The sequence below is a fragment of the Pipra filicauda genome, unplaced genomic scaffold (assembly GCF_003945595.2).
Source record: "Pipra filicauda isolate LSUMZ 115617 unplaced genomic scaffold, ASM394559v2 scaffold60_size3304689_pilon, whole genome shotgun sequence".
Taxonomy (NCBI): Eukaryota; Metazoa; Chordata; class Aves; order Passeriformes; family Pipridae; genus Pipra; species Pipra filicauda.
In genome coordinates, this window is record NW_024104765.1 from 727731 (window position 1) to 799819 (window position 72089).

Genomic DNA, 72089 nt, shown 5'->3' on the forward strand with positions numbered 1-72089 from the left:
TGCCATGCTTTGCTCTTTGGGAAGCAACTCGCTAAGTTTCAGCTGCTATAGTACAGAGTGCTGTTAAGATAGCTGATCTCAGAGTTGCTCTTCTGGCCATTCTCTGGAAGGATGATAAACTGCCTAGCTACATCTAGCCTGCAAAATGGGCGTTGTAAGCATACTCCTTGTATGGTTTTATCCTGCAGGGTACTGAAGCGTTTGCAGTTGATAGAGATGCAGAATAGGATCAGCTATCCTTCAAGTGCTAAGCTGGGATTTTGTCTGCACTGCTGCACAGCCGTTCTCACATGAAAATAAGTGATAAATAACAGCCCTTTATGTGTCTCTGCCCGGAGATTCATGGGTGAATCCTCCCCACACATCTGTGGCATGAGCAAGACTTAGATACACAGGGATATACATAAGAAGGCCCCACAGGGTAAGGGACCTACCCAAAGTCAGTGTTAGTTGTGTATAGTGGGCACTGTGCCTGTGAAGTGGGAAAGGAATTGCCACAATGTTGGAATTACCATTCTACTTGAGCCATAAAGAAACCAGGAGTGTAACTTTGTGTGCCATAAAAATGCTGATGTTCTTGGTGGGGCCAGGGGAGCTGGCAGCAGAGGGTAGGAGACTGCAGGGAGCCGTGCACTGCTGCCAGAGTTGAGCTTAAGCAGATTTGTACAGGCTGATCACCCCAGGATGGATACATGCACTGCCCTTTCCCTTTTTCATGCAGAAGAACAGGCTCCTCTGTCACCATACCTCTTCCTCAATCCAGCAGATACATTTGTACAAAGCTGGTGGGAAGGCAGGAGGCACAGCCAGGGATTTGCTGTGGCACCTGTATTTTCCTTTTCATTAGCAAAAGCACCATCCCTGATTCCTCCTTTATCGCCTCAATTTCCTTAATACCATTGCATGTATGAATGATAATGTTGTAATACCAGCAGTACTGAGGCACTGCTGTAAATAGGGGCATTTTTAACTCTAAGCCCTTTTTCTGTCTTCACTAGGACAGTTAATGTATTGTTCAAAACAGGAAAAGAAAAAGCAAGGCAGGAAACTGATTTCTCTGTGGCACCTGTGATGCCTGTTAAAAATGTGTTAGTTACTGAAGGAGAAACATCTTCTCATCCGCTATGTGAAAGAAATTCAGAGATATCATCCGCTGAGAAATATGACCCAGGCACTGAACAGGTCTTATTCTATATCCTCAGATATTTACAGGATACAGTGTAGTGGCAGGACTTTTTCCAGTTGTTATCTATATATGCTATGTCTTTAAACATACACAAATACCTTTCCACAAAAGATGACTGTGCCTCTCCTTCTTTACTGTTAACAAATATAGAGCTATTTTGACAGGTGTTGTCATTCAGGCAGGGAGGGACCCTGGAATGCATCAAGATAGCCTCCTTATAGGTGGTAGGTGGCTGTTAGGTGCCCCCAAAGTCATCTTTTCTTCAGGCTGAAAAAGTCCAGCTCTCTCAACACATCCTTGTGGAGCAAGTGTCCCCAGCCATTTTGCTGGGCCCCTACTGAATTTATTCCCATTTACTGGTACCTTTCCTGTGTATCAGGGAACTCAAAACTAGATGCAGTAACCTATGTGGTCTAATGAGTAAAGAGGGATAAACCCCTGCCTTCACCATCTGCCTCCCCTGCAGCAGGGAGTGACTCACTACTATCACCTGCATCACATGGAAATATATTTCCATGATATATACAAGTCATAGGCAGATAGATAATGATGTCCCAGTGATTTGTTTGTTGCCCTCAATGGATACCCACTTCTCAAGGTCTCTGCATATGTTGGGGGAAAGCATAAATGTTTTTTTTCCAGTGTCATGTTGGTCTTTTGTAGACTGCCATTAGCATCTGCTCTTCTCTGCCTCAAAGGGAAACTGCGTATAAAATATCCCTCCTTTTTTCTTTGGTACTAATAGCCTTAAATAGCCTTTGGTATCACAGTACTAGGGTAGGTTACAATATTTAATATCATTTACTTTTCATAGTGGTCCCATGAGACAAGAAACTAGTTTCATTTTGAATTTATGAATATGTAAATGAGGCATAGGGAAACTAATAGACTTGCCCACAGGAAGGCTGTCACAGAACAGGAGCCTGAATCCATACCTGCTTAGCTGCCATGCTCTATGTTTTGGCTATTTCTTTTTTTCTGCTTCTGTTTTGGTGTCCTGTTGACTTTGTGGATGAGCTGACCTGTATCAACTGCACTCTGCTGAGATGTGCTGGAAGACACAGTCTGATCCCACACACCTATGGAAGTGGGAAAGCACTTGGGCTAATCTGTCAGCTCATCAAAACTGAGAGCCCCGAGGAATGCTGAACTTTAGCATCTCCTTTTTGTCTTACACTGCCTCAAAATGAGCTAATTTTTCATGCTCTAACATGACAATACAAAACATTGCAGAAAGTTAATTCTTCAAATGCTGATTCAGGAATACTAACAAAATAAACACAATATTCCTTTTATCTATTCTGCTTTTCTGTTTGATTTTGGCATTGAACCTTCTCTGCCCCTCTTTGCCTTGTTTCAGTGCACAAATCATACATGGATCCCTCCAGCCTCCACTCCCCATTTCATTAAAAAAAATGGAATATGAAAGGTGTGCAGAAGCCCTGGAGGGAAGTGACACAAACCCAGATGTTGTACGATCTATGTCCCAGCTGCAATGAGCCTGCATGTGGCAGCTGCTTTTACACAGCCATCAACAACAGCAGCTGGAGGGGCTCTGCTGTTAATGGCTCATCCCCCAGGAAGGAACTAGTGTGAGGAAAACCAGCAGGCTTTATCTACAAGATATCACATCACTACACTCTATGTTTCCTTTTGTTATAAAACAACCAAGAACACAGTGAAAAATAAAGCAAAATTAGCTATGTTCTAATATACTTCTAGAAGTGCCATGAGATAATGCCTCCCCCCTGATATTATGCCCTTCTCTTTCTGATTGAGTTCATAGGAGATTAAGGTATTTCTTACTATGTGAGCTATTCTAAATACCCTTCCTAAGGTGGTAATAAAAAAATAAATAAAAATAAAAGTGGCCTATAAACAAAATGAAAATGAAAAAGAATTGCGAGCTTTGGAGCCTGTCCAGTGGATGCATATTCCTAGTGTTTTTTTTTTCTCATAACCAGAGAAGAAGACATACATTAAGAAATAGAACAAAATAGAGGTTTATATCCTCACTAGAGAAAAAGTAGTTTCTATGTTCGTTGTCACGGTATTTTGATATATGTTTCCTTGTATTATGTCCTAGGATCATCTAATTTCCATATAAAGTGTAGGTACTTTCAGTTTTACTATATAGTGTTCAGGGGAGACTTTGATTTGTGTGCCCTAGGGTAGACCTGGGAAATGCATTATTTTCTTTAAGTCCCTTCTGTCATGCACCATCAGTAAATTCCTGTACAGATTACAACATGGATGTTTAGTCAGAGGTCTGCACTCCCACAGAGGAGAGTGGGAGGAAATAATAAATGTGTGGACCAAAGCGGAAAAAAAAAGGGTAAAAGAAAAGACAGGAAGAGAGAGAGAAATTCCATTAAGAAAGGTTACTGAATCAAGAAGAATTTATCAAAAGTAGACTGGTGAGAGTGGCTCTTGAATTTTTATGAATTTGTGGGGCACACAAGTCAGTCTGCTTTGGACTGTAATTTCAGGTAATAGCAGAACTGGGACCACTGGGGCATACTCTGTCACTGTTTCTAATCTCCACTGCTCTGGAACACCAGTTACGCATCAATTCAATTAATCACTGATGATAGCAAAAGTTGCTTTTTTCCCACTTTAGAAATGTTCCTTTTTTGTTTTTTTTTTTAGTGCAGAACTTTATCAGACGCATTTCTTTTTCCCTTGCGAAGAAAAGCTTATGAAGTTCATTTATACAGAAAGCATAAATCCTGTCTCCTAGTGTTTTTCCCCGTAACCCAACATGAAATACGGCTTATGGCAGCGCTAATTCTCAGCATTTAGTGCGAACTGATGAAAGTAGTTCATCACTCACAAGAATGCACCAGGCTTACAGCAGCACACACAGACCAGGAGACACACACATGTCAGACCAGGAAAGGTGCATATAGCAGTGTTGTGGCACAACATGTACAGCCTCAGATATACCAAAGAAGCCAGGTATCTTCATGCTTCTCGTTGGGGATACATAGCATTAAAAAATGAGTGCTTCCCATTTTACAGCAACACTCTCTCTTTTCTGTCACTCTTCCCCATCCACAGATTTATCTCCTTCTCTTAATGACTCCCTTTTTTCAATTTGTGTCTCTCTCTGACAGATAGTACTTTGTCTCCTTGTTCTCCTGGCTTGGTGTGCCTCTTGCTTTGTTTGCTGCTCATTATTTGCACTATTTATTTACAGGATGTATATACAAGAACTTGCCCATAATCAGTTCAATAATTCCACTTCAAATTCAGCCATTCTGCTGCCGCATATAATCCTGACAACTCATTATCCACCAGACCAGTAGGTCTGTGCTGTGACCTCAGCCTCTTTCCCTTGCCTTCTACATTTTAATTCACTATTAAATCCCCCTTGACAAGTTTTACCCTGAGTTGCATCAGTGCAACAGGAAGGAAAGGAGCACAGCAATGTGGCAGAGATTCTTGGCTCTTCCTGACTCCCCAAATGCTACTTTTCCTGGTGGGAACACATGAAGTTTTATTTCCAACTTGTTACTTAAATTATTAGAGCTGACATTTACAACATCTCCCATCCGAAGCCTTAAAGATAATATTTGCCAGCCTGTAGGCAGGCAGGTGTGATCATCCCTAGGTAATTGAAGGGTAAACTGAGGCACGGAGTGAGGACACGGACTTGCCAAAGGAAGTCAACTCTGCACCTTAGATTATTATGAGCAGCTCCAGTATCCAGTGGCATTGGAGTGAGATGCACTTTTGTTGGATCACAGGTGCACTCCAACACCACAGTCCCAGCACCAGCCAGTGATCCCAGCAGAGCAGGCAGTGTGGTGTTTTACACTGTCTACGGGCTGCCCGGGAGGACTGATTAGGACCAGAGCAGTGTCTTGGCCCCGGGGACCTCCAGGCACTCCCTGGAATGGGAAAGTTCCCTTGCTGCAGCATGCAGGAGGATCTCATCTTGATAGATGAGACAGCGGTTGGTCTTCATGGAAACAGGATCTCTTGCTATGTTCTTTAGCAAGAGACAGGAAAGTCAGACATTTAACGAGGTGGGCAAGGACCTAAACACGCTCTTCACAGAGAAGCAGGAGCATGCACATACAGTTACTGTATCAGTGTGCAAGGAAAATGTTGAAAATGAAGTTTATGAGACAGCAAATAGGTCTGTCTTGTATCTTCCCCTCTCCTTCAGTCGGGAAAGAACAAGTCTATTTCTAGTCATGGAGACCCTATATATAACTAACCAGAATGTTTCTTCTCGTGCAGTAGAGGACAAGGAAAATTTCACAGCCCAATTGCGCTCAGATGGTTTGTGTAAGAAGAGTCAAGCGTGCGTTTGAAGCTGAGTGTTCACATATAGCTCAGAAGATGAATCAGGGTTTTGGCTCTAGCTCCTCTGCAGAGACAGCAGCCCTAGTGATGACCAAGGTAATGGCTCTTACATCAGCTCCTCAAAGTGGAAATGCCTCTGACTCAATGTTTGTGCCAGGCCACACAGCACCACCTGGCTCAGGCATTCAGGTACTGTCACAGCTAAACAATGGAAAGAGGCTCTGATCTTTGGACACTCATTTCAGCTATCACCACTCTGAGATGTCTGGGAAGGTCACAACCAGGTGACCTGCTGTGCACTCCAGCACTGTAAAATATTCAGTGCGCAGAAAACGGGTCCCTTTTGTAGCACCAATATAGCACCAATATAGCCATTCACTATTCTGCCCTATATAAAGGACATGCTGTTTGACCAGCACCATTCCTCTCTATCCCTAAAAGTGCAGAAGCAGCACTTAGACCATCATTTCCAGTGCATCACTGATGTGTGACCCCTGCAGCAGAGCCCAGGATGACAGGAAACCCCAGCACTTCTGACATATCAGTTCTGTGCCATCCTGGGCAAGGTAAGGCAAGCTCCAGACTTGCTTCAGCCTGTCCTTCAGCACAGACAGGCTGCAACTTACATTTGGAAAGGTGGGAAACAGCTTTCACTGTGCCAGTGAAACTAATTGCTGGTGGGGAACGAGTCCCATGATGAACTGTACCTGTAAAATTAGCATGATCTTTTCTGAAAGAGCCCTGCAGCTATTATTCCATTTAAGCAGAAGCTGCCAATATCCAACTCCAAAACAGTCAACTTTTACTGTTCTGCATGTACCTCTTGGTGGTTCCAAGAGACCTTGTAGCACTGACAGCCCATACCACATGGGGCTCAACTAGTATTCTACACAAGCTACAAGTGCCTGCTCCAGACAGTGTCCCAGGCAGTGTGCTGGTTTAAAGGTAAACCAGCAGGGGAAATGAACTCAACTCAAAAGAGAGATTATAAGTCAGAATAAGAATTTAATAAAATAATATACAGACAAACAATTGGTTTTAACCCACAAAACCCAAATGTATAACCCAGCACCCTGGGGCATGAACAGAGTGGTGTTCTTTGGGCCCCCTGAGTCCAAAGTAAAAGGAGAGGGGAACACCTGTTGGTGAGAGTGCTGTTGCAGTCTGGTCAAGAGTGGTGATTGCAGTCCGGTTGAGAGTGGTGGCTGCAGTCTGGTTGAAAAGTGGTGGTTGCAGTCCAGTTGAGAGTGGTGGTCTGCAGTCTTCCTCTGGATCCCACGAGCGGTTAAAAAAGTCCCAAGACTCCAAGATTATATATCCTGCAGTTCAGGTAGGAATGCCCAGTACCTCTCTCAGAGCGGGGGGGTTCCTCAATGGGTGTGAGGACAAAAATACCCTCCTATCTCGCAGGCCTCTTAACACTTAGTTTATAGCCTGATGAGCCAGACTGCTCTGGGCAGAGGGTGCAAATAGTCTATTGACAACAGTTTCTGGGAAATGGCATGGAAGGCTATAGAATACACAGTTTTGGGTTACACCCATCCAGTGATGAACTGGTCCCAGCTGTTCTAACTAGGACAGGCAGATGGGTCTCAGGAGAAAAGAGTTGATATTTGCTCTGTAGCCCTTATTTTTAAGGGCTACAACTGACAATTGCCTTTAAAAGTAGACTGATGCACTGGTAATTGGAACCATTGAGGCACTCATGCCAAGGAGTCTCTTCTTGGCTACGTGTCTGCTGGGGACAGTACTGCCTGTTTGGAGATAGCACTCTTTGCTCTGGGAGAGTGGAGGCAAATGACTTTAGGACACCTGTTCATACGTCTTTTATACCTTTGAGTTCTGTTTGTTGGGTGCTACTAGCTGGATTTGGTGCAAATGCTTGGGTCAGAGAAGACCTGCTGGCTGAAGAAACCTTCTCAGCTTTTTCAAAGGGATTCAGTTCCCAGTTGTTGCTCCTAGGATGGGAGGGTCTGAAGGCACAACAAAACTGATAGCTTGAACAACTGGGCAAAGGTGTGCCTGCACTGAAAATGCTCTCAGAGGACAATTATGTCTCTCCACTCTTTCTGCTTCTTTTCTATCTTAACCTTTTTGCACCATGGAGTTTTTATTCTTCTCTCTAACTGACTCCTAAGCAGTTATATATGTGCCAACTGACTGCAATTTTCTCCATATCTTCCCTCAAATTCATAAGCCGTGTTTTCCTGGGTCTCTCTTGAGGTTGTTTTTGCATGACCTTTACAGAAAATGTATGCAACAAGAAAGGGCTTTATACAATAAAAGAGCAGGGCTGCTCACAGCAATAGGCAATAAGTCAGAAGGCCTTGAATGGTTGGTGGCTGGCTTCACATGAAAACCAAAGCAGGATATTAAGCAGAGAGCAGCAGCAACTGCTGCCTGCAACAACTTTGGCAGGGCTCACCACAGAGTGGGGCTGCGGCTGTGGCTGAGCACCAGGCAGGCTGAGAGCATCTTGCTGTGAGCTGCCATCAACTCTCCCTGGCCCAGCCTCTCCTCCTCTCCCATGGGAATACTGCTTTGTCCTACACTCCCTTTCTTCTAGGAGGTGAGCCTGGCCGTGTCCCCTCCCTAGAGGAATAGGACTCATCACACCATCAAGACACATACCTGACTCTGTGGCTAGGGACCTGCTGGCACAGTGCTGACTGTCCAAGGGATGTCCAAGGCTGACCAGACCTACCTTTCACAAACAGAAGCTTTTTCGACATTTTTGCTCTTATCAAGTCAATGAAATATATTTTTATGGAAGGGTCAGAATAATGCCAACAAACCCTCTTTCCCACCCCTTTCCATCAGCATCTCACTGTATCTCTTGGTGATATGCCTGCTTGTCTCCTCTATCCTACCTCCTTGAAAGTAGTTTCACTAACCAATATGTCTGATTGAATTCTGCAGGTCACATCTCTCATCTCTTAACATCACTTCCCCATTCCTCATCCCCGCCTAAGGGCTAGGCTTCCCAGGCATCTCTCAGAGGCCTGGTGTTTCTTAAGATATTTAAGAGAAATCTATAGGAAGGAGTGGAAGAAATATTAATACAGAGATGACCCAACAGTCTGGCATAGTAATTAATAATCTAGGAGCTACTGCAATGACCTGCATGAATTAGAGGAGCTGTGAGGAAGGACTGAAATGTAACAAGTATAGGAACAGCAAAGTTAAGAGAACTGCAAGTGCAAATAGAAAACAGGGTATCCATGAGTGGACAAGAGCAGTGCAGGAAAAGAACATGGGGTAATCGCTCGTGAAGAGATAAGAATGAGTAGTTAATAAAAAGCCATAATTAAGAAAAGACAAATAGAGTACTGGGATGTATGAGAAGGAAAATCATATGAAAAATATTACCCACAGTGTTTTGTCAGAGCAGCTACTATCAGCTGAGATGCAGCTACCAACAGTGCTGGGTTTGTACCTCTGGAAGGTGAGGGCAGGAACCTGTGGCTGAGAAACTATACTCAAGACCTCCCTTTCCTGCCTGAGCCAGCAAAGCCTGTTTGTTAACTAACACGCACTGCAAGGTCAGTCAATTTTCAGGCTGTTTCAGGGGCTGAAAGAGCAGGGAGAGCTTAAACCTTTTCTAGATCAGGTGGCTGTTTTCACATCTTTATACTTGATGCCCATTTTTTTAAATCTCTTGATAGTGTATGGGGAGGTGAGTTCTAAAGCTATAGTAAACATGCGTGGATGAAGAGTTTATTTCCTGCTCACAACATGCTCATGTACACATTGTAGAAATCATGATGGGCAATGCAAAAGGAGATATGACATTGCCGAAATGCAGGTCCTAGTCAGCTGAGCTGCAGCCAGGCAGCATCTAAGGTCTGACTCCTAACGGTGACTTCTCCAGTTTTCATGAAATTGCTGCATCCAAGAGCTCCCATATTGCATGACCAGCAGGATGATGAGACAGGAGAAGAGCTGGCAGTAGGTTGTTGAGCCTCTGAAGGTAGCTGAGGGCAGGAGGAATTACAAGATTGGATGTCCAAAGTCCATAGCTGGCTCATTGCAAGTACTTGCCTGCCTCATCTCTTTTGGAAATCCTCTCCACTCATAGGAATAGTTACCCACTTGGGCTACCCAAGCCAGCACTCTGGGGATGGTGGGAGGCTGACCCATAGCATGCATAGAAAATGTGACTCAAAGAGAAAAAACAGCTGCTTAACAAAAAAGTAATGGATTTATAATGAAATACAAATCACTTGAACTAAAATAAAAGCAGTATGTGTTATGGAGAATGCGTAACTGCCAAGAGAGGTGCTGGCTGGGTCCCAAAAGTGAATAGACAAGGTCATCTAAGAATGCAACTGAAATGGAAGTGCCAACAAATACAGTGAACAGAGCAGGAGTCTGTTGTGGTTCTTAACAATGTCAATGGAAAACTATTGCTGCCATCTGACTCAGGGGGAACATGTACATTTCCCAGATGTAACCATGTTCAGCTATGCAACCCTATGAACCCTCTCAGCCCTGTTCCCTGGGGACACTACCCTGGTCTGACTATGCCTTAACCACCTGTCCATCACTTGCATTGAAGCTGGAGCTGCGCTGGGGCATGGTGATAAAGAGGAAGGGCAAGGGTGCCTCAGACCATATTGCAGGAAGGCCCATGGGGCTGATTTTTCTTGCTTTCTTCCTTCCCCCTGTGTTGCCATGCCAATCTCCTCTAAGGAGATAAAATGAAAAGTAGTCAGTGCTCAGGAGAAAAGGAAAATTATGAGGAAGACAAGGTGACCACCTACCTACCCCACTTCCTTAATCCTATAGAGGCAAGAAGCTACTTTAAAAGTCAATATTCCCTCTGTTTCCTCACCCACCTGTCTTTGAAGTGAGCTCTTGCCTGAGTTCTTTAAATTCTGAAAGGAAAGGGAGAGGAATAGGGGTTGTCTTACCTCGGGAAAAACATCCATGCTGATAACTGTCTTCCCTTTGATGTAGTGCAACTTGGGTATCTAAGTACCACTGCAGTAAAACTGGACATGTTGGCTCGGTGTCCATTTTAATGCCTTGCTTTGCCTGCAGCTGTGGAGGGGCTGCTATGACAAAATGTTGCTGCTACTAAACGGGAGGTTGATTCTGTTCTTCCTGTCACAGCTGGGCTACAGCAGCTGACATTGCCATCATAGTAGTGGCTTTTTGCCCTTTGGATGTAGTGAGTCCCTACCCTCTCTGACATGCAGAAAGGAAAACTCAAATAAGTGTTTGCACATCTGAAAAGCAAATGTGATTCATTATTAATACAATCCTGTTAAAAGTGTGTTGCACTTTGGAGACATTAACTGATTGACAGGTCCCTGACCTAAGGAGATTTCTTCCTGTGTTTAAGCATCATAGGACAGGTAAGCATGGCAAACAAAGGAAGGGTTAGATGGAAGAGGTAAAAGGGCTGCAAAATTAATACTATATGCTAGCGTGGTTCATTACACATGCTGAAACGTTGCTGACACCAGGAAGTCTGTAAAGCTCAGGAAAGGATTTGGTATTTTACTGTTATGAGGAAGTTTGAGTGGTTCCTAGGGAGCCTGTCTAACCCCAAACCCTTGCTGAAACAACTGGAAAGAGCAACAACTTTTCATGAGGGCTGAAAGACGTGTTGATTACATGCCCCTTTACTCAACAGTAGCTGACCAAAATTTTGGGCTCATGCGACGATCAGGGCACATAGTGTGAAGGTTTAAAAGCGAATATTTGAGGGCATACTCTGGGGCAGTGAGTCAGAGGTAGAAAGACGACAAGAAATCCTTCAAGAAGCTAGAGCCTGGAAACAGAAGGGGAGCAAACCGCTGCGTGGCCTGGGGCAAAGGCTACAAGACAGGCAACCTCTTTGGGCAGTATTGCGGCTGAACAAATCAGTCTCAAATTTTGCTAAGGAAAATGCTTCTGGTGTTCCTGGTGCCTAAATAAAAAATCATACTTCAGAGAAATATCTATAAAAGAAATAGTGGGGCAGATCATCTGCAGCAAATACAAGTGCAGAAGCTGCAGGAATTAATCAAGGAGATATCCAAGTAGTAAGGTAATAAAGTCTGTCTGAAGTTATCGCCACACTGCACACCCACCTAGGGCTCTTAATCATGTTTTAGCTCCAAATTACCTCTTATTCATATACAAAATCCTTGGAAACCTGACTTAAGCTCTTAGGCTCTCCATGGCTGAGGATATAGCTTAAAGCTGCTGGGATGCCTCAACCAACTGGCTTTGAAGTGGGGAAACATCTCCTTTCCATATCACAGATTTTGTGCAATGATTAGTGGGGAAAAGCAGATAATGTTGGCTGTGATTCTTTCAGCTCTTTTAAACTTAGGATGCATGAATCAGCCTCTAGAGTGGCTGATTCTTTTCTGCTCTTCATACTGAGACCCTCGGATGCTCAGCTCCAGTGTTCACCTAACTTTTGCTGATGTGCAGACCTCTCAGTTGAGTGAGGCAGATCCCACTGGAGCTTGGCTGACCGTGGCCAGAAAGTCTTTGTGAATCTGCTGAAGAGGATGTCACACACAGGGGTGCTCTCTACTTCTCATGGGCAGCTTTCACTCCATCCTGTACCTTTTATCTTCTCTGTCTATCTAGTCTTCTGAGACGCATGTTTTGTTTTCATGAGCACAAACCACTTTTATTCAAAAGATAAATTACCTTTTATTTATGGAAATGTGAATGGAATTACACTAGATTAATGTGATCTTAATTGCTCTCACAGAGAGTACAAATGTTTATTCTTTGCTTGTTTTGTTTCATTTTGGTGATGGGTTTGTTTTTTCTTTTCCATACAGCTATATTATGAGGAAATGTGTATGCAAACACATTTCATGGTCTGAGCAAGAGGAATCACAGTTTGGTGACATACTGTAATTCATCAAAGGTCTGACACTGTGTCATGAAAAGATACTTTTCTGTATTTTGGAAAACCTTTTTCCCAACAGACATTCAAATGCACTGTTTGATCAAGCAATAACAAGACTGTAATCTACCTTGTGCACTCCCCTCAAAATAAGAGGTCAGAGAATAATAGTTCTCTCTGGTTTTAAAATGAATCCTTTCGCAAATACTTTTAGATGCAAAGATCTGGTGGCAGGATTTTTTTTACTCAAAGAATTTAATATTCTATTGGAAAAGAAACCATCTCCTTGGAGTCCAAGATGACAGATAATGGGACTTATTCTTTTGGTGTCACAGATATGCATCCCACGCAAATGTACTGTTCCCCTGTCCTTCAGCAGGATAACTCTTGAATCAAGGTCTGATGAAGTTAGCCCTGAACTTCTCCACTGATGTCAATCAACTCTGGATTAGGCCTTCAGAGGATAAAGGAAGAAGTATCTGACCCTGACTGTTTGTTTGCATCCTGCCCCCTCCCCCCCACCTTGACTCAATATGAAGAAAAGGAGACTTGGCACATGGCGTCAGAAACTCAGTACCTTATACAGAGGGAGTGAAGCAAGCTGGGAGGTGGCTAAAATACAGCTGTGGAGCAGCCGAAGCACTGTGGAATTCACCAAGTTTGGCCTCACTCACAGCTGAAGGATAATGTGGGTGTAGGAGGAGACTTGGATCAAGCTGGTACAGGACTCTCCTGTTTTGCACCTATATGTTCAGCTCCTGAAAATGATTGCCACAAAATATTACTGATCTCAAGCAGTGATTTAGGAGCTTCTCAAAAACCTGGATGTTTCCATCAGTAGCAAACAATCATGGTCCTTTGTTTTTTTTTTATCATAAATTAAATTAGTGCTGGGATTAATTTCTCCGAGATTTTGACCCTGAAAAGTGCCAGTTCTAACCTAGTTCTTCGGGACTCCTGTTGCTACCAGGCAGAAACAGATGTTTCACAGACCAGTCCATCCCACCCATCTTCCATAACGCCCTCAGGAATGTAAAGTACTAGCTAAGGCTTTTGGGTAGGCAACAGTGGGTAATATAGATGTCTCCTACACTGACACTATGCTTGATCAGGATTTCATTTACTGTACTCTGTTAACCTCAAAACTGCATGGCATAATTCTTTTCTCTCTTAGCTGTTCCTTTGGAAAAGATTAGATGCCTGGCAGTTTTCAAATTCATTTAAAAGTCTAGAATGCAGCCAGATAGCACAACAGTCAATCATGACTGTTTTTATCAGGACCTCATCTGTTTCAGGATGTCAGTGGAAGTTCTGCTTAACCAAGCAGGGCAGAAGTTGCCCTATGCATTCCCCCCTCCTCCTGGCTATTATGCTTCTTTTGTCAGAAGCTCCTGTGTTTCATCTACAGTTTTAGGAACAACTTTTGCTGGAAGTAAGAAAAGTGAAAGCAAAACCTGGAAATTCAAGAATAAGTTAATAAGGATAATTAAGTAATAGTGTAGTAAGGCCACCATTTGTCCAAATCAAAAGCTCTGGATATGTATGGCCATGTTAGAAAAGGCAACAGTCAAAATAATATACTACGGTATTCTGTAAAGGTAAGGGGCCAACATGGAGAGCCAAGATGATCGTTTTCTACCTGTGATTTTTAAGTGACACAGGATTTTTAAAGGAGATGAGGGAAAAAGAATCTTTCAAGTTTACCATTTGGCAGACATTATTCAGCTGAGCTAAGCAACCTACAACGGGAGCTGACAAATGCTATTATCCTCAGTGATACCATTTTTTCTCTTTTATTTTTAATGAACAGAAGAAGGACCCAAAGTTTTTCCCACAGAAGACCACATCTGGGGATATGCCAGAAAATTCAGGGTCACTGATTTATTTAAGGTGCAGCAAAATAGAGCTACCTTAATTTTTAATGAGGAAGTAAGATCTGCACAGACCACAGTTCCAACATGCCATGCTGAGCTGCTGCCACTGCTGGCCATCTTGAGGAGCTGCAGCCATGGGTTAAACCTGAGTGTGTCTGCAGGACTCAGCGGTACAGGCACAGTGGCACCATGAAGCATCAACCTTGGCTAATTCAAAATCTATTTCCACACAAAAAGTTGTTCTTTAAAATGAAACCTGACTCAGAAAAATTATTTTTCTCTACATATCTTTTAATAGAGATGAGCAATGTTTTTTTTTTCCCAAATGGACAACCATGATTCTAGATTCTATGTAGCATTTCAGGTAAATTTCCATCCCTTCCTTTCTATGGAATACATACTCCTGGAATGACCAAGTGGAGATAATCTAAATAAGTACCACGAATAATTTTATGAAGCTGAAGGTGATTAAAAAACAAGTTCAAAGGCAAAAGCACCAATGCATTCAAATGTTTGTGAACCTCAGGCTAATTTCCACATCATTGTTACTGGTGCTGCACGTTGCCATTCAGAGATGGCCTCACATGTTTCCTTGATGTTCTTGATTGGAGAAGGTGGAGAGATGAGAACCAGGCTCAGCATTTTGCATTTTAAGGTAATTTTTAACAACTGAACTCATATCATACAAAACTATGCTATAGCATCTTACCATAACAAACGTAATAATAACCATAATAAGCAAGGCCCCTTGAGTGACTTTCCGGCATGGGGCAGTTGACATTTTTCTATAGACTTTAAAGAGTCTGATTGTGTAGGATCTTCATGCCTCTCTGCTAGACCATACCTGAGGGTCAGGGCCAACTCTGCCACCAGCCCTGCTGAACAGCCTGCTTCTTCTCTCCTGTCTTGTATTGCTGGGGGCTGCATCCACTTCCTGCTAGCTGGGCATCCTATGGATGTTGAGAAAAGGAGAGCACCCAGCCACCATCTGGTGCTGATCTCAGAGCTCATAAAGCTTCCTCACATGTGCAAGGTCTGGATAATCACACTCAACCCTGTACACAGACGGTGCAAAGCAGCAGGCATTGGAAAAACCCAATAGCACCCAAGGAAAACCAGGGGTTTTTTTATTTCAATTTGTTTATAAGAGCACATGCATCTTTGAAATTTCACAAATGATGAAATAATTTACATTTAACTCAGTTATTATGTTGTGGGATTCACCAGACCTCTTCAATTCCGGTTACAAACTGTACTTTCCTAAACAATCAGGACAGGCTGCATGTTAGTCACCAGTCTATCTCATGAATGCCTGGACTCAGCCGGAAAAGGAGAGGGACCTGCACAGTAGTCCCATCTCACAGGCTCCATTAGGTAACTCCTTAGGACTAGCAGGAATTAACAAACACTGTCAAGCTGATGAGGTGGATTGAAAACTGTCTGAACAATGGGGTCAAATGTAGGGAATTGACTAGCAGTGCACCCCACGGGTCTGTACTGGGGCCAGTACTGGTTAACATCTTCATTAGAACCCTGGATGATGGGAAGCAGTGCACCCTCAGTAATTTCACAGACAATATGAAATTAGGGAGAGTGGACGATACATCCTAGAGGTGTGGTAACATTCCGAGGGACCTGCAGAGGCTAGAAAAATGGGCTAACAGGAAGCATATGAATTTCAACAAGTGGAAAAGTGAAGTCCTGCCCCTGAGGATGAACAATCCCAGGCACCAGTATACGAGAGGAGCTGATCAACTGGAAAGAAGCTTTGCTGAGAAGGACCTGGAGGTCCTGGTAGACACTGAGCTGAGCATGAGGCAGCAATGTGCCCTTGTGGCAAAAAACCCCAACAGTATCCTGGGGTGCATTACGAAGAGCATTGCCAGCATATTGAGGGAGCTGATTCTTCCTCTCTTCTCAGCCCTGGTAAGATATCTGGAGTTCTGGGTCCAGGTCTGCTGTCTCCAGTACACAAGATACATTGACATACTGGAGTGAGTCTGAGAATCATCTTCTTGTCCTTTTTCTGGACTCACTGCAGTAAAGCCTGAAGAAAGGAAAGCATGTCACCAGCTGGGGAATCCAGTTTCTGCTGTAGGGACAGGACAACCTATCTTGAACTTCAGTGCAGTTTTCCAGGCAGCACGGACCCTTGAAAGTTGTTTGGCGTAATGAACACAATCTGCATTTCCCAGATGGATGGTGAAAAAAAAGACAAATACCTGACACCAAGAATCTAAATTTTTTAGAGCCAGAAGGTTGTTTCTGTTAGGAAAAATCTATTCACACACACTCAATCCCAAGAGATGCCCCAACTTGCCCAGGAGAGCCCAGCTGGCAGCCCGAGCCCTTTTGTCTCTGCATCTCCCTGAAATGAAAACCTGCTTCCAACGTCAAGATGTCCCCAGGTTAGCAATCATTCAGCTGGGCCTTCCCAGCAAACCAGGCATCTTTGAGGCATCTCAAAGCAACGAACATTCAGACAAAACCTCCTGGGTGCTAGCAGAGGATAGAGCAATATCTATGAAGAGTTATGAAAATTTTACCACATAATAGTAGTTCTTTCCATGGCCCATAACTGCAGGTATAGTGGAGTGATGGGATCACTGTCAGTCTGGGGTAGTGATGTGTAATTTGAACATGTGACAAGACAAGTGTTGCCTTATTTGTCTCTAGTTAAAAAGTATGATGATCTCTGTATTTGCTGTATCATGATGACCTTATGTCCCAGTTTCCACTTCCACTTAAAAAGACGGTCAGTTAGCTGCACTTACTGACAAATTGTGAGTCATCCTTAACTTAAACAGAAAAGTTTCACTGCTACAATTACTACTTTCCACTTAGAGGTTCTGCTATTTACTTCTATTTGTTTAAGATTTCATTCCTCTTATCATGGGAATTATTACAAAAATCTTAAATGTATTTGGTATTCTCTAGTTTGGTAATACTAGACTACAGCTGTGGAACAATACATAACCTCTTGCTTATAAACTTAGAATTGTGCATCTAGGCAATGTATCATCCAATAAATTTGTTTGTTTGTCTCTTACCAGTGATGAATCACTTTCTTCACACCATTGTACTCTAACGTCATAATGACATTCATTATCACAACATATTCAAAGCCTCTGCTTGTGTATGTAGTAAGGAGTAGTTGTTATAATAAGGATAAATAGCATGAAAAATCTGGTTGTTAGTGCTGAGCTGAGTTACTCTTTAGGATGAGAGTTCTGCACTCATTTGTCCATTGGAAGTTAATACAGAGTTTGGATTAAAACCAGATGTTAACATCTGGGTTTCCCCAATTCTATTCTGAAAGACTGCATAGAATCATAGAAGGGTTTGAGTCAGAAGGGATCTTCAGAGGTCATCTAGTCCAACCCCTCCTGCAATAAGAAGGGACATCTTCCACTAGATCAGGTTGCTCAGAGACCTATCCAACCTATCCTTAAGCGTTTCCAGGGATGGGGCATCTACAACCTCTCTGGGCAACCCGTTTCAGTGTTTCGCTGCCCTCATCATAAAATATTTCTTTCCTATATCTAGTCTGAATCTACCCTCTTTTAGTTTAAAAACATTACTCCTTGTCCTATTGCTATAGGTCCTACTAAAAAGTCTTTTGCCATCTTTCCTATAAGCTCCTTTTAAGCATTTAAAAGCCACAACAAGGTCTACCCAGAGTCTTCTCTGGGCTGAACAACTCCAGCTCTCTCAGTCTATCATCATAGGAGAGGTGTTCCATCTCTCTGACAATTTTTGTAGCCCTGTAGCATCATGCTCCCAGCAAAGATTTTTTCATCCCAAACACAAACTTTTCTCTGTCCTGGCCTTTGAGATGTGCCCTACCCTGCTATAATGACCTCTGTGTTTGCTATATCATGACAGCCTCATTTCAGAGACTGACATGTCTTCCCTGCTGCAGACATCAACAATCCTGTGATTTTTGGCAATGTAGTAATGGAAGTAAAGGCAAATCAGGCTGCTGAGAAGTCCAGTTAAGTAGAAGGGGTTTTTTGCATTTGATGTAAGGAATTGGTTTATGGTAAAGATGATGTATGGAGTAATTTGTTCTCTGCTTTATTTCAGCAGAGATGTTCAAGCCAACTTTGTTTTAGCTGTGAAACAGATCATAAAAGATACAAATGCTTAGCAGTTTGGGATGTGTGCAGAGTAAGTTCTGGGATCATTTAGCTTTAGGGAACTTTGGTAAGACATCTGCAATAGCAATACAGCAACACATACATACAATAATGATAAGGTAACCATGGCAATGATGATAAGACAGAACTGATTCTAACACATACATGTAAGCCATAGAGGAAAGAGCCATGAAAATATACAGTTTGAGGAAATTAATATGTCTAATGCATATGCTCAGGCCTAAAAGCCACTCATGCAAGGGCTAGTTGCTTTCCCCATTGGAGTTATCCTCTACTCTCTTGTTCCTTTGCTTTTTCTTGCTAAACTGGAGACATGATGGACCTGGAGGAGATAACAGGTTATTTGTTAGTTTTGCTATCTTAATTTTAGCAATAGAGTGAGTTAATAAGGATTTTGGCTTCTGAGAGGGCCATACAGCTACCACAGTACTAATTTCTTTGTGATTAGACAGGTGAAGCAAGTACAGAACAAAATGTTTGAGCATTTCTACTTTTATCTGAGAGTAAACTTCAAGTCAGTCCCAGAATTTCCTTGAAAATTAGGGGCAGCAGTTTCTGTCTGGGAAGCCTGTATTATCACCAGAAGTGGATCATGAAGTGGCAGGTCTGGGCAAGGGGATGATGGTAGAGCCGTGTGCTGTGTGAGCCAAGCTCAGGCACATGCACGGGCTCTTACTTTACAGCTCTCAATCATACACACAGCATACCATCATCCAACCAGAACAGTGATCTTCCAGAGAAGCAGATAAAGAAGAGGAACCCATCAATGAGGGTCTTTAGAGGTGAAGAACAGTAGTTCTTCAAGCAGTACCAAATCCTGCAAACCTGATAAGAAAAACATCTCATTGATTTTAGGAGGGATTTCTTATGTTGGACTTACACTATTCAGCCCACTGCAATGCATTTCATAAGCTTTTGATTGCAAAAATGGTTCACAGGTCCACAGGCATGAATTAGCATTGTTAAAGACATTGAAGTTTCCATTCCTGCATCTTTCAGGCTTGCAGCTTCATGGCAGTATCAACTGTTGCCTTTTTCCTCCTTGAAAAAGAAAGAAACAATACAAATCTGAAACATTACAAACCTGTTTTGCATAAGTCCTTGGGCTAAAGCCATCTCTGATGGAACTCTTTTGCCTTGAGTTGCATATTTTCTTCCTGCATTTCACTCCAGAAGTGTCGTCACTGTAGGCAGTAAGATGGTTTGGAGAGAACAATTGCAGAGATTATCACAAAGAGATCCTGATGTCAAATCTAATCAAAATCTCTGTCTAATATCCTACCCAGTAAGTCCAAGCTCGAAGTACTGTGCACTAAATGATGCACTTGGCATCTCTTGGACCAGGCAGCAGAAATAGGAGATGAATATATATAACAGAAAATAGATCATGGCCAATTAGTGGTGCAGAAACCGTGGCAGGTCATTTCCAAAATAACAAATGAGCCTGGCAGGCTGGCATGCCTTTGTCCAGTGATCTGAGTCAGGCAAGTGTTGAAGACCTTATCTTGCATGGGCTGGTTTTGGTGCTGCAAGACAAGCTTAGGAGGCCATGCTAGTCTGCAGGCATAGAGCAGCTGGGTAAGTGAGAGAACAAGAGGAACTTGAGATATAAGTCAAACTTGTCATTGCAAGACATTAACAAATCATCTGAACTATGGTCCTCATTACTCAGAGCCTGCTTCTGTCCAAGGGGGATATCTATCCAGCAGGGAGGAGGGAAGAAAAGCCAAAGCTCAAATTTCAGCCAGTTCTTTTCCCTTTTTATCTCCCTCAGCTTTCAAGAGGATAAAAAAGGATTTAAGGAGCTAGGAACATCTAGTCAGTTAGAGGTCCACGAGCCCAGCTGAGCTCAGAGCCCACCAGGCCAGGCAAAACTCAAACCACACAAGATGCTTCCTACTACAGTGGGGCTGCAGCGTAAAGAAATGAAAGGGCAGAAGGGGAAACAGAAGCAAAGCATGATGATGGGATTTATCTTGGTTTGCCATTAACCACAGTTCTGGGCACTGACCTCCCCAGGGAAGAATGGTGAGACAACATGATGCCCCCAGTTCATGGCTGTCATGGTGGGCACACGGTGGTTGGTAAGAGCAGACACCTCGAAGTACAGAGAGAAGAATGTGTTCTGTAAAAAATCCACCTAGTAACAATAACACTAGGGTTTTAATGTTAAACAGGAATGATCAAATTAGTTCATTGTAACTTGAAGTCAAGGTGAAATAGCATAAAAGATGAAGGGACCAGAGCTCTTTTTTTTTTTTTATGACATAAGAGAGCACATACAAGAGAGGCAAAAAGAGCAAAAGAGAAGAGAACAGGGAATAAAGACACTTCAAAAGCTTTTCTTTGCCGCTTTTGATTAAAAGAGAGCTATGTGTTTTATGTACTTAACATTTCTTTCTTGTTTTCCAGGCAAAGAACAGGGAACAGGGAACTCAAAGAATTGGCTACTTAAGTCTCATTATATTTGCTTTCTGTTTTGAAATCTTATTAGTTTTTTTATGTGTCTCAAAAGCATTTGAAAACCCTCTTATATCAACTGTTCTTTATATTTCTTTCCATCATCAAGGCTTTCAGAAAATAGTTTTACAGAAACAGTTGGGGACTGGGAATTAAAACCTTTGATTTCTAGAATTGGATACATGAACTGATGAGCTATAGGTGGAAATGAAGACAAGAGCAAATTTCTTGCAAAAGAGGGAGTTGGAATCACAGCCTGGAATTAGACTGTAGAACACGTACTCCTGACATCAGACAAGTTTTACTCGTTCTTCTTTCTGTGCTTGTGATTGAGGCTATTACAAATAAATATGTTGACAGCTCATCTTAGGAAATATAACATTCCACTCTGCAGAGAACCACCTGCAGCATGGGGTGTGTGGATGCATAATCTATACAAATCCTAGGGCAGAAAACTGCATCTGCCTAGACAGACAGACAGAAAAATCTTCAATATTATTGTCTAGATATTCGAGTTTTCACTAGGAAATGGACCCAGGACCCAGGACTATCTATGAGCTGTGTTGGATTTTTGAGCATTTTTGTGTTAAGATTGAATCTGTGCAGAGAAAAGAAATCCTGATTAATGTAAATTTTCAAGGTCTTCATGTAAATTATCACTATGGTTAGGCATGAAACCCTTATGCTTCAAATTTCTCCACAAAAACTTTTTGAAGATTCATTTTAAGTTGCTCAAAATATATTTCTGCAATGATCTGAGAAGTTAGGACACATCACCCTAGGAATGAGGATCAGGTTCAGCTTTCCAAAAGAGTGGGTTAACTGAAGGGCTGTGTTAACTCATGGGCTAGGAGAACAGAAACAGGAAGAGGTGTGATAGCACACAATGTGAGTTTATCCACTTAAAAAAACAGCTGTGAATTGAAGTTTGCTAATTAGAAATGACAGAGAAGAAAGAGCTGGGTGGACTCAGTCAACCATAGCTATAGTTGGCACCTGGAAAAGTGATAAAAACTGGTCATGCGCAAATTTAGTATGGAATTACGAAGAAGGATTTTTAACTGTTCAAGCAAGATAGCTTGAGAATGGCCTTCTTGTAGAAAAAGCAGGAACAGAAAACTTAATTCATTTTACAGCTTCATCAAACTGGAACTCAATTAATATTTTAAAGGAATTTCATGGCATAGCTCTCTGAAATAATAGAGATCTAGATTCAGTGATCCAGAACACTGTTTCTAATTCTATCTTACTAAAATACAGCTGTAAATAATACGCCCAGAAAACATGAAAGACAACCAAAAAAAATCCTCGGAAAAAAAACATAATGAGGAAAATAAAAAATGGGTGCAAAGGGCAACATCGTGGTCCCATGAGAAAGGAGAATCTGAACTGGATAGCAGAAGATGCATAGGGAAGAGAGAAAGTACTAGGCAACACAACAGAGTTATCTAGTAAAAAAAAATAAATTGTTAGAAACATTGTGATTTAATGTCCTTATTAATAATGTATAGGGAATATGAGCTGCACACAAAGGGCTCTCACAGATGACCCTGGCTTGGGAGGAACTGAAAGGTAACTCAGAACATGGAAATAACGTGAGTGACCTAGTGAGTCTGGGGACATTACAAGAGAAAAATAACAAGATGAGTTTCGACTTGTAAGTATGAAAACATACCTGAGGCAAAATCCTCCAAAACACTTGTAGTCAATGGCAAATTGCTAGCAGGAATACTGAAACACTTTACAGTGAGAGTGGGTGGCCAATTGAACATAAGTGCATATTGCAGTTTGGCTGCAAAAATGCTGATGCAATTTTAGGGTGTAGTTCCCTCCCTTGATATTTGAATCAAAGGCAATAGAGATCTATTTTCTGCATCATTTTGATGCAGATGTATCTGGAATAATACACTCAGTTGGGGGAGTTGCTGTGCATGGACAAATGGGAACAAGGAGGGTGGAAAAAATAAAAAATATCAGGAATCTAGACAGACAGTCTTACAAAGCAGATTTAAAAGCTCTGTGTGTATGAACAGCAAAGGTCCTTTCAGCCCTGTTTTCCTGTGACTCCATGCTAAGCAGGCATAGTCAGAAAACATGAATGCCAAAGGGAGGGTAACAATTTAGACTCCTACATAGATACAGAAGTGCCAAATGGGGTGAAATTAGCAACATGAAACCACAGGCGGACTAACAGGAAAATCTTTCAAGACATATCCAGCAGCAGAAAAGCTGCTGGGGGATCTGGTGGAAGCCTGGTCACTCAGGATTTTTACAACAAGGCTGGACAAAACACTAGAAAGTATACCACAGGGAGCAATTCTCTGCTGGCAAAGATCGGTGGAGCAGATGATCTAATAGGCTTCTCGCATCTCTAACCTCTACAGTGCTATGATTTCTTACTGTAAAGCACAATATTTCAAGAGAAAAAAAAATAAATACAAGGTAAAATACTAGTGGTAAGAATAAACCCCCACAAAACAATAAATACAAAAAAGCTTGAGAATGGATGGAGTTCTGTCCTCTTACTTTTCTGTATTTGAAGGAGTTGCTTCTGGCACATTGTTTTCTTGTCAGAGGCATTTCATTTTCTCTTTCTCTCACTTGCCATTTTCTCTCTCACTACAAAAGCAGAAATAGCCACTTGGGACTGCTGATGTCTTTCTAAGGAAGGATGCTGCTCTCATGCTGTGGAACAGCATCAAGGCTTCAGTCAGTCAAAACGTAAAAATCTCATTGTTTTCTTTGGGAACAGATTTCTTTTTAAATCAAGCCCCAAGCAAGTGCATGCATCACAGTATATGCTCCAGCGCAGCAGCTCTGGTCCTCTCCTACGTTCCTTTCTCCCCCATTGCAGTACAGACTCTCATTTTACCAGGTTGTTCAGACACTGTTTTTTGTGAAAGCTGAGCATTTACAAGTCCATATCACCTTAAGGGAAAATTATGCGCAAAAGTCCAAAAACTAGGGACAAATAGTTCAGTTTTTTCAGTGTGGATTCAGACTCATCCCATTCATCATAAGTGGGAATTGTGAGACCTCTGGTGACTTTGAAATCTTGATCAGTATGTACATCATGACGACAGGCAAATGCACTTTCAAAGGGAATAATATACTGATTTTCAGAAGTCATGGCAGCTTTGACATACAAACATGTCATCTAGATAGATATGTAACACAAGACTATGCACATCTGCCCATTACCTTGGTCTGCCCTGGGGCACTTTCACACAGCATGTGGTTCCCCTCAAACACCAGAGCACCATCCACATAAGTTCAACAGGATTAGTGAAACCTTCAGGCACTGTTTCAAAATGCTGTTTGAGCAGGCCACTTCTTTGCTGAGGTTTGATTGTTGGGAATTTTTGGAGAGAAGGAGCAGTAAGGGTGGTAAGCATGTGACAGTCATTTGTAATCAAATGTGGCAGAAAGGGTTTCCCAAAGTCGAAACTTCAGCAACACTTTCTAGAGACAGAATCATAATATTATTTCCCCAATAATAATCTAACTGTGATTTTGGTCATGACAATACTTGTAAATTGGGTGGGGTTTTGTACACAGGGAACTACTGCTTCTATTTCTTGTGCAAATCACACATTCCATGTATAGACTAGAAGTACCATATCTGTCAACAGACTGCAGACAGTTTCATCTGAGTATCTGTGATGTACCATAGAGCAAGGCTGCACTCACACCATGAGAAGGAAGCTATTCAGCCTAGAGACATTAGCAGGGTAGAGTTTCTGCCTTAAATTGCTGAGCACGTGCTGGGATAGGTGGCCTGTGAGGACCAGCTGGTTCCTGGAGAAGTGTCCTCCAGCACATGGCTAGTTTTCAGAATAGATGCAAACCCAGCAGAGATGCTTTCGAGTAGCGGGAGGTGTCAATGCTTTGGGTCCCGGTTTCATTCTTCTTCCCTTTGCCATGGGTCAATCCTTCTCAACCTACTTCAGTTCTTTAACAGTTTGATATCTGAAGTTGGTGCCAGCCCCACTTCATCTCAGGACATGATGAGAAAAAAAAAAAAAAGAGAGAGAGAATTAAAATCAAGCTGAACCCTGAAGTAGCCTACAAAAGCACTTATCACAGGTTGTGGAAGAGTGGACCCTCCTTGGTGGCAAGCTTGTGGTCAAAGAGGTGTCTGGAGTAACTGAGGGAAAGGGATCTGCCTAAAATGGCTGTGTTACAAGACATGGGGGAAAAGAGATTCCTACTTACCTTGAAAAATCACTGTCAGCACATACAGATTTCTCACAGTTTGTGATATTAATGATAGCAATGGGATGTGGGACTTTAGGATTTTACATCTCAGCTTCACATCAGTACCTTGCTGATAGCTCACTGCTGACAAAGCAACTGGTTCTGTTCCAGTTCAGGGGGTCCTCTCATCTATTTCTAGGTACCTGAAGATCTGATGTGTGGTCTGAGCTCATCATTTACCTTCCCTTTAGAATCAGTGAGAGGGCCATGACCGGTGAGTTATCCCATCCTGTCCTGCAGGACTCTGGGCTTGGATGAGGATGTCACACTGTGGATAGCAATGCTCATTGACCTAAAAGCAAAGGTGCTTGAAACCGGCTGTGAAAATGGCTTTGCTCAGGCACTTTGGGAATCTTCTTTTATGCTCAGCTAAACCACTGTTTGGCAGTAAGGGAAGATGTAAACCATGTCTTCACTCTCAGGTTTGCCCAATGTCTTTAGCAAGTACAATGGGGTATCTAGTATTTTTATCTAGTCATGCCAGTGCACGAACACCTTGTTTGCACAGAATAATTACAGGGATATAAAAAACAATACAAGCCAGGAAGATAGAAAAACTTGTAAATATCTCTTCAGTCAAAATGGAAAAGGAAATGTACTGAGTCTGATTTTTTAAATCCTCATTTCTCACTCCTGACAGGTGTGAACAGGATACCATCCTGTTTAGTGACCATCCTGTAAAGGAAACACATGCAGTAAATGAACCCTGATTTTAAGTTAGGGAATTATGTGCATCCAAACCATCTGGCTTGCAATACAGCTCCAGCCTCCCTCTTTTCAAAACTAAGGCTCAGCCTTTTTGTGTTGCTCTTGTCCACTGTCCTTGCTCCTCTTCGGGCTATGTGGTCCTTGTGTTCATACAGCCCCTGGGAAAAAAAGAGTAAAAATTTAAACCAAGGCAAAACAACGCAAAATTCAAATATATCATCCAGGGGATAAAAAGGAATACGTTGGTGACTAGTTACACCACGCAGAGTGCCCATTACTTTTGTTGACTTCAAGGCTGTAGTCACTCACAGAGAACAGGGCACTAGTATTTACATTGGGATTTCAAGGAAGACTGCTCTTATAAATTAGTAAAAGGCATGAGTCATCCCAGCACAGTGTTTGATCCAAGAGATGCAGTTATCAGCCCAGCATAACGCTCTAGCATCTGTCCAAAACACTGCACACCCTCATTAGCACGCTATTCCTGGGAGCTAAGCAGGCTGAAGGTTGCAAAGAGGTGCTATTGTTATACCAGCAGTAATTCTTATGTTTTATTGATACCCAATAAACTGTGTGTTAGCCTGAAAGCAGAGACAGAGAGAGAGGGAGCAGAGAGGTGGAGTTGTCTGTTATATAACGTTTGAACACAGGGAGTGGAACTGGCCAAATCCTTTTCAATTACTTTTTTTCAGTAAATGTCAGGTTTGGGGAGGAGGACCATCTGAGCGATTTAATAATTAATAAGAATGTATTCATCCCGCCACACAACTGGACACATCACCTGTGAATAAATCCCCCAGATAATATATTTGTGGATCTTTACAATATTTCCTTCATTTCGCTTTTTTTTTTTTTTTTTTTTTTTTTTTTTTAATGTCAGTCTAGTCCCAGTTGCCCTAGGATTTTCTTGGAAATCAACAAGAGGCGTTACCACTTGGGGGAAAGCGAACAAGCTTGCCTATTCAGGAGCAGAAGTGATGTTTGCAATGAGTAGGGCTTATGGCAATGCAGGGAACCTGACTGGTGAGCTGCACAGATTAGGTAGTGCTATGGGACCCTGTGAAAGACCAATATGGGTGCTGTGCACAAGCTGGGAATTACTGTGGGTGTCAATTAACCTAGCAGATCACAGGGTTTATTAGGCTGAATTATTTATCCCAAAGATAAAACACCGAAAGAAAGAAAGGCATCATTAAACAGCACAGCCTTGCACAGAGCTTAGGCAGTGAACCAAGTTTCCGAACAATTTAATTTATTAGGGACCTAAATTGTACTAGATTATCAAATCAAGCAGAATAGAGGGAGGCAATGCATTTTATGTTCAGTGCCCAGAATGTAATAAATGTGTTATTCCGTTCATGCCATGTCTCAGCCTGAATTATGAAGAGAAGGGGATGTTTCCTCTGTAGGATAATTTTCCATTTTTTATCCATTTTTGAAAACTGTCAAGCAGTTGTCATGAAGGAAAAACATTTTTAGTTTATCACTGAAGCTTGAAACCTGTTAAATGTTAATGTAAAGTGGAGCATTACGTGTAGTCCCAATACAATGGGAAAAAGCTTAACTGTTTGAAGTCTGTCTTTGAGGAGATTATACCCCGGCAGAAAAAGACAATAGGAGAGTTTTGCCTTGGGAAAAGGGAGATTGACAGGTCTGCATGTTTTTCTGCAATCAATATTGTGGACGGAGCTCTTCTTACACGGTGGGGTTCAATTAAAGAAAAAAACACGAGAATTTGGGAGAATTCCCTAAAGAGTTCAAATCCTTCCCGGGAGGAGAGGATGTTTTTTTCAAAATGAGCTTCCATGAAAAATTAATGCAGTGGATGGATACATTCATACAAAAAGAAATTTGATAAATAAATAATTGTCTTAATTCTTACTGCCTCACATAGCAATTGCATGTCCATGTTGACCACTTCAGTTTGCAGAACTAGTCCTTAGTGTAAACATGTGTAAAATTAAATCATCCAGAAAAACAAAATAAGGCAAAAGGTCATACATGTTAACTGAAGCGAGTAGTTCATACTAAAGTCTCTCAAAACATCCAGGAAATAAGATAATGCCACATGCAGCCAAGAAGCTGGTATAGGGATGAACACAAAAAAGGCAGACAAAACACAGCATGAAAGTGGGTGATAAGCAGAGATTTGCAGCCATCAGGAAGGAGAGAAGAGGAGGCAGCTGCAAAGACAGGAGGCCGGAAAAGATAGACGAATTGAGCTGGAAATATATACAGTTATGATAACGACTATGAAAGCGATTGCATGAAGCTGCAATTAGCTAGCTGTACTCAACTGCTATTCAGTCATACTTACATCTCTCTCCTCCTTTTTCCCCCGTATTGACTGCATGGGAAGTCAGTTTTCTTTGTTGGAGAAGAATTATGTACAGAACACTCAGGTTGGACAAATGAAGTGCCAGCCTGGTCTAGAGTCCCTGTGTCTCCAGGCCATGGAGAAATGCAGGAGGACAGGACCTCAGGGGAAGATCATCACCAAGCACAGCCTGCATCTCCACTGCACTCCTTTACCATTAGGAAAACAAAATCAAAGAGGAATAACTGCAACACTTTTTTCTAGTCCTTTCTCTGTCTTTGGTCCCTGTCAGTTCCTCTCCCTTACCTTTTTTCCACTTTTGCATGGTTGTTTTCTGTGTTGTCCCACATAATTTTCTTTCCTCAGCCAGTTCTTCCCTCAGATACCTGCAGCTCTGTCCATAGTCCTGGAAACCTCTGTTTTATTTATTTTTCTGCACCTTGCCCCCCCTGCCTTCTCCCCTACCCATGCTCCCTGCTAAAAGAAAGTTTCCTTTGTGTTTCTTTCACAATCCCTCTCTTCACAATCATCATCTTTGGTTATGTGACTCTGTCTGCACTAAGGAAAGGCCTAGGACATAAGGTTGAAATTGCCTTTTCTTCAGTCACCAAGGTGAGCAGCTCCAGTCCTGGCATGACCCTGAGAAATTATTATGAAGAGGCAGATGAAAAATTCTAGCAGAAGTCTCACAATTGCTGGGCCTTGTTCTCACAGGGGACTTCAGCTTATCAGATGTCTACTGGAAATATAATACTGCACAGAGGAAACAGTCTAGAAGGTTCCTGACACAACTGGTGAGTGAGCCAACTAGGGAAGGTGACCATGAAATGATACAGGTTTTGACTGCTGGAGAAGTAAGAAGAAGAATCAGTAGAACTGTTAACTTGGATTTTCTGGGGGGCAGATGTTGGCCTGTTTAGGAGCCTGTTTGAGAAAGTCCCCTGGAAAGCTGTCCTGAGGGCAAAGGAGTCCAGAAAAGTTGGACATTCTTCAAGGAGGAAATCTCAGAGGTGCAGGAGCAGACCATCCCTGTGTGCCAAAAGATGAGCTGGTGGGGAAGTCCAGCCTGGCTGAGCAAAGAGCTTTGGCTGGAACTAAGGAAAAAAATTACCTTTGAAAGAAGAGGCAGCAACTTAGGAGGACTACAAGGATGTCACGACGTTGTGCAGGGATAAAATAAGAAGGAACAAAACCCACCTAAAACTTAGGGATATAGTTTACTGGTGAACTTGGCAGTGCTATGTTAATGGTTGGGCTCAAAGATCTTAAAGATCTTTTCCAGCTTAAATTATTCTATAATTCATTTTATTTTCTCTTCTCTGAAGGGCACTCCCAAAGACTTGCTCTGAGCATTTCTCTTGAACTGCTCCCAGTGACAATGACCTTAGCTTCCTAGGAAGACCAAAAAAGCATGAGGAAAGTCATGCCTACCCTCCTCCCCCCTGTAACAGGAATCATCTAACAAAATAATTTTTTTTTCTATTTTTTTTAAAACAAAACAGAATCAACTCTCCTTCAGCCTATGGTGCTACAAAAGCCCGTGTTCTGTTTTGACCCGTGACTGAGTCAGTCACCCTCAAGTGAGAGAATAGCACTATATAGTAAAAAATAATAATTTTTAAAGAGTAATCTAAAAACTAGAGGCTGATGGTTGTGTTTAGTCACAGGATACATTCAAACTGCATTGCCTAATCCCAAACTATGTCCCTCACTACACTACATGTTTCACCACAAAAGAGCCCCTTTGGGAAGGAGGCTGGTGAGTAAGAGACCTGCATGGTCATTGCAACAATGAAAACAGGTTTTGGCAAATAGTGCTTGGGCAGACAGCTAGATTTATGTGAAATATCTTGCATATCTGGTTTATAAATCTGTAAAATTCATCCTGGCAATAAAAGGAGAAAACTCATGTGCTTTTTAAGGTCTTGTCCAAAAGACCCTACTACAGAAAACCCATTTAATCTACCTTAGAGGGATGAAGGGTTGAGTCAACCCTGCTAGGATTTGAACCTATCACTCCAGGGAGCCTAATTATTGCAAATGTGGTGCTTAGACAACTAACCCCTTCCCTCCTGCACTAATCACCTCTCAAAGAGTCCTTTTTGATCCTAGAAGTTTGCGCAGCACCTGTGATAAAGGCAATGTATTTAACAAAGTCTCCGTAAGCGGAATGTATCATTATTCATATTACAGCAGGTTTAAAAGAGCTGGGAAAGGATGAGAACATTGTGCTGCAACAAAGATTATAGTAGCAGCACTGTGCTTCACTCAGCTCCACTCTCTCTTTTCCTTCTGCTACACAATGGAAAAATGGAGCAAGAGAAGAGCTGAGCTAAATTGCATTTTCTCCCACCTTGTTGCACCCTAACCATGTGTTTACTTGAAGGAGGTTTCATCTCACATAACTCAGCCCCAGGCTAGTGGGTTGCATGGCTGGAGAGTGACAGCTGAGTGAGTCTTGTCCTCTTCTGTACCCATGTCAAATGTACCCAAGAGCCATGCATTTGGGAATATTCCTGATATGGGTTTATACTTGCACATCTGTGCTGCAGGAGCACAGGAGGCTTGGTCTGTGGGCACTGGAGAGGGCACAGGTGTTGCAGGATAGGAGCTGAAAAAATATCTGTAACATGGACTGCTAAAGACAACTCCTTGAGTTTCTTTGCTTATCTCAGGATGTTGGTAGTATTTCTGCACAGTTTAGAAGGTAGAAGTGAAAACTGATGAGAACCTCTTGACAAGCTCCTGGTTGGAGGTGGAAAGAAAAGCAGGGCTGAAGAATAAAAGGAAGACTTTTTTTTTCAACTCTGAGCTTTAAAAAAAATATATCCCATACTCCTCCTCAGAGAGAACGTTGCAGCTAATGATTTTGCCTTTCATTCCCTGGTAGAAAAGGGAATTTTTGTCCCTCCTTTCCTCCTCCCATTACCTGAAGGGGATACACTCCTTCTGCTGACGTGCAGATAGACTAAATCTGAAATGCTAATGGACTGGCAGTGTTTGCAGTGGGGTGAACAGTTTTCTGCTGGAAGGCTGGTTGGCAGGATACCGTCCTGCAGTCATTGAATCATTGCACTGAATCACAGCCATGCTGGCAGGATCCCATTCTGAGGAAGTTCACAGTACTGTCAAACACCTGCTGTTGCCATTGAATGGTATTATGCAAGATCTGAAATTCTATTTATCGAGATCCCTATTCGATTTCTTTTTTCCCCCTTCTTTTCAGTCACCAGTCTCAAATGACTGCAGCTAAACCTATTCCCAAGAGCATTTTAACTCAGCCTAATGCCAGGATACTAGTTCCCATAGGGTGAAAAATCTGTTCTTTGTGCTGATGCAGAGATGCCAAGGTAGCACAGGACACAAAGACATGCAAGCATTCCTACAGTATGTGCTCTGTAGTGTTACTCAGGAGAGAAGACCAAACAGACTTTGACTCACAGAAGCCCAAACATCTTTTTTTTCCCTGGAAAGCCCTGATTGTACAGCCTGATGGGAGAGTGCACTACTGTAAATAATTTTAATCTCCTAATCTTCTTCGGGATAGTGATTGTTTCAAGTTTGAGCCACTATGATGAGAAGCTTGGTTTATGCACACCTAGGAAGTGAAGAATGCCAGGTTATGAGAGTTAGAGAGCAAGCATTTTCTACTCTCTAATAGCTTATAAGATATAGCAATTTAAAGTGATATTTCCATACCTTCTGTCCTGCCATACAGTCCATTTCACCTTGAGGTTTTAGGGCCCTTTCTCAAAAGCAGTAGCTTCAGCTTGTCTCTTTGGCTTTACTCTCAGTCCAGCTGACATCAAGCACCTCTGGCACATCTAAGCCCCAGGGTAGCACCACCCATCCGAACTCTCCTGCAGCCACCTGCATCATGATTAAATCTTCTTCTTTTTATTTCTATGGATCTGCCCTCCTCTTTCCTGCAATCCTCTAATTCTGGATATTCTACTCTGCAAACATCACTCCATGGCTCGTTCTTTCCTCAAGTGACTGATCTGCTCTCTGGACAAGAAAAGTCTTTTCCTGTCCAAACTAAAATATCTGTTTTGTTAGCAATTCATTAGAGATGTCAGCAAGCTATACCAGACTGCAACAGAGCTCTTCCTGTCAAAGCCCATTCTTTCCTGCTTGTTCTTTCTTAAGCAATTGATAACACTGTTACCTTGCATCAAGCTCACAATCGGGGTGTGAGTTTCTCTTTGGCTTCTCACATCCAGCCCCTAGCTTAAAGTTTCACCTCTTTTCTAAAGTAAAATCAAAATCCAGACTTGCTTATCCAGTTACACAATGAAAGTCTCATTAACTCGGGTCTCAGTTCTTGCAACATCCTTTTCCTTAACACTAACACAATTTTGTTTTGCCAGTATTCCTCCGAGCACCACTGCAAAGATCCTTTTCATACCCTGTCTGTTTGCCCACGTCACCTCTGATTGTGAAACCTTGTACTGGCTGCCCTTTCTCTGTTGTGTAAAGATATTGCTTGTCCATGTGCCGTGATTTTCTTTTTAAAAATTTAAAGGTGATTTCTGTCTCCAATTTGCCCATGGTTCTAGTCTCTCCTGCCCTTTTCGAATCTCAGACAAGTCCCTTTTCTTTCATGCCATGTTCTCCCCCACGATAGCCCTTGGAGTTTCAAACAGCATCCCCCCAAACAGGTGTAAAAACCACCTTATTGTTGTCATTGAAATCCTTCCTCTACACTAACCTTGTACAGAAGAGTTACAAAAACCTTCACATAGTTAGGCTGCAAAAAGTTCTTCATGATGACCCGGAATCCCTCTCCAGCCGTTCATTTCCCCCTTCCTTCCTTTTACAAGAAGTCAGTATCTCTTCAGCAGATTGTGACACGATAGTATTTAATGACCAAAAAAAAATTCAAAGAGGTATCTTTAAAAAAACCCAACCCAACCAAACAACAAACAAAAAAACCATGTGGAAAAACTACAAGCCACACACACAATTTTACATATGTATTTTAGAACACAGCCCCACAATTAGCTTGTAATTGTAAGAGGGATGTGACTGAACCTGCAGCTGGGGTAACAGACATCACTTGCTGAGATAACAGCAACTAAGGTATCAGCAGTGCAGAACTGTGCCCAAAACCACTTGCTCCCCCGCAGTCACACGTAGGGCCTGTGGCAGCGCAAGAACTTGAACCCCTCTCATAGATCCCCAGCACTCAGGCATTAATCATCTGCAAATTTGCTGCTCTGTCTTCAAGCTCATACAAGCTATTGACTCCTAAGTAAGAGCTAGGAAACAACGGCTTTCAAAACCAGGAAGCAAGATGGTAATTAACATGACCTGTCTGTCACCCAGCTTATTAAACTGCATTATAAATGTTTTGTTGCTGAAGATTAATTATGTAAATCTTCACAGGAGTCTCACACAACTGAAGGAAATATTGATGTTTTTTCCATCAGCTCTGTTTTTTTCATCTCAGCTGCTTCCTAAAGGGTGTTGGAGTTCTAGTCTCCTATTAACATCATACAATTGCCATTAACAATAGCCACAATGCTTTGTGCTGCAAGTAGCTAACCTCTGTGTGCATGTGGCTGACTAAAGCTTGTAATGCTATTTCAGGCAAACACTGCCTGAATCTACAGACATGGCTAGTCAGGAGGGGTAGCTCTGGCTATGGTCTCATCAACTAAAACCTGCTCCTAATTCTATGACCATGAATTGCCAGATGATTAATGGAAAATATTGATTACTGAAGAATAAAAGACCCTGAATATTTAGGACCATTGGAACATTAAAAGACTTTTGTATTACTTTTTCACTGTGTAATACTGATGCCATCCAGAAAAGCAACTTTGAAGGCTATCATGGACTTCTCAGAGCTTTTTATGAGCCCCTGGCAAGCAGAATCAGCTGAGAACTATTATTTCTGCTGAAAGTTTCATAAAGTTTAATGCAATTAATTTCAGCATGTGCAAAACTCATAGGCTCAATACAAAAAATGTTTTGACAAGATAGTATTTTGTAAGCTCTAGCTTAATTGAATAAGCAGAGCAACAATGCCTCAGTTCATAAGTTCTATATCCATAAACTATTACTCAAAATATCATTCACTAGAACTCTTTGAAAATGTTAAGGCAGGATTCTGGCCTCAGAATTAGTGGGTTATGTATATGGCAACTGGAACTCATCTCATCTAACACTCAATTCCCATCATGCAAAATTCATGTACAAGCAAGCTCCCCGAAGCCAGCGAGCTTTCCTTGTATTCAGGAAAGACACAGGCACCCTAAAGGTCTGAAGCCTTTCGGGTGAGATGAAATGTCTATTCCAAACCATTAGTCTTAAAGGAAACTGAGGTGTGAAATGCAGATGTAGATATTTACATTTGGTTAGAACAGCTGAGCTGTTTCAGTCACGGACTATCAGGAGAACACCAATGTTCCAAATGGCCACAAAGCCCATAATTTATATCTGCTTTCCAGCTGAGGCCTCTCTGTCAACAGTTGCTAACATGACCCTGTGTTTTGGGACTTGTTGGAAATGTGCTAATGTGTTCAAGCTCCAGCTTCAGTTTTTGCCACCAGCATCTCCACTGCTCAAAGTCACAGGATTTGCAACCCAAGAGCTCTCCTGGACAGAAATGAAGTGGCAGGAGGAACAGCCCATTACAAAAGTACAGTAAAATGCTATAGTATGAAAACAGCATTTCTGCTCACCTGGAGGGGACCTCAACTCCTTTATGATGTTAGAAAGCAAGGAAATAAGAAGTTGAAACAGGGAACAACTCTGCATTTTAAGTGACAAGGAAAAGTGAGCATAATTGGCCAAACAGTTTCAGATTCAGGATTTCTCTTTTGTGCTCTAGACCTCACAGTTACATGACAGTTTGCTGCAGAATAGATCTAAAACGTGGGAAAATCACGTGGCAAATGGGATCAAATTGGCACAGTGTGTACCAATGAGAAAACTGTACCTGGTTGATTCCGTGCATCTCAATACATTGTTGCTTCTCAAACATAAAGACAGAAATAAAAGATATCATTGATTTTCAGTCCTTCCCTAATGATGATGTTAACAGAAAAACCCAGCTACCTTGTTTGTTTTATATAATCCCCAGGCACCTCCGTGGCTCCTCAGGTGCCAAACCTAGCACTTATTAACACCTTGTTCCCCCAGGCTCCTTGAGGAACACTGTCACTGCTGCTAGTGGCTTTCAGGCATAACTGCACAAAATTAAAAAACAAGCGTGTTAAAAAAAAATAAAAAGGCAAAATTAACACACGAACAAACAACAGGGGCCACTCGACTGATTATATTTTCACTGTCATGTTGTATTAATTAAAGCTTCCCATCCCTTAATTAAAATGAAGCAGCCAGAGAAACTCCACCATGTTATGCAGAGTGGCTGAATCAAAGGGTTGCTCTGAGGGGTTTGTAATTGTGCTGCCAGGTAGTACCCAGGCCTTTGAGTGAAGAGATCATCCTGATCAATGGCATTCAGAGCCTGGATCCAAATTTCCCCAAGATATAGGCTTGTGACCTGAGGTTTTGGTCTGGTCCTGTCTTTAATTAGAACCTGCTTTGGCTTTTCCTAACTCAGCTGCAATAGTTGGCATGGACCTCCTGCATATTTAGATGAAAACTAATGAGGATTTTTATTAAACTTGAGCCTCAGCCAGGTGGGAGGAGGGAGCAGCTTTTTAGCATCAGATGGAAAAGGCTTTTGCCTCTGGAATATTTCTCAGCACGGAGCAAAGAACTGGGGGAGGAGATAGTGATAGGGATGCTGTCAGTGCCTCTACTAATGGGGTCTGCCTGGGGCATGCTGTTCGGTATCCCTTGGAAGGTGACCTTGACTGCTAACATTTACATTTTAGCAGCCATTTGGCATATTTGATTGTGTCTACAGCAAAAAACCACAGTTCTTGGAGAAACATGTAGCTCAGATCAACATCTTCAATGCCTCTGTCTCTTCTTGTCCTGCCATCCTCTGATGTTTGCTATTTAGTCTGAAAGTACATGCTACACTGTGGCACTGCCCCTTCTTATCAATGCAGGTAATTAATCTCATCAGGCACTATCCCTACAGGCTGACTCAAGGTACAATCTGCAAATTAAAGGACTTCTCAAAACAATTAAGTCATTCAAATTGGTAAGAATAGTGCTTGTTGTCCAATGAACCAAACAGCTGGCTATTATTATTTGCATTTGGTGTGATTTATCAGCCTTGGACATCTGGGAGAGACTGTAGGTGTCTGCCAGAAGTATTGGTGGGTCAGATCCCAGAAAGCTTTGTGACCGCAGCTCCTGTCATTTCCTTACCCCACAGAATCTGTCTTGCAGAAGGTGGAGATTTGACAATAGCTCCCAGTCCTTACTGCCACATGTTTCAGAAGCTCAGCAGATGGCTGCGTGCTCCTACCACCTGGACAAAGAGTGCTGTTGCCCTTCCAAACAAATGGCATTAGCACCTCTGAGGGACAGGCCAACCCACTGATGCTGATGTGCTTCAACTCCCGCTATAAGGATGGCTAAGAGCACGCTTGGGGCTAGATATGATGGCTTACCAGATGGGTGGTAATTTGTTATGCTGCAAAAGCTTTCAACTGAGTAATCATAAGGTAAGATCTTCAGCCAACATAAGAGTCATTTGATTTGTCTTTAATATAATTGTAAAAAATAGGAAATTAAATTTTTAGGCCACAGGATGTGCCAATCCTTTTATTTACTTTGAAAAAGTAAAAGTCCCTCTCCCTTTCCTCTCTGCTGCTGGAAGGTCAATCACTTATCAAAATAGTGATGCCCTTTGTCCTGGCACATTATTGTAATGCTAAAACATATGTTATATTAAATATTAACTGACTGGTAATTGGACCATCATTTGGCTAAGGAAAGAGGTGGCTTCATATTGTCAGTGATCATTTTCAGTCTTCTCAGTACTTTGTTCTACAATTAGCTTATCCTGTAACTCTGCCTCTGTCAGCCTTGAGCTTGAGGAACATTGTGGCATCTCCTGAATTCAGTTTTGTGCTCCCTTTTGTATTCCAGTTTATGTACATTGGGAGTCTACGTTCTAGGCAATATTGCCTGGGCTGTGAGCTGGTGGATTGAGCTCTGGATTTCAATTCAGTTTGTCAACTTTCCTCCTAGGTGAACATAGGAAAAACACTTAATTTACCCTGTGCTTCTTTTTCCCAGGTATAAACTATAGGAGGAGAAACACTGATGTTGAAGTTATTAAGGTTGTCCTCTCACTGCAGGTCATAGGAAAAAATGTGTTGTAAAATGCCATGCTAGAAAATCTTAGTCAAAATCATTGCGCCCAAGTATACTGTTGACAAACTCTTTAATATGAGATTAGTTCATTCAACATACCTGGAGATGATGAGTGTCTTACAGGCTACAATTACAGTGTGAGATGAATAACTGTCTGATTAACTGAATGGAAGTGATTTTTTCAGAACAAGATGCATAACACACCATTCTTTGCATGGCAGGAACCTCAGGCCTTAAAATAGTTTCCAGGCTCCTGAGCAAAACAGGTTTCCCACTGAGAGCCGCATTTGGGGCAGCCACAGGGAGCGACTGGTGGGAGGATCTGCCTAGTTTAAAGGACAATAGAAGTTCAATCTGCTAGGGGAAAGCAACGTGCACATTAGGAACTCTGACCATACTGCATCAGAGACAAGATGCAAAAGTTAGCAGTGGAACTAATAATTAACATCCCCCAAGCTTCTTGGATATGATCCTGTTTTTGCAGTTCCACATGTACCAAACTGGGCAACCTCTAGTCTCACAGATCTAGTCTCCATGGCCCATGTTTCACCAAAATCCTAATGGTGCAGGTAAAAACTCTGAGGCTTCAGAGCAGAACTCAATCACTGGCAACTCAGGGTTGGAAAGAAACTCTCTTAATAAACAGTTTGTCCCCCAACTGGGAGCGCTCTTTCAAGCACTAGATACCTTCCTTACTACGATAACTGAGTGGGGTGGACAAGGATTCTCTGTCCCATTTTGCGCAAAATTCTCTACCCCGGATTAGAAATAACAGGCATAAGATGAGTGTCTCTCTATCTTCACCTCCCTCCTTGCTGCCCTAAAGCATGGATGAGAGAAGACTCACTGAGGCATCTCTGTTTAGGGCAGGAGCCTGGGTTGAGCATCCCAGCCATACAGCCAGGCTTGGCTATTGGTTCAGAGCTCAGCCAACAAAAAATGCTGATGACTGTAGTCAGGAAACAGTGAGGCAGTATGGTCTGAAGAGTTATCCCTAAGTTAGAGTCACTGAGGAGCAACTGAACCCACAGAGCCTCTGTGGCCAGTTCCACTATTAGCACAGCTCTGCATTTGCTTACTCAACACAAGCTATTATAGGAGGGCGACATTAAACATTAGCCTGGACATTTCAGCATTTAGAAGACTTGGGTTTTTATTCCTATTTTAAAGAACTCAAAAGTCCAGTTCTGTTCCTGCAAAGACTTAAGAAACTCTGTTAAGAAAAATAATGGATAAAAAATATTTCCATTATGCAAGCCCCAAACTTTTGAGATACTTCAGTGGGCTACTGGGAAATGTCTTTAGAACAGTCTGGCTGAGCTGTCAGATTGACTGCTAGAGGCGCAGCTGAGTTTCGAATGGACGAGCAGTGTGCACGCAAGACACATTCCAGAAAAGGAAGATGTTTGACAAGTGAAGTGGGTTTATTTTATGATGAAGAACGAGCGGGAACATCAGACACATAAATTGGCCTGCCAAACATGAGAGTTTCTGACAGACAGTCTCATCACCTGCCCTGACTGCTCAAGAGGATCCAGCATTCGTTCTACTGAAAAGCAAATGTTTAAATTTCTATTTGCTGACTTTTCATTACTGATTATAATTGCCATAGGCAGGTTCAGAAGCTCAAAGGGAAACCTTTGCTTTGCAGGCAGGGAAAAACGGGAGGTGACTTTTCTTGAACCAAACAGAAATGAAGGAAACTGGAACGAGTAAATAAAAGCCTGCAAATGGTCAGAACTTGAAACCAAACAATCTGAGGGAGAGAAGCAGGACTAACACTGACATTTAGCAAAGTTTTCAATTGAAATCACAATATACCAATTAGAATATATGTCAAAGATTGATTCCTACTAATATGATATGCTCTAGCAGTGCAAGTATCTTTATATTAGAAATTTTGAAAACATAACACTGTAATTTGAGTTTATTTAGTGCCATGCTACGATACAAACACCTGATTTCACATTTTGCTGAATGCTACAATATAGGTGTCCAAATAAACAAGCAGACTAAAAGGAGTGCATGAGGACATTGGATAGTGTGGTGTGAAGGTGTTTACCCGAATGAATGTGAGATGCCTTTTTTCATCAGAAGTATTAAAGCCACTACTGAATGTGTACTTTCAGCCCTGAACGGGTGAAGAAAACACCATGTAGCACAACATCCTGTATTTTGTATGGACTGTATTCAGCAAACTGTTTAAACATGTGCTTTAATCTATTACTATTCAGCAGTTAAGTACTTAACTTGTACTAAAATCCAGGAGAAAAGATGTGCTGAATCAGATACTATACACTGAATATTTTGAAGCAAAACTATTTTTGCAATGCTTGTAAACCCTTTAAAAATTTTATTTGAACCATTTTGAGATCTCTGTACTTCTCGAGCCCTGGTTAGTGTAAGGTGAACTGTACACAGCTCAGAAGGAAAGAAAGAATAAACTTAATCAATCCAAAGTGATTCAGAAGATTTCCAGAATAACTTTCCTGTACATAGGAAAGGGTCTCAGGTTTGGAGTCTGCTATATGGAGAATATTCAGGGCTAAAGACAAAAGCTAAATACCTCAGTAGAGGTCTTTGAAGTTCCTCTTTCCACCACTTTATACAGTTCACATTTCTAATCAGTAAAATTATAACGTATTTGATCCTCAAGCAAAGCTTGGCTCAAAACCGAGCCCTGCCTGCAGCAGCAGTGAAAACAGAGTAACCCCAGGGATGAGAGCAGGGAGGATATCTGGAAAGAAATAAATAGGCAGGATATCCAAAATGGCAGCAGCTGGAAGCTTCTCCGGGGTGGGATGTCAGGATGAACCCCCTGGGAGATGTGATACTGCACACAGGGCAGGGGAGGAGGTCAAATGTGCAGGGCCTCGCAATTTGTCAGACCGCTAACACCATCATTACCTGTGTGTGTGTGCACGCGGGCATGCTTCCCTATAAATTACACTCACGAATTTCCAGGCTAAATGTCCTCTTATTGGCATCACAGAGCATTGGATCACTACCCCTCAGCCCCCCCCCCCCGCCAGACCCATTAGGACGTATTGTTTTATAGTGAGCAATAAAAGTTAGCTCTCTCAATGTGAGCCTGGAGATGAGTCACTGCTGAAATCAGCAATGATGTCAGTAGTTTGGATTTTTTGGAAAATTGCATATTTTTTCTTTTCTTCTGACATCACTGGGACAAAGAGCATAGGAGGAAGCGTGGACTTGAAAAGTGACATAGAAGCTGAGAAGAGGTCTGAGGGTGGGGAAAGGGAAATAGACATCAGAGAAGAATAGGTCCCTTGTTACTATCAGTACCCAATGTCAGGTTCAGGAAGGAGATGTTCAAGAGCCAGATGCTTCTCAAGGCTGCTTGGCAAGCAAACTTCCATTTTGGAAAGAGCCCTGCTATTAGAGAGGAGCCAGCTCTTCATGCATCAGCTCTTCGTGCATCATGCACCAGCCTCAAACAATGGGCACCACTGGCAGAAGCCAACTCTTTAATATCAATGGAATAAAGGAGGTGAGAAGACACAGAAAAGGGACAATTAGAGTCTTCCTGTTTCCAGTGGAGACAGGATTAGGCCCAGAAGGAAGGAAAACCAGAAGCCACTTCTGTGAGGTGACTGCAGAGAGGAGATCTGTCCCATTGCCCTACTGGCTCCAAGAGCATTGCAGTTGCATTGCCCCGGCTTTCCCACAGCCATCCTGGGCTCAGGATGAAGGCTCTTTCTTACAGCTGGCAGCTGCCACCCTCAACGCTTCCAGGAGTGGAAAACAAGGAATTGCAGAAGATGCCATTTGTCCAAATTAGATAAAGCCAGAAGCCTTGGCAGTGGCATTGTCATTCCTTATGCACACTGTCATGCCTCAGTGAGCCTATCAGGAGTGGGAATAGGAGAGGCTGATGAACACAGCAAAAACATCAACAATGTGAAATGCAAATATGTTCAAAATTTCCTACATAAACTGCACCTAGTACTTTCCTAAGAGTCCAGTACTCCCATTTCTCTGGACCTCTGCCTTGTTACTTCTGAAATGGCCATTTCTTTATACCTTGTTGAAAAACATCAACTACTGCACTGGTAACTCCTCTGATAACCAATGAGGAGAACTGGCAGATAACAACTGCAAAGTAATGCACACTGAGAGCCACCCTTTGGACTACTCATATGCATTGCTGGCTTCTGAATTAACTGTAACCATTTAGAAAAAGAGCCCAGGCAGCTCATTGAAACCTCTGCTGTTTTGTGCTGGTCATCATCTCAGACTCTATGGGGGAGAATTTTTAGTATTATTTTTGTGCCATTATATAAATTGAAGACCTTTGTTCCATTCTGGTTATTTCAGATCCAAAAAGAGATACTGTAAAAATAGCAGGGGCCTGGGGACAGGTGACAAAGAGGATTAGAGGGATGGAAAAGCCAGTGTGTAGAAGAGATTGAGACATAGGATTTGTCACAGTTCCAGGGTTAGCTGCTCCTCTGACCTCTTTCTAGCATTAGAGGCATGCTCTGCTTCTTCAGGCCCCTGTGGGACTCTGTGTATCTGCCTGTCCCTTCCCTGCTAACAGCTCCCTGACAGCTTAGTGAACATGTCTTTCAAAGAACTTGCTCTTTAATGTCCAACATCCTTGGGATCTTTTGACTCCTGGCCTTGGCAAAAGAAATCTATAGTTGAACTCTGGAAATAGCATCCTCCCAACTCTGGCTGTCTTGTCATGACCCCTGACATGCTAATTGGTAACCTGGAGGCACTGTGCAGCCTTCCAGCTATTTCCCTGCTATTAAACTAAGCCAATGTTTACATAAAGTAATCTTCACAGCCACCCCACCACATACACACATTCCTAGAAACTTACAAAGCAACCTGGCATCCTCCACAAGGTGGTTCAGGGGTGGTGACCCACACCTGAAACTTTTTATCCTTTTTAAAAATGGGGGTTATATTTCCACTTTCCTAGTCAGTCGGATTTTCACCAGACTCCCCTGACTTCTCAAATATGATGTACAGTGGCTTAGCAACTTCCCCCTCTAATTCCTCAGGACCCATAGATGCATATCATTAGTTCATGGAATGAATCATAGAATAATAGAATGGTTAGTGTTGGAAGGGATCTCAAAGATCACCTAGTTCCAAGCCCTCTGCCATGGGCGGGGATGCCATTCACTAGAGCAAGTTGCTCAAGGTCCCAATCCAGCCTGATCTTGAACACTTTCACATATAGGGCATCCACAACTTCCCTGTTCCAATACTTCAGAACCCTCTGAGTTAAGAATTTCTTCCTATCATTTATTCTAAACCTGCCCTCTTCCAGTTTAAAACCATTGTCCCTTGTCCTGACACTATCTGCCTGTATAAAAAGTCTCTCTCCCTGCTTTTTATAAGTCCCCTTAAGATACTAACGGACTGTAATGAGGTCTCCTTGAGGCCTTCTCTTCTCAAATCCCATGGACTTGTGCACCTTCAAGGTCCTTAAATGGTCTCGAACCTGATCTCCTGCAGCGGGCAGTTCATCATTCCCAATCCCTCCCTTTGCCTTCTGCAACTTGGGTGGTATGGCTGGATCACTTGCTGGTGAAGACCGAGGCAAAAAAGTTTTTGAATATGTCAGTGTTCTCCATGTCCTGGGTAACCAGGTATCTAGTTTCCTTCCAGAGAGTGCCCACATTTTCCCTAGTCCTCCTTTTATCATTGTTGTACCTCTAGAACCTTTACTTGTTGCCCTTGATATTCCTGCCCCGATCTAATTCTATCAGGGTTTTAGCGTTTGTAACCTGATCCCTGACTGTCCAGACAATTTCTCTGTATTCCTCCCAGGCTACTTGTCCTTGCTTCGTGTTTTGTGTTTGAGTTTGTCCAGGAGATCCTTGCTCATCCATGCAGGCCTCCTGGCATTTTTGCCTGAATTCTCTTTGTTGGCATGCATCTCTCCTGAGCTTGGAGGAGGTAATACTTGAATATCAACAAGCTTTCTTGGGCCCTTCTTCCTCCAGGGCGTTATCCCACAGTACTCTACCAAGCAGATCCCTGAAGAGGCTAAAGTCTGTATCCGGAAGTCCGGGGTAATGGGCTTGCTGTAAGCCCTTCTCACCACCCTGAGGAACTTGAACTCCACCATTTCATGGTTGCTGCAGCCAAGGCTGGTCTTAAGCTTCACATTCTACACCAGCCCATCCTCGTTGGTGAGAATAAGGTCCAGCATAGCACCTCTCCTCATTGGCTGCTGTATCACTTGGAGAAGGAAGTTGTCATCAATGCATTCCAGGAGCCTCTTGGATTGCCTGTGACCCCCTGTGTTGTCCTTCCAACAGATATCAGGAGACAGTCATGGAGGAGAGATAAGGGCAGTGGATGCCTGATATTAAACCCATATCTCAGATTGAGACAAGATGCATTTGTCTCTTTATGGATGTAGAGGGAGGCCAGATGATTAGCCAAGGTCAAGGACAAATTTTTAATAAAGTAGGGTTAATGTATATAGTTAAAGTTCTGTATGGGTATCTGTAGGTGACACCTGTTCATTCCCACCTCCTACAGCCCTCAGTAGGGAAAGGGCAGAGTTTCATACTGGCTGCATTGGAAGGCTGTGGGACTCAGGGTCAGCCACCTCCATCAACTAAGATATGGACTGTCAAGGCTTGAGAATTTGATCTGAAGGCCTAGGAAATGACAGACACAGCTATGAAAAGCCTGGTTTGGGGGAACTACATATCCTCTGCTACTCCTGTGTAACAGGACAGGTATTAGCAAGCAGGCAAGGGAAATTGCTTTGCTCTTCTCCATTCAAAGCTGCATGGATGAATGAGCATGACCAGGAGGAACCTGCCTGAGGTTGTTCTGGTCCACAGGGAACGTGGACTTGAGTACTCCTGAGACACTAAAAGACAGCCACTAGACTTGTTTCAAGCAAAACCACCTAGTGCCCCTTATTTACTGGGATGTTCCAGCTTAGCTCACTGCCATCAAAGGTAAAGCAGGCACTGAAGAGTGAAAAAGTGATCAGTAATTTTGCCAATATATAAACCTTCTAGATCTAAATGCCCTGGTCTGTGAATGATTTTGTACCCTGACTTGGTGTCAGCTGGTCTCTCAACCAGCCCAAGAGAAAAAGCTAAGTGTCGTAGATCCACTCTTAGATCCCAATTGTTTACATGTGTCAAACATCAACCTGACATCACTGAGGTGTGAGTGACTCTCTTCATAGGAAAGCAACCAATCAAAAACTCAGAAGAGATCTTCTTGTAGGGTCAACCAAATCCTTGTAAAGAATTAATGGAGAAAGATGTTACTGTAAAAAAAAAAGAATGAGTTGTGCCTTCAAATCTCTTCAACTATGCAAATGTAAAAATCTCATTTTTTATTTTTTAAATTAATAAGTCTCTTTTGCAGAACTACCCTTCTTTTATAGAGACACTTACCATGGTACATACTCTTCCTTCCTTTGCTGTCATAAATTGTCTTGTGGTTACTCCCTGTGAAGTTACTAACTGTATTTTGCTATTAATCTTGGCTTTAACTTTTTCTAGAGTGCATCTCCTTTGCCAATCCACCTTAGGCAAGAAAGACACAGTTTTGGTTAGGGCTCTTCTCCCCTCAAGGGATCATCACCCTCTTAACTGTGAAGTGTCCATAAGACTGCACCTTTTAATGATGCTCCCCTTTGGTTTTACTGGGCTCATTGCCAGACTTGTACAGCATTTTCCTGTAATAACTTAGGTTGGTGTTCCTGACAGTTACATCCTCACAAAGACTTGGCAGACTTGCCCCATCTGGAGCAGGGGGATGCAAAGTGACTGCCATGCTCTGGGGAAGTGATAAGGGCTCACCTCTTCAGTGACCTGGAGTATTTCCACAGGGGATATGATCGGCAGCAGCCAGCGGAGGAGCACATGAATTAATGCTCCCTGCAGCTCCCTGGGGTGGTGTTATTCACTCATTTTCCTCTACATTTTTTTGCAGACCTGAGCACATATATGATTTGTGCCATGTTTACCACCTTAACCCCTTCCTTTGGTGGACAGTATCAAAAAAAAAGTCAAAGAAAATTTGTTCCCTATACTAGATGCTCAGACAAATAACAGAACTCTTCAGCTGAGTGATTTCAGAAGGTAAAATAATTGGTGTAACTGTAGTCGGGATAAATATATGCATGCAGGATGCAGTCAAAATATTTATGCCCTTTACCGCCAAAGGACACATCTCAATACAGTAATCTACAAGAACATTTTTTCAGCTCAGCCAGTGGAAAGAACTGATAAAGACTTGAGCAACCCTCATGTATATTTAATCTGGTAGGCAAGGGTGATGGGTGCATGCGCACTCGCACACACACACACACACTCATATGCACCAGCTGGTATCTAAGACTCTTCTACTGCTATATAATACCTCTGATATATTTTAAAATATTACAGACTATACAAGCACCTCCCTACCTTGCATACCAGCATGGGAGAGGCAAGGAGGAGCAGCATGATAAGGCAAAGGCCACATGTGAAAATCTAATATCTGGAATTCTGTTTTATTTCTACAGGTCAGTACCTGACTTTAGTAAAATATGTTAGGAAGCTAGTGTTCTCCCAGATGCAAGGAGACTCAGGTATATTTGTTTCAGAGATGCAGGTAAGGCCTGTGGGGTAGGATGGAATTCAATGTCAGCCACATCAAGAACAGAAACCAGTATTTTGTTAAAAACAGAACAGAGCAAAACAAAACATCCTTCTCTGAACAGCAGGACACAGAAATGTGATAACATCCCCTCCTGGAAACATTTAGCTTTTGTGAGTCCAGGATTCCTGTCCTCATCCTGAAAATTTCTCAATTCACCAGTTTAACATTAGCAGATTTTCTCTCCCTCTTTTCCTCTTTCTACATCATTCTATGTGACAATTAATCACCTATATTGCAGGGCATGTTACACCTGTATATTGATAAAGCGGGCAATATCCCATAGATATTCCTCACCTTCCTGTTGCCTTAATATGAGTTCTCAAAAAAATCTTGAAATTTAAAGTGGTGTGCTGAGACCGTAGACCACCATGGCTGCCATAGAAGTCGTGTGGCTGACCGAGGTCACAAAAATGACCTCTCAGAGTCCCCCTTTGCAGGGCCAAATCACCACCCTCCCCTATTGCATCTTACTAAGCAAGGTAGGTAGTCAGCCATAAGTGAAGTATAGAAACTAAATACTTAGGGGAGGGCATCATTTATGTTGGGGACACTACACCATGATGCTGAGATTTTGCTGAAAGAGGAGGGTATTCCTGGACCAAACTGAGCCTTTTCCTTCGCACATGGCCAGTGGAGGAATGACCCTGGTGAGACTACCTTCACTGGCCTATTCGCTGGTGACCTTGTCAACCCATAGTATACAGAGAAGGGCAATAGTAGCTCCTGACTTGTGAGTGGTTACCATTCTTCTAAAGTTTTGTAAACTGTAGGGCAAAATTTTCCACTAATAACAGATGAGTGCATGCAAAGCTGGTAGCCTTCAAAACTAGGAGTGTGTTTCCCTCCTACCAAGACTCAGTTGGCAGCTGCAGACACAAGGTGCAAATTTTAGGGAAGTTCTCCCCAGAAAATCTAGAAAAATTGTAGTGCACTTCCTCACGTTTGAAGAGCTGAATCCATTGCAAATGGGGATCAAATTAATTATAAGCAATATTCTTTCTTAAGGAAGAAAAAAATCCGCTCTGACAAGGCAGAGTTGCAATAACTAATTGATAAAATATATCTACAGCTCGAACAATTTCAGTCTTCTGGAAGAGGCCAGTGGGTTGCTTTTCCCATCATGCTCTAACCTTCCCTCTCTGTCTGAGGCTATTAATTTTTGACAAGGTGCAAGGCCTGATTTAGACTGATCTGATCTGATGGAGTGACCTATTTCTATAACCTTCTCCCTCGTTCCTCCTGCTGCTCACCTCTCTGATGGCCACTCCTCTGACTAACTCTCACAGCTCTGCTAACAGCTTTTTTATTTCAGCTGTTGAAAGAGTATCCATAATGGTGAGAACTGAACATAGTTTCTCAGCTTGCAGGAATTTTTAAAGCCATTTCTCCTGTCTCATACACCTCACAGGAAACTCTTGCACAATATCTTTTCCTTTTTTTCACTTTATCACTCCCACTGTAGCGGAAATGCCCCTCAAACATGTAATGCAATCCAGCTGCAGGTTAGCCCACCAGTTCTTTACACTTCTCCTCCCTTCCCTCCACCTGCTGCCAGCTGAGGGTCACTTCTCCTATAGGATCCATACCCCAGGAACATGGAGGGGCTGCGGGAAGCAGAGTGGGATGAGGGTGTCTTCACTCTTGACTTGGACTACTGCAGGCTGCACACATCTTGGTAAGTTTTTTTCTAGAATGACTATGCAGCATCCTGTCAGGCTGTGAACTCGACAGAATGAGTCCGTTCTTGGACTTCTTTTATGACTCATTTTGAGAAACAAGCCAAAAGCTCCAGAATTTCTGGGATTTTGCAAATCTCCCTTCTTTTTTTTTGGCCTGGGATTAATCTTCTTTTATTTGTTTGTTGGTGGTTTTTTGTCTGCACTCTGCAAGCTATTGCCCTTTTCAAACTTCTTGACAGAATGCTGCTTCGTGACACAATGTCGACAAGCACAATATTGAATGGTTAAATGCTATTTTCTAAAACAATATGGAACAGTTCACCACCAGAAAATGGACCATGGCCAGAGACACTGGGAGAAACACCATCATCACCTCAAGTCAATGCTGGCACTTGATATAACATTGGGGGTTTTTTTAAAGTGTCTTAAAACAGGATTTTGAGTCCTAAGAGATATAATGGAAAGGTTCAGATTTTTGATATCTAGTCTTCAAACTAAGACAAGCTGAAAGAGCTTTGAGTTTTGTTATTGATTCTGACCTAAAGTGATATTGATGTGAATTTTAAATGTTGCGTGAAGAGAGAAAGGGTGCAATGATCAGTTCAAACACAGTCTATTAATGCTACTTCAGGCAATTTTGTATTGTATAACATGATAAAAATTGGACAAGACCTTATCTGGTTTCTATGTGTGAAGCTTTAGCGGGTATGTGCTTTTAATGTTCTCATGTCTAATCAATATATCCTGGTTTTTTGGATGGGTCACAGAGTCATTGCCTGAGAACTGATGAAGCTTAAATGCTGGGACTTTACTTCATATTGCTGTTTTCCCTTCCATTTCTGTATAATCATTGTCATTCTAGAGAGATGAGGTATTGTATATCACGGAGCATATTCACAGGCCTTTTGTGTTTGCCTTCATAATGATAATAACAGTAACAAAAGTACTGGTGGTAGCAATAATACAAGCAGTAATAAAAATCTAAATGCTTGCCCTGAATAGCACTGTATTGTGTTTGTGCTCTAACCTTTGTAAATACTGATCATCTTCTGTCTTCCTAGAGCTAGAAGATACTTTACACTTTCAAGTTTTCCTTCACAGAAACTCCTTTCAAGGTTGAGGCATTGTTAGAAGCTAACAACAGTGGCTTTGAAATGTATCATTTAAGCTGGAGAGTGACAAACACCCTACCCTGCTCCTGGGAGAGTAGCTGCGCTGTCACTTAATGAGGTAGCTGAAGACAACTCTGGTCCTTTTCCTACTTTGAGCCCAAAAGCCAGAGGCAAAATGGTGAGCTTTCCTTGCATGTGTGCGAAGATTTCAAGGTCTGTGTCTCTATGCAACTTGCAGCTGTTGTCACCTTTCCGGAAAGGTCATTTTGACTTGCATAGTTATTAAATCTCATCTCCTTTGTTCTACCCAGATCAATTCTAGGCCAATGCATTGATGAAGCGATGTCTGATTCTCTGTAAAATGGAGTATGATGGCGAATATTTTTGGCAGGCAAAGGCAATTTAAGCTTGACTATATTCTGCTCCCTTTTGATGGCATGGCATCTCTTGGTGGTAGGGTAGCTGGGTCTCTGTGACTATTATCCTGTTAGTAACATGCAGAGTAGAAAAGTAAGAGCACAGCTGTGCCAGTTCAGTGACAACAGCCCGGTTCAGCAGCAATGAACTGCAGCAGACAGAGAAGTATCACTTAGTGATTTTTGCATGCATGGTAACAAGGAACTCTCCATCTACCCCAAAAGATGCCTTGACTTAAAAAACTCATTTGCTTCATAACCCTTGTGTCTTCTGCACTTCTTTACAATACACACTTCAAATATTTACTCCAAAAAAGGCTCCTGAAAAGAGACCTTGTGTAGCATCTCTGTGTGTTACATTCAGAGCATATGCCCAAAGGGAATTCTTATAAAGACTTCTTCATGTAGCACTTGGATAATGAGTATGCCTGAAACTCTAAATGCAGGGTAAATGTCACATGCACATGGAAGAATTCATCCATGACATATGCTACAGATTTATGATGCACAACATATTAAGTTTTGTTATCGGATTCACCAAGGTTTCAATGAAGACAGATTGCCAAACAGAAAAAGAGGCAAAGAAAATCCAGTCGATTTACTCTGAAGGATCCATTCTTTCCATAGGACATTGTGTTGGAAAAAGCCCGCTTTAAATCAAGGCCTATGCAATTGTTTATGCCACAGTTTGATTTGATGGTACTTGGATGTCCTTATCAAATGGTATTTATTTCATCAAAGCAAAGGAAACACAAATTTGTCCAGAAATTGGAAGCCTCACTCATTAATCTAATGAGAGCTGTTCTTTCTTCCCATTTCACTTTCATGCCTGTTGGGGACAAGAAGGCTCCTCATTTTATCATTGTTGTCCATACAGCTATCCCACACTACAGAATCCATGATGACTGCATTTTCGAAAGAGTATCTCCCCAGGGACTGTAATTATTCATCTTTCAGGAGACACAAGATCTATAATACACAAGTGCTGCAGACAAGAACTAGTTTACAGGTTTATCTCATGACTGAAAGTATAATCCATCTTCTCTGGCATGATTTAGGAGGTGCTGTGTAAGAAAAGAAAGAAAGTGGGTCAAGCCCATTTCAACTTGTATTTCCCTGTTCACATAGGTCTTATTCTTTTAATTTCTCATTTAAGAGAATTAATGCTTGAGTGAGCAGAAGAAATGGGCCCTGTTTCCTGTATCCTTTAATACACCTTGTAGCCATTAGGTCTATGCCTGCACCGGGTTCAGACTCCCAGTGAGCTTTCTTGCCCCAGCAGTCGCGCAGCCTGGCATCTGCTCTGGTATGAGCAAGAAGAACAAGGAAGCCCTGCTTCTGATGGAGATAGTGGCTTGAGATCTGGAAACCTTGATATCTTCATGAGGGAAGAGAACTTGAGTGTATCAATGGATTTTTCCTAATGATTACATGGTAGGTCTGAGCCCTTGAACCGGGATTCCAAAATTTCCCACGTTTCCTCTAGCGAATGATACCTTAAGGCACTTTCTTGTGTCTCATCCTTCCTCTTTTGCCAACAAGTCAGTCATTTTTCACTATCACCACAGAATAACCCTATCACTACAACTCCTTTCCTGGAAAAGTTTGTTCTGAAGATGGGACTTAAGGTAGTTTAAGCTTCTCGGAGTGCACTTTAGCACCTAAAGACACAATATTACCATCTCTCCATGCATCTCGGTTTGACAGTCCAGGTTGGGTGTTTAAAAGAAAACCTGAACAGACATGGCTCGAGACTGAGAATTTGTCTGCGTAATAGTATGTCATATGTGATCACATGGCCTCCTAAGTACTTATTTATTCACCTTCATCCCCACATATTTCTGATTTCCATGTATGCTAAAATCCCCTTTGGAAACAACCTATTCGCCTGTGTTTGTTTGCCCCACACCCTACAATAACCATCTGTTGTTCCTAAAGGGTAAACATAGCTTGTCTTTTTCATTGAGACATAAAACGTTACTCAAAAACCCTAGAAGATGTGCATTTTCTACGAAAACCTTGGTCAAATCTAGTTTCTGTAGTCTTATATACAGCCTTGCCTTCTCAAAGGGCTTCAAGTACTATCCAAAAAGCTAATAAGGGAGTGTTATAATAGAGAGCACAGGGTCTCTAACACTGGGTACAGTAGGAAGGAGGCATCAGTCCTGGGTGCTCACATTGCAAAGTATCTCAAATACCAGAGTAAGACAGGTAGGAACAGCTAAACTGTGCTCCAGACATCTAAACTTAAGGATCTGTGTTTCAGCTGGTGTGGCAGATGACATTATTGGTTCTGAAAGCAACAGAAGGATCACACCCCTCTGCCTTGCTTTTGCCATCAGAGATTGAATCAGCTCTGCTGGGTCTTTGCAGGTAAAAGAGACCAAAAAACTCTTGACAAACCAGTTTAAAATTACAAGCAGCAGTCTTAAAGGGCCTAAATCTAACAACTGCAACTTTAGCTGCAGTTTGTAAATACCTCTAAAATATATTAAAATGGATGGATGGAAACCCTAAATCTAGGCTTCTTTGAACAACGTAAATCCAAATATCATTGTTGCTCCTTGAGACTGTCTCTGATTTGGAGCCCGTTCCCCGATTAAAGCCATTCCAGGTAGACAGCGCTGGTACAGCCAGCAAGTCATCAGCCACCAAGCTTGCCAGTCATTAGGCAGAATTACTGATTTTAGTAGGGAGTAATTTCATCCTTTGAAATCAATGTCATGATCTGGCCAATATTTAGGAAAAACATTCTCATCTCTAACATTTCTAACTCATTCAGTTATTAGCAGCTGAAGTGAACTAAGCTAAAAATAGATCTTATTTATTTTTTACCATTTCAAAATTGTGAGTGAGCTGGCTGATTTATATGATCACTGGTATCACCATAGTGTCTAGGAGAACTTGCTTACAACTACTTTAACTTTCCTGGCTTATATGGACTACTGTGCAATTGGAGCTTGCAGACACTGAAAGGAAACAATCACAGGCAAAAAGACCCCAAACAAGTTAATTAGACATTTTTCTTGAGTCCCAAGTCTTGCGTGACACAAAAACAGTGCACAACTAAATGAAATTTGCAGCTTTACCTACTCCGACCATGTCCGTTAAACTATCTAGTTCTTTCAAAAATCTTATTTTAGGTTTTCAGCTTACCTTCATTTTCATGCCAGTTTAGGATGGTAAATTGCAGTAGGAATTGATTTGTCTGGACTCATACGTCGCCTCCCACGTTACTATAGTTTCTCCCTGATACCTACCCTTCTTTGACATTTTTCTGAGAAGCTGACCACTGTGCTTCAATTTATTAAGCCCTCTCTATGAAGATATCAATTGCTTCCTGGCAACAAGACTATTACGTGTCTTCGGAGAACAGGCATTTTCAAGAAAATTTTCAGAGTGAGGGACGTCACTTGCTGTTAGCTCTTTAAAAAGGAGGACACTTTTGCCCTTTATTTTATCAAAATTATTCAAGGGTAGAAATACTGTCTTTTCTGTCAAAATGGTCACTCAAAGACAGGTGAAGAGTCAGTTTTAGAACAGACATGTACAACAGCTGAGCCCTGTTTTCTCAGCGCAAAAAAATCTCTTGAAGGGGAAAAGCATACATGATTCTATGCCTCATACTTTATGGTTTTGGTCGTGAGATTCGCTTGAAGCCCTGATAGATCCCAGGACACTCAGACACCAGGGGCATGCTCACTGGCTTCTACATTCTATCCCTTGTTTACACGGAGGAAAACGGCAAACTTAGTCTTACCAATGATTTTAAAGAAGTGAACTGGGGTATTTGGGTTATTATTAAAGGACTAGACACTAATTCATTAACAAACGTGCTCTTGATGCAAATCTGTTAGTGACAAGAGGGTCCAATCATTGCAGGGCTGAACATATGCATTCACATGACTATAATTTAAAAAACATAATTTTTAAAAGAATATACTTTGCAAAATTGACACTAACTGGACACCTCAGTTTTTGGGCACCAGGACACAGAATGGGCAGAAGGGAAAGAGAGAAGATCAATAACAAGACAAAATTATGTGACACTGCATCTGGAGAATTTTTAATCCAGATCTGCAGTCATATAAAAGCTTAAATATAAATAGAGAGAGCTGAGACAGAAAACACCCTGGCAGACATTAACTTTGAAATCACAGTCCTGCTTGTCCCAGCGCCACAGGTCCTGCTCCTTTAGGACCATTTGCACACTAAATCTCCCTCACAGCTGCCTCCATTGTCCCCTTATTGCCCTGATCTCCTGTGAGGACATCCCCAGGATGTCTGGCAAAGAGCAGCACCTTGTCTGTGCAAGGTGTTGTTCAGCTTCAAGTTTCCCCACTTCTGTGCAGCTTGCAATCACATTTAAAAAGAAATCAGTGTTGTCATAATGAACAATAGCCGGGAGACAGCAAAAGTGAATTGTAAACCCAACAATTTCAGTGCCCAGTGCAAAAAATTTCTTCCTGTAGCATGTTCCTACAGCATTGAGCAGGATGGAGGCCAGGATGAGGCCAGGATATTCTGCTAAGGAGGTTGTGACAGTAGGCAGCAGCACAGAAGAACTTGTCCTGGTTGTCATGGGAGGTGAAATCCCTGGAGAAGCAACAAGAGGGAGACATTGTTCCTTCTCAGTAGCAGAGTAGCATGGCAGAGACCCTGGGAACAGAGTGGGCAGTGCCACACTGCAGATGAAGAAATGTCTGAGTGGATAACAAGGACTGCCTGTAGCAGGAAGCACAGCCTAAATCTCTGTTTGGGTTTATAGAAGAAAGGAGACTTTCCTAAGAATATAGAGAAGACCATAAGGAATTCATAGATCTTGAATAAAAACAGGACAAAGTGAAGACTGAGCACCCCTCTGTTAACCACTTATGCTTTCAACCCTTTTATTTAATTTGTCTCACCCATCAGTATCATAGTTTGTTCTGCTACTCTTTTCTTATTGCGGTTCTACTTGTTTCAGGGATTTTTTTTTAATTATTTGTGCACATCTGTGTAATAAAGTACAGCTTTGGATCTCAGACACCCTTCTGCTCTGTTAATAAGCTCGTTTAAAAGAAAATGAGAGGTGGATCCTTCTGAAAGTGTCAGCTACTTTGTTGGGCCAACCCAATGATACAACTGATGGAACCAAAAATAAAGCCAAATCAAAACAGCTTTGCAAGGCTGTACATCAAAGAACAGATAGTAATTGATGTGTAAAGCTTTTCAGTAGCTTGCCGCTGTGAGTTAACCCAGTAATATACTAAATCTAGAAATACCCTCCATTTCACAGGCTGTTGGATCTGCTTTAAATGGCAGCTAACTGGAAAAAAAATGAGATGAGGTGTCCATTCATGCATTCGTGGAAGAGACAGTCCCTGGGTATTAAGTCAAAGGCCCTATGTGTGGTGGTACAGTGAAAGTGATTTCTTAAAACAAAACCTGGGCTTAAATATCTTGCTGACCACCCATTTGTGGTTAAGTGAAAGGACATACATCACTGGAAAATATTAATAGCTAGTCTTCAGGGAAAAACTGTGGAATACAGTCAGCATTAATCACATCCCTGACTTTATCTCAGGAGCCAAGAAGAGGTCATTTTTTTTCCATCAGGAACATCTTGGTACTTAAAAGAAAAAAATGCATTCACACTTAAAGGTTTCTGTGGTGTAACCATAGAGATGTGCTAATGTAATAATCACACACAGCCATGTAGGGGCTTGTGCTGTTTTGTGCAAAGGGAGTTAGCAAAGTCCAACTTTTCTCTACACAAATGCACCTTTTATAAATAAAGATAAGGAAATATGTAAGTTTTAAAAAAGCAGAGGTTTTATTTAAAATTTAATAAATTTAGTTCCCCAAAGAATTATTTTCTTTGCGGTCTAAAACTGTGCCAGAATCTCCAAATCTGCAAATCAGTGCACCCAGGGTAGCTCTGGGGATTCGCTCCTGCTAAGAAACCAGTCCATCACTTCCTCAAGGCTCTGACATTTTGAGGACCGTGCTACAACACAGAACAGCGATTCTGAAATGCCAGAGCAATCCCACTTTATCACTACATGATCCTGCTGAGCACAATAATAACGCTCAGTTTCTCTGTGCGCATGCAGTGTATATTTGAGCGCGCAAGTTTATTTTTCTGCAATGACGGTTTTCTCCCTCCTGTAGTTTCACTGGGAATTACTATGGTCCTGCTTACTCAGCAGGTGATACTAGCTCAGCAAACTGATTCGTTACCTCTTCTGGATGGAAGCAAAATTCGTTATGCTAATCAGGTTCATTGATAATTCCATAGAGTACTGCTCTCAGGTGTGGTGTAGAACCATAAATACAAAGATTCTTAGTGTCCAGGAGCTTTATACTGTGGTGAGATATCTTAATTGATAGTTTCTTTGCTAATGTGTGCACATGTACTGATACAGTGAGCCATACTGAGCAGGCATAGTAAAACCCACCAGTGTGTTATTTTCCGTATTTGTAAGAAGTGAGCCCACCTCTGTGGGAATCCATCTCCAGCACAGTACAGAGACATTTGGTAGTTAACAGCAAAGCCACAAGTCATCTCTAAACCCACCTAAACAAAGACACAGATGATCTAATTTATTGTGGGTGACAGTCCTGACTTGAGTTGCTCTAGGTAGCCCCTAGCAGCTAACAGGAAAAAAAAAATTCCTTCTAGACTTGAAATGAATGGAAGGTATTTGGGGAGATGGGTGGAGAAGAAGTTTAAGATTTAGACAATTACACAAATATTTCCAGTTCGACCAAGAATCTGTCCCCTTTAATCTTGAAAACATACTTCATTTTCAGCTCACTGATGTGTTAAAAAACATTATTTCTCTAAAAAGTGAGAAGGTGATTGCCTATCTGTGCATGAAAAAGTATTGTGATACCTTTAGCTGGTTTTTATTCTGTATATCCACATAACTCCTGTGAGTTTGGGATTGATGATATACCTGGTGTACTGCAACAGTATGTTTTCTTGGTTTTCTGCTACTAAAAGGGTTGTTTGTTGTTTCTTTCCTGAATATATTCACCACAATACATATACTATACTCAGTGGCAGGCAGTTCTCTGATCTTCCACCATTTCCAGCTTATAGTAGCACTATTGGCTTATATCTGTATTTCAGAACTGTACATGCATGCACTGATGAGTACTGAGCCCTATGTCTGGAGCTGTCCAGAGAAGGGCAATAAGGTTTGCAAAAGGTCTAGAAAGCATGACCTATGAGGAAGGGTTGATGGAGCAAGGTTTGTTTAATCTGGAGAAGAAGAACTTTGGGGGGGGCCTCATTGCTTTCTACAACTGCCTTAAAGGAGGTTGTAGTGAGGTGAGGATCAGTCTCTACTGTGCCTGCAGTGAGAGGAAGAAATGGCCTTAAGATGAGACAGGAGAGATTCAGATTACATATTAGAAAAAAATTTTCACTGCTAGGGTGGTCAGGCATTGGAACAGGTTGCCTGGGGAGGTGGTGGAGTCACCATCCCTGGAGGTATTCAAGGGGCATCTGGATCTGTCACTGGGTGATCTTGTTTAGTGTTTTAGGGGTTACAGTGGTAGTGCTGGGCAGATGGTTGGACTGGATGGTCTTAAAGGTTCCTTCCAACCTTGATGATTTTATGATATCTGTGATTCTACATATACAAGACTGCACCTCTATATGGGCCCAACTTGCTTGCCCTGGCTCTGAAGTTTTCTTGATTGGCCATCAGGGTTGCAGACTGACGAAAATGTGGACAGTTTTCCAGAGACCAAGAACATGCCCTACACAGGGGTCTGCACAGACAATCCTCTCTAACCCAGATTGTTATGTCCTCTCCAGGAATATCATTATCCAAAGTAACTGTCATAAAAGTTAGGGAACAGTCAAAGCTCTGAATGACCTGCAGTTGAACGTGCTCCCAGCAATTAAGAACAACAAGGCAAATCCTATTTAGTGTTTGTGCTAAAGCTGGGAAGCTTTTTCCGAGCTTTATTTTCACAAAGGTGTTTAGACTGTTAATAACGGCACCTGAAGGACTGAAAAGTGAGAGAACTTGCTTCAAACATAGACATATTTGGGAACTTTGTACAGTCACACTGTTTCAAGAAAACTGCTTGACAAATGAGAGCACGGTGAATGCTAAATGAAGGTGATCTATTCAAATAATGTCACAGCCTGAAAGAAAATACCACTATCAGAACTAGTCAAGTGTGCGTCCGTCACAACTAATGGCTCATGTCAGTCCTCCCTGAGCGACAAGCCATGCGCTCTGGGCCAGGCGCTCTGGGCAGCACACCAGCCCATCAGAGGCTGGAATGCTCTGCACGGCTGCAGTGAGGCAGCACAGCAGCTGGGACCCTTCTGCTGGCTGTGGCCCTGCTGCGGCCCCACGGCTGTGCACAGAGAGCCATGGGAGCAGGAGTCGGGGAACCAGGGTGCTGCTAAGGAGGCTGATAAAGCATCTTTGAAAATGCAGGTCACAAGCAACGCTAAACTAACACGAGGAACCAGTTCATTTATTACTTGACAGCTGTAATGGGTGGGGTTGGAGAAGAATGAGATCCACTGGCCCCTGAAGAACTTGCGCTGTCTGCAACAGCATGGATGATATCAACAAACACACAAGTATTAATGACACTGAAACTCTGGTAATTTTCATTTAAAAAAAACCACAAAAGCAATCAATTAAAAAACAAACAAACAAACAAAAAAGAAGACAAAACCTTAGCTGAAAAAGGTACAGAGGAGAACTGTAAAGTTCCTTCCTCTTCTTGATTTAAGTCATGCTCACTACAAGCTACATGAACACATGTATCTTTGATCTGTAAGGGCTTTGTTGTGGTTACCAGGAAAATAGGAAGAAATTACTGTGCTGGTGATTTTTTTTTCAATTATAATAGAAAGGGTAAATGACTATAAAATATGAGTGACTTGTACAGATAAGATATGATATCTTTTCTCCTTGTCCTCACTACTGCCTTTGTAATCAAATAAGTAGTTGAGCAGAGACTTCACCAGCCCTTATAATCCTCCTTCAAGGCACTTAGAAGGGATGGGAACTCATTCTGTTTCATTTTCAGAAAAACTTTGCAATTCTGAAGGTTCCTATCCTAGAAAATCAGATTTATGAGACAAAACAACCATGGGAGAATGTGAGTCTGATGGAGGAAAAAGGTTAATGGTTTGTCCACAGTAATAATAATGTTTAAACTGGAACTGGAACATGACAGTGTCCTTAACAGGCCTCCTTGATCACTCCCTCTAGAAAGAAAGTGGAAGGAAGGGAAAAACATATAAATCCAAAGAAGGAATATGGTAGAAATGGTGTAGAGCAAGATAGAAAGAGAAAGGAATATGGGAAGAGGAAATGCTGCACCAAAAAGTAGGTAATGAACTGCACAATTTCCCATGTAACAAGGATCAATCAATCCAGCTCACGGTTTGTTTTTACACCCTTCTTAACTGCACAGGGTGCCTGCTCAATCTACTAGAAAATGAGATATGTTTCTGCATTTTAGGTGAGTTTTTAAGTTCAAACCACCTTTAAAGTGTATTAGCAATCCTTTAACACCTGACAAAGAGAAAAGGCTGGGTACAGTTCTTCCTCCCCAATATACTTAGTCTTCTGCACTGTACTCTCTCCTCCCAAAAAGACATGGTAAGAAAGAGGCATTCTAATCTGTAAGGACCATTGACTTCAATGGGCTTTGGATTGCTTGAGCCCTTCACTTTTGTATTCTAAAGAAACCAAGAGAAAGCTCATGAAGATCAGAGGCAGCTGAATGTCTTTATGTGTAAAATAACTTGAAAGGCAGGGCTTAACCCAGCAAAAGAGAGAGAAAATTCACAGTCCACCTACTCTATCCAGCCATAGATTTGTAATTGTGACACTTGGATAAAACTAAAAGAAAAAATGTTAAAATTACATGGGGAAGGGAGAAGGGTCATGAGTCTGAACTAAGAGACTGAAAAAGATAATTTCAGGACTTCAATTGTCCCTAGTGATTTCCTCTACAGACTGACAGTATGTGGCACTATCTTACTCTAATTTTTCCAAACAGAAAATGTGACACTGTATTAACATTGAATTAATCAGAGGAGCCAAATATATCTGTATGCACAACATTATCTGTATCTCTCTATCTCAGAAAACTTTCTACCCCAACCGAGCACCAGCTGGAAGAGAAATTCTTGCAATGGAGCCCTTTCTGTTTAATCCCTTAATCTTCTCAACAGTAGGGATTCTCTCTTAAACCCAACTGGAAAGTAACATATGCACTGTTGAAAGAGAGGAAGCACCAGAAGGCAAGCCACAGAGGTCTCAGCTCCTTCTCTCCCACTCAGTAGTTTTCTCTTGAAGATGCCTGCTTAAGGACAGTTTACATTTAATGACACAGATCAGCCAAAACCCAGGGGTTGAAATATTTTCTGTTTCTGAGCAGTTATGCCTCCCCATTTATGTGCTATGGCAAAGGCAGGGGAACTTGAAATGCTAAGGAAACCACAGAGGTGGATTAACCTGCAGAGATGGATTAACCTGTAAGTGTTGTTACACGCTGGAAGTTACTACCTTTCCTCCCTTTAACCATCCCTTCTTATTATTCACGGTTAGCATTTTGACAGCTTAAACCACAGTGATGTTCCTGTCTGTAACGTGTCCTGACTGTCAGTCCTGGGGCTTTATTATGGGCTTCAATGCCTCTTCTAGATTTGAGGCTAAGTGACATGATAGCCCAGATTAGTTGAGAGGCTGCTTCCCAAATGCTACATCCCAGTTTCATGGGCCTCCTGGTTAACACAGCCTCAACAAAATCCTGTGAATAGTCAGGCACACAGTCACAATCTAAGTCTTCCTGCAATCTAATAGAAAGGGAAAATATTCCTCTCCAATTAGAATTAGATGTAGAATGTATATTAATGTATAGAACTCCTATGTATTAATGTCTTTGAAATCTCAAACCACTATAAACTCAGGTTACCAGATGGGTCACCAATGTCACCCACTTCATTCTGTTCTCTCTTTGAATATCTGTCTTGTTTCCTCCCTGTCCCTTTCTCCCCCCCCTTTTTAAATTCTCATAATGCCTCAGTACAAGTATCTGCTGCAGAAAGGAGAGGTGATGGTAGCTAGTTTTATGATGCTGGACTGGCCTGTTTCTGAAACAGCACTCATAGCCAATTAAAGCAAACTTTTTACCAATGGTCAAGAAAATGTTCACAGAAACTCTTCACACTTAGTTCTTTTAGAACCCTTCAACTTTATAATAGTAATCACTTCCTCTGGAGAAAAGAGAGAGCCTGATCCATGTGATACCTTAGGTTAAAAGCTATTTTTTGGAAGAAATATGAAATTGGGAATCCAAATGAGGCATATGCTGAAAAAGGCAGGTGCACAGTGATAAGAATGCACCTTTTTGATCTTTGACACTTTCATTCTTCCATCTGAAGTCTGTAATTTATCATAGGTTGTACTGGATATACTGTGACTTCTGATGAGGATTATACATAAAGAATGCTCTAGTTTAGCTTTCTGGACTCAGAATCTGTGACATGTTTCATGGCTGCAGAAAAATTGGTGCACAGGCCCAGATCTTCCTTCAGTCTCAGATGGAAGCTTCTGGCTCCTTACCAGGGTGAGACCTGCCTGGGAACCAGTGAGTCACTGAACTGTGACACCACAGTAAAGATGCTCAGGTGAGACATTTAGATGGCACTGCAGCGGTGGACCAGAAGGGGACCTAAGTCTACAAGCAGCCCTGGATCCCTGTGAGCATGCATAGTGCCTGTGTGTATTCTTTTTATTCAAGTGATGCTGTTAATAGCAACCTCCTTCTCTATTGAACACAGCCTACTTTCCGTGCTTGTGTGTCCAAGATGGACTAGAGCCTTGAAGCACATCTTCTGATCTCCTCTCTTCCACCTGAATCCATCACACAGAAGACATGAGATTATCCCAGACTCTCACAGAATTAGGTTTAATAAAACATACAAATAATCATGCAAAGAAAATTATTTCAATAGGGAAAATTTAGGTTGAGTGGCTGAAAAAGATTAACTAGGAAGGCTGGTAAACAAACCTTCCCTTTATCCACTGGGTCCTGGAAATGTAGACACATTCCTCCAGTGCTCGCTCAATTTCGTTGGCTTTCTGAGCCAAAAAAATCCCACCAAGGTTTGGCAGTAAGCCTGCTCCCCTGTCAGATAGGCCTCCTTCTTCTCTCACATGCTTCTTAGTCTACTCCCTGCTTGATGCCCCCTTTGCACATCCCACCTTTCATTTGGGAAAGCTGTGCCACACCCACCTTTTCTTAGGGAAAAAGCAATTGTCCTCCCTTCACCTCCTCCCCCGAGGTTTTGGCTTGACCCAGAAGGCAGCAGTGAGGAACTTCTCAGTATCATAACCTCTGCAACATAATCTACAATACACAGTAGTGGGCAACAAATAAATTAGAGAAGGAATACTTGTGTTCCGAGGTTGTGGTGTACTCTGCTGGTTTTATGTCTGCAGTGTTTCTGGTGGGGACCTTTAGAATGCAGAGTTAATGCAATGGTTCGTGAGAAATGGGGTGCAATTAGTGAAGACTCCTGGAAACATGCAAGGCAGGCAAATCAATCTTTGTAAACCTTGTCCTTAGCCTGGAAAGAAGTGGTTTACGAGCAAGATGCTTTTTGACCTGTCAGCATCATGGCAATATATTACAAAGGCTGTGCTGTTCCTCTGCGTTGGAAACAAGAGTGGGTTAAGGGGCAGAGGGCACTGTACTGCCCCCCCAGCTGTCCAAATACAAAAAGAGATATCCTGCATGGCCAAGAAGAGTTTGTAATGTAACAACTTAGCACCGTTGTTGACACACCAGCCCAGTGCCCAGTTAAAGTTCCCCATGCTGTTGCAATCAGAAGGTCAGGTACCTCCCCTCACTGTATCTTAACCAAGAGGGTCTGTGGTGTACTCTGATTTGTGGTCAGCCTTTTTGATCTCTGTTCTGACCCAGATTCTGAGTTTTTGCTCCAAACTGGCACGGGATTCCAGGGATCAAAGGCCATTTGCTCTGTTGTTGGCAGCTAGGTACAAGACTGTCCAGGGAGAGGTGGGGTAGAGGTGTTGCAAAAAAGACAAGCCTCAAAAATAGATACATTTACCTGGGAATTCCTAAAATGCTACTGTGTAATCAAGTGGTGCCAGAGACGCCCTTGGGAGCCAACAGCTCTGCTTTGCTGAGAGCTTTAGTGGAATAGCAGCCGGGTAATGATGTAAGCACATGCACCTCTCACTTACAGTTCTGTTGATCCTATTGCTTCGATTTGTGGGTTCAGTATTTTGAGGCTGAGGATAGAAAAGAACAAGTTGTGAGAATATCTTCCTTCCTTCCTGCCTTCTTTTCTGCCTACCTCCCTGCCTTCCCTCCTTCCTGACTGCCTTCCTCCCTCCTTCCCTTCCTTCCTCTCTCCTTCCCTCCCTCCTTCTTTCCTTTCTTCCCTCCTTCATTCCCTGTCAAAATCTCTGCAAGTGTGCTGAGAAGTGGGGGGAGGGGGGTATCTACTGCAAGATTATTACCGAGACCACTTGTGACACTTTCTCATTAGCCTGTGTAATGGGAAGCCAATCTGCTGCTCAGGAAGCAGCACTGCAAATTATTTCCAGCCACAGATGATGCAGCCTGGCTTTGAACTGCTTAGGCCTTGTTGTAACAGAAGCACCAGCAATATTCATTTAACGTGCATTGACCTTACCCTGACCTAGGAGACAGAGACAGCTCCTGCTCTGGCTTATCAAAAGGCCTTTTTCTGTACAGGTTTCTGCTTGGCAGACTACCAGGAGGAAAATATTACATTCTATCTGCAAAAGGGTTGAAAGTTTGTTTGGCTTCAACGTGGCTGGGGAGAGAAGAAAACTTGTTTATTTTTCCCCTCCTGTAGCCCTGCTGAGGACACATGCCAACTTTTGAATTTTAAAGGGCAGTGATACGGGGTGAGGACAAAGGACTAATCTGGACAAAGGGTGCCCCTAGGGCATTAAAAATAACTATTCCCCTCACCTTCTGTTACTGCAGTAGGCTCACACCACTTGTCACTCAGCTGGAGACCTGTATCAAACAGGATGAAACCGCAGATGACAGGAAGTCCCTGAATGTAGACAAATCCATCGTGTCTCATGCTTTGGACATGAAACTCTGGACTACTGCCTGCTCCTAAACTGATATGACTTTTATATGCAGCCATAGAGGCACAAGTTTTTCATTTTCCATGACAGCAGAAGAGAGACAAGGAATGTGCCAGGATCTCCTGACCCCAAAGTATGACATACTACACAACAGCAGACCAGCACAGCCATAGGATCCAATGCACCAAAATATGGGTAGCCACAACAAAGTCATAAATGAGGAGAAGGGAAAACATGAGACAGTTGTGGAGGGGCATGAAGAAAACATGTCTTCCTTGAAAATCATCCAGAGCTCAAGGGAAGAGATCATGAAAAAGCAGAACACAACATAAAAGATTACTGCTTGGTCAAAAGTGTAAGACTTCATACTTGAGTTAGATAAGCCTTTACTGACAACACTGCACAACCGTCACAGTGCCTGACTGGGTCAAACATGCCTCAAGACCTGGTCACAGAATCACAGAAACACACAATTGTTAGGGCTGGAAGGGACCTCTGCAGTTCATTCAGTCCAACCCCCCTGCCAAGGCAGGGTCACCTAGAGTGGATTACACAGGAAGTCATCCAAGTGGGTTTTGAATGTCTCCAGATAAGAAGACTCCACAACCTCCCTGAGAAACCTGTTTCAGTGCCGTGTCACCCTCAATGTAAAGAAGTTCTTCATTTTGAGGTGGAACTTCTCTTGCTTTAGTTTATGCCCATTGCTCCTCATTCTGTCACTGGGCATCACTGAAAAGAGTCTGGTACCATCCTCTTGGCAACCACTTTTAAGATATTTATATGCATTAATGAGATCCCCTCTCAATCTTCTCTTCTATAGACTAAACAGGCCCAGCTCCTGCAATCTCTCCTCATAAGAGAGATGCTCCAGATCCCTAATTATCTTTGTGGCCCTCTGCTGGACTCTCTCCAGTAGCTGCATGTCTTGTACTGAGGAGCCCAGAACTGGACGCAGTACTCCAGATGTGGCCTCACTAGAGCTGAGTAGAGAGGGAGGATCACCTCCCTAGACCTGCGACCTGCTGGCCACACTCTTCCCGATGTACCCCAGGATACCATTGGCCCTCCTGGCTGCAAGGGCACACTGCTGGCTCATGGTCAACTTGTCATCCACTAAGTACTCCCAGGTCCTTCTCCGCAGAGATGCTTTCTAGTAGGTCAGCCCCCAACCTGTACTGGTACTTGGGGTTATTCTTTCCCAGGTGCAGGACCCTACACTTGCCCTTGTTGAACCTCATTAGGATTCTCTCCTGCCTATCAAGGTCCCACTAAACAGCAGCACAGCCTTCAGGTGTATACCTTATAGTATACTTTTGAATAATTTGTCATTAGAAGGCAATTTTTGTTCTATTTATTAGCACTCAGCCTAGTTTTATACCTCCTTGCTCTACAGATTACTCTGAAAGTAAAGAAAAACATACTGCAGTTTCAGCTGTCTCACTGGAAGAAGGTCATTATATTTCCTTTGGCCTTTCTTGCTTCTCTGATTTATGGATTGCTGACGTATTCATGTGACCTTTGTTTTGATCTCTGCACTCTATGCCAGGGCTTGAGAGAACTCATCCAAGGAGCAAATGGACATTTGTCAGAATTATTTATGCAAAGACAGAGCAGAATGAAGCCAGTGATGTCTCAGAGATCTGCCCTCGATGTGAAAGGGTTGTGCCATGTTGAACTGCTCTGACATTGGTTTTCACCCTGGCCAATCATGCAAGAAAATGTTGGATTGGTACCCACTGCAAAGGAGCTGTGCTGAAAGATCTCACTTTTCCAAAGTGCTGGCCGATTAACTGCAGGGCTGTGAATTCTTCCTCTAACAAGTTTGCACAAGTTGTGAGGTTTAGATGGGGTAAAGGTTCCATTCCAGCTATTTATCCTATATAGAATCAGAAACTCTAAAGAATAGAGATAAATGAGGTTCTGGTTATAGATCAGTGTAAACAAATTACAGAGTCACAGGACAAAGTCTTGCTGCATAGAAAGGCCAAGAGGGGACAATACTAGACCCAATTGCAGTTACCTGCTAACCCTGGCACTTCTAAAGCTCACTTCTCATTTCTCTTGCTGGCTGCTTTTTATTTTGACAGCAAGCTTGAACGTTTACGTTGAATTAAAAAAACCTAAATGTTTGTGCCATTAACTTCTGGGCTTGGTAATTCTGATACCTCTGGTATTTCTTCTCCAGTGTGCAGAAAGAGCTCCCCCTCTCTTAAATCCCCTCTGCCCTGTTCTGTAAAGGCTCCAAGTAGCTTGGTATAATAATCTCTGCCCTCTCTTCCGAGATCCCCTCGTGGGTCCTTGCCCCAGTTTGGGATGAATCTGAACATATCCTCTGACAAAATGACTATACCCGATCTCAGCACACTCCTGCTCCACATTCTGCTAAGTTGATTATAAAGCTAATTGGACACAGGGAACAAAGCAATTTAACTTCCCTAGAAGATGACAGCACTGAAATGCCCAGAGCCATTGAGAGTAGCTCTATGCAGGAGCTAATTCTTTCACCTCACTTATCACAGGCAGCTTTCATGCACTGGAAGTTTTAGGGCAATACTTTTCATCAGAAAAGAAACCAAGTGTTCAGAAGCACACTGCATCAGCTCAGAACAATAATTTCCTTATTTTCTAACTGATGTTTAGGTGTGCCCCAAATGGCCCTTTTTACCACTGGGAAACATAAGAGCCAGCAGCATTACAGCTCCTATGAAAAATGATGCAGAGGATGGAGTGAGCTGCTATTCACTAAAGACAGATGAGGAAAATGGGATGAGAATGGACAAAACAAGAGGAAATACTGAGCATTTGGAGAAAACTAAGCAGAGGAACAGAAAAAGAAAGAGGAGAGATCTCTCCCTCACTGGGTTTGCTCCTTCCTGGACACATAGAGCAATGGCACTGAGTATCTTTGGGAAAGGCTTTCTGGTCTCCTGGCAAGAGGCTTCTGAGAAAGAGGAGAGCTAAAGGCTGCTCCTGATATCCCTATAGTTTTGAAGGCTTTCAAAGGAATTCTTTCCTCCTGGTACTAGTCAGTGCTGGTTTCCCATGGGTGTGACAGGGAGGGGACCCCCTTTTAAAAAGTTTTAGCCTCTTGAAGTTCACCTCAAACACCACTCTGAAGAAAACTACACAGGTGAATGTTGTTTCAGCCTCACCTATGCTCCAGCAGAAGGAGGAGAAACCCTGCTGTTTTCTGTGGTACCAAAGAAGTGCTCCCTTTTGCAAACGGGAGAGCCCATATATACAAACAATTCAGATTATCATGTGACTTGAGCCCCACCAAACGATTAAGCTCTGTTCATAGCTCTCCTTCCGCAATGGCGCAGGGCCCTGTGGTGGGGACACACAAGCACTGCCCTAGGAAATGCAACCTGTTGTGCCACAGCATGTCACCCCATTTCCCAAACAAAAAGCAGCTGGGAGAAAACATCTACCCCTAAATGTAGATTTATTAACACTCAGCACCAGGAAAGTCAAGGTCAAGGGTTAAATCTCGCCTTTATCCATCACCTCTTGATATGACCTTGGTGGGGCCTTTTGCAAAGGGCAGGGACAGTTGATGCTGTAATGAGCTGCTCTTCCCAGGAGACCCAACGTGATGAAACAGTACAGAACATCCACTTTTATGTATCAGTGCAAGAATACAGGTTTGATTGGTAATAAGTTTCCCATTAAAAATACATGGGAACTTACCTCGGAGAGACAGGGAGTAGACCCCACAGGATAAAGACTGTTCAGCCAGCTTTTAATGAAGGTAATTACATCCATGTATTTGAAGCTTTTCTTTCTCATTCTTCTCCAAAGAAAACAGACTCATTTCATGGAGGAAAATTAGAATGAAAAATAAATTCTCAGTTGTTGTTCTTTAACTGGGTGAATTACATTTTGATATTTGAAGGACTGTGGTTTTAATACAATCGAGATGATGCATAATAATATTAGCTTACATGCAGGTATAATAGCTACTTTTCAGAATGAAAGTTTTTAAATTCTGGGGAAATCAGTAGTTTCTAAAGAACCAAGAAAATACAACTTGGGTGGTCACTGAGACCTTTCATTTTAATGAGTTAGACGATATACTGAATCATACAGGAAGGATCTAATGCTGTTTTATTCTGAGGATCTATTGAGCTATTTATTCATCTCTCAATCAAGACTGGATGTCACAAGTTTTGTCATTTGTTTGAACTTATATTACAAACACAGTGAACAAGATGCTCCCCAGTGCTCTCCTTTGCTTTTTCCTGTTCTCTCCCTCCTGCTCCAAGCGCACATGAAGAACCTGTAGCAGTTTGCTCATTGGATCTTTGGATTTTACCCAGTGGATCTATGGAGTTTGCTCCATGTATCTTTATTTCTGAACTTGAGTTCCAATCTCATATTCATAACTTATGGATCTTGAAGCATGGAAATTCACAGCAGGCAAAACATCCTCTTCTGGTCCACTGGTGCTCTGTTACTACTGACACTGTCACAGAGCCTTTATATATATGCACGTAAGGACAGGGAAGAAGGCCACTCAGTCATCAATCCAGTCTGAAACAGTGCCAAAAATTACTGGCATTTCATGCAGGATAAAGGCATAAAGACTATGCATAGAAATCATTTTACACCCCTGTTTGCTAGCAGATTTGATCTAACAGGATTAAATTGTTATCATCTGTGAACATGCACATTTTACCTTCTGTGCAGTACTGCATCTCCTGAGGTGAAGTTAGGGATGCAGATGGAGTTCAAGCGTCAGTCAGAGAAAAGAGAGGTGCTTCAGAGTACTCAGATCATTATACCTTTAAAGATGCCCGACAAGTTCAGAGCAGACACTGTAAAACTATCTCTTTTAAAATTGTCTCCAACTGGGAGCCAGAAAACAAAGGAACCATCATTACCAGCATTTTTTAAAATTTTGGTCTTGATTTAACGAGCTGAACCTTGAATATGGTGTCATGTGGACCGTAACAGCCTCACAAACTTAAAGCAGATCTGAACCTGCAATATGCCTAAAATGGCCAGGGTCAAAGGGTCAGTCACTCCTCCACTCACCTCCAGCAGCAGCACTGGTGAAAGCAGAAGCACAAACATCTGCCACAACATGCACACGTTCCCATCCCAGGAACCATCACACCAGGTGGTATACAAAAAACATTAGACAGCCCAGGCAAGAACCCTGGGCCAACAGAGACTACAGAAGCACTGAATCTCAGCTAACTCTAAAGCTTGGTAGATTTGGACAAACGGTTCTTCCGTTCACTCTGCCTTTCACCCTGCCCTTCTGCGAAGAAGCCACAGCAGGCACTGGGCTGTGTTCTCCTCCACTCCCAGAAGCTGCAGGAAACTCCCACAGGGGAGCTTCCTTGATAGCACCCACCAGTGCCCAGCCCTGCCAGGACAGGCTTTGTGTTCAAATAACATTAATCTGCAAAATCCTTTGGTTTCTCTCTGGGTGCTTCCCGTGTTGCTTAGGCAATGTGCCTCTCTTAGAATACTCTATTCTTTCTCAATACTGCATTTATAAGAGGAATTTTCTTACCCAGAACTAGCAAATACTCCCCCTGCTCCACCCTTCACTATCCTCCTCCCTGCCCCCATAAAACTGTTATTTAAAACTAGGAAAAAATACTCTGACAAACAGTCTTCCCTCCACCCTCCCTGCTATCTGTTTAAATATCCTTGACTGCAAGACATTCAGTACAGAACAGTCATCAATTTTTAATTCATTTAATCTCTTGGTAACAGTGTTCTCATGAACCGAAGGGCCCCTGAGAAAGCTTCAGAGAAAACTCAGACTAGTGTCTTTCACTGGATCCAGGGATGAAATTTTGAGGATAGAGTAGACTCCACGCAACTGTATGGGTTAATGGAGGAAAAAAGATACTTAAAACTGAATACCTTTCACCCTCAGATAAATCAAAACACGTTGTAAAACAGGCTCTGTACCCTAACACAGCACAGATTGAAACAAGCACCAGGGAGAGAATTCCCTGCGTCAGAGTTGTTCATGATTCAGCAAACTTGGGAAGGAGCCCTCTGAGTAAACACGTGGGTTGTCTGTGCTCCTGGTCCTGCTACTGCTTCATTCTTGTTCCAAGAAGCTCAGAGAACATCCTAATACGCTGTCAGTAAATAAATTCTGCCTGCTTAAATGCCCTGGAACTATCCTCAAGAGAGGATAGTTTTTCTCCTCAAGCCTGTAAATGGCAGGGAATCTAATTCGATGTGTATCTGCATTGTTCTACAAAGAGCTGTAGTTCAGGAACGGACAAAATGGTACCTGTGTACAACGTGAATGTTAATTGGCTCTGCGGGTACTTTAGGGCAGGGAGCAAGAGGGTTCTTGGTTGTATTCAATCACGTCATATGATTATAGCATCTAAAGGCCCCGGTTGTACTGAGAGTTGCATGGAAAGAGAGAATGAGCAGAACCCTGTTCCCAGTATCTTATCATCTAGTGGAATAGGTTAAAAATAACCTATAGTTCTAATTCTGTGACAGCTAGAAATTACACATTTTATCTGGCCCCAAGTTTTCTCATCATGGGGTGTATAAGAACTACAGTTCCCTGAGGAGGCTTTTGGAAGGAGAACAGGTTTGATCACAGTATGTATGATACTGAACTTAATGCGTACATACAGCATCACCTCTACAGCATCCAAGCAGTAAAAAGTGTGTATGCATGCATAGCTCCAGATATCTAAAGGGACTGCCCTGTGCCACTGGCCATCACAGAGAAGTGCAATGCTAACAACTGTGGCAGGACAAAGAAGCCTCTCTCTCCACCTGCCTCAGCCCTCCTCCCCAGCAGACATCCCTGTCCAGTATTTCCTTACCCATAATACCTGGTAAGCTGCACTGTAGGGGTGGGTATGGCCTAGTCCTGCTTGGCTTCTAGAGGTTGATGTGAATAACATTCAAGCAGAGTCAGTTGTAAAGAGGCTGTGACTTGTTACACTAAATCACACAACTTCCCGTCTTCCCACATGCACATTAAAGTAACAGGCAGACTGCTACTGTAATGACAGGCGGCACAGGAAGATAAGGCATTACACTGCAGAGCTACTCAGTAAATCAGTATGTTTTTCACAAGATTATGCAACGTATAGGACATTTAGGGGTCTATTTTTCAAAAAATGGTGACTAGAAAATCGTGATGCAAAATGTAGCCTCGATGTTTAGCACTAAAGCCCTTTTCATGACACCCACTGGCAGCACTGCAGCTCGGGCAGACACAGGGATGCTGAGGCAATTTGCATAGTTGCTATTTCTTGCAGAGACTTTCCCTAATTTGTGATGCCTTTTTCTAACCAAGTTATTTGTCATTTGCTGTCAGCAACCCCTGATTCTTTGCCTGTGAACCTCCTGTTCTCTTTCACACTATTAAGAACATTATTTTCTATTCTTCTGTCAGTGGAGAGTGCTGGTGATTATCACTGCAATGTCTGGTCCTCTTTATTGAAAATGTTAATCCTTCCTTTTTGCAGGGTTTCTTTAGCCAGGGGTGCTAATACTTGGTTAATAGAATCAGGCTGCCTTTTTCTTCATCTTTTGTGTGTATGTGTTTTAGGGAGGGAATTCTTTTTTTATCTTTTGGTCAGAATTTATTATAGTCTCTTTTTTGATTATTCTTTTTTTTTTTTTTTTTTTTCTCCAGAGGGGCTGCTTTAACTTTTCTTGCTTTTTTTTGCTGTGATTATCTTAATGCTTTTCTAACATTTATCACCCAGAACACTCATTAGTCTGTGTCTATTTTTGTTTCTGTAGTCTTTAAAAGGAACTTAAGAATGTGTCCTTCAAGGAGGACCTATCTGTGTTCATCATCAAGAGAGAACTGAGAGCTGGGAGTCTTCCCTCACTCACTGCACAGAGAAGGCTTTCTTTGGCATTCCACAAGCTTCCCTTCAACCTGAAGATCCTTTCAGCATTCAGGTAGTAAATAGCATCAAAGATTACTACCACCATGCACTGCTCATAAGACATTCTTCTGTGAAGAAAGCACGATGTAAAGCATGAGTCACCTGTTGTAATTTCAGGAATTACAGATTCTGCCCCAGGGGAAAGGTGAGGTTGCCAAGATTCAAATGCAGACCAGAGTAGGCTGCAGAATACAGTGCAGGTAACTTTGTGTTATGTTATAGTAGTACAGTCTTCTAATGCTGATCAGGTAGCAGTTCAGTGAGAACTCTTGTTTCGATGTGAAGAGCACAGAGTCCATCTTCCACAAACTGCTGTTGTGATGACTTTCTTTAAAAGGAAAGACTTCACCTGGAGCAACGTAATTACCCAAGAAAGAAAAGTGCCAAGTCATCTGAAACTTTGTCTCTCCTGATTGCAATCATATTTTATTCTCAAGTAAAGCAGAGCTGCTGTGGTAATGGAGCTAGGAAGCAGTGACTGTTCAGCACATGTCTATTGTGGATAGGGGAATCCAAGACCATGTTCAAGGTTGCCCCAATACACAGATGTCCTCCCACTGGAGAGAGTTTCACCAGGCACACCTAAAACTGGATGGAGCTATGGGAACTGGCTGACTCCCTCCATCTTTCCTTCCATCCATCCATCCATCCATCCAGTCAGCCAGCAGAGGAGACCAGGAGCAATGGGAGGACACCAGGCACCTTCCTTGCATCTTCTGTGAGTTAGAGCATCAGGCTGGCAGAGCTCTCATTTGACTCCTTGCTTCTAAATTCCCATTAATATGTCCGTGTTACAAAGAA

The 72089-nt window shown here is 42.3% G+C and overlaps 1 long non-coding RNA gene across 2 annotated transcripts; it reads right to left on the minus strand.

The window, feature by feature from the left end:
- Window positions 1–14665: 14665 nt before the first annotated feature.
- Window positions 14666–52479, minus strand: LOC120324619. 2 transcript variants are annotated; one of them, XR_005566074.1, is made up of 4 exons: window positions 52409–52479; window positions 23380–25976; window positions 19478–19577; window positions 14666–18715 (listed from the first exon to the last, which is right to left on the minus strand). It is a non-coding gene; the product is annotated as an uncharacterized LOC120324619 (long non-coding RNA). The 2 variants fall into 2 exon arrangements; XR_005566073.1 differs by lacking the exon at window positions 52409–52479 and having other exon boundaries at window positions 23380–26609.
- Window positions 52480–72089: the final 19610 nt, after the last annotated feature.